Consider the following 72,089-nt stretch of genomic DNA (forward strand, 5'->3'; position numbering starts at 1 on the left):
AGCTCAGAGGCCACAACTACCGAAGTCCGCGTGCCTAGAGCCCGTACTCTGCAACAAGAGAAGCGCACCACAATGAAGGGTAGCCCCCGCCTTGCTGCAACTAGAGAAAGCCCGCGCTCAGCAATGAAGACCCAACACAGCCAAAGATAAATAAATAACTAAATAAATTTATATAAAAAAATACTGTATTCTGTACTTAATATTTGGTAAAAGGGTAGATCTTATATTGTGTTCTCACCACACACACAAAATCATAATCATAATAGGGTGGGGAGAAACTTTGGGAGGTGATAAATATGTTTACAGCCTTGATGGTGGTGATGGTTTCACAGGTATACACTTACCCTTAATAAAGTGGTTAAAAATATAACAGTCAATTGTTATTGTACTGTCTGCAGACTGCCTCCACGTGACGGCTTGAAAGTGCATGGGATTTGCAGTCTGATGGCCAGGTTATGCTCTTAATTCTCTATTTACCAGCTCTAATGGTATTCTCCAACGTACTCCCCTCGCTGTCAACAAAACACTCACGTGGCTGCTGACAGAGTTACAGGGAACATCCACTGAGTATCAGTTGAATTTCCTCCCATTCTCTACCCCAGTGGCCACGGAGGAGAGGCTGACGTCTCTGGCTACAACCAGTCTCAGCTTTGAGAACATCAGTTTGGAAAATCCAGTGATGTGAGTAATCGTTAGTCTCTGCCTTTGTCTGTGATGCAAGCCTGTTCACTCCATAGTGAGACCACATCCTTCCTGCTGGGCTGTGACTGCTATAAAATTCGTCCAGTTTCCTCTCCGGCTGTTCCTGAGGCTGGTGTCTGGGTGAGTCCAGCTCTGTGGAGCGGGATGGCTGAAATGGTCTTGGGAAGAATGGGGAGATTGTGTCAAGGGCCAGAACCTGACTAGAGATTTCTTTTGCCAGCCTTCAGGTCTGTCCTTCAACAATGCTTCTGGAATGTTCTTTTATGTTTATCAGTATTTGGGTGCTATGTGTGCGAGTGCGAGTGTGTGTGGGGGGACGGGGGGTGAGGACAGGAGCAGAAACCACTGCTTACACCCATGACTCCAGCAGATTTGCCAAGCATTCCCCCAGGGAGAGGATAGATGGGATGCATAAAAGCAAATGAGTATTTTAGAAACCAAGGGACAGAGAAGGTAAAGGTCAGGGTGGGGTGCACTAGGGTTAGGGACAGGGGAGCACAGAGGAAAGGCAGAGTCCTGATGTGGATGGAAAGATCAATGGAATGGGACCTGGGAGGGTCTGCAGAGCTGGTGGATCTGTCTGGAGTGCCCCCTCCCCTCCTGCCACCTGCCAGATGCATAGGGAATGGATTTGGCGTGGGGTGCACGAGGCCAGGAGTGGAGCGGCAAGAATGAAGATAGAAGGAGAGATGAACATGTCTGAGATGTCTTGAACATTAAACTGTGTTCTTTATAAATTCCATTTTGGAGAGTTCCAAAGCTTCGCAGGGCCCCTCCCTTCCTTTAACATCATTTATGTCTTTGGGCTAATGTTGTGCTTTTCCAAATTCAGTAATATGAAGGGATCAATTCCAAACAAAGCCAATGTGTTCATCCATCTAAAATCTAGGAGATGTGTATGATCAAAAGATAGAGCAGCTTATTTCTAGTCTTTGTGGAACTCAAACTCTAGTTCGGAAACTGAGTTGTTGAACACTATAATGAAAGACTCTGTGTGATAAAACCTGGGAAAATGTCTTTGCCTTTTAACCATTTATTTTTATCATCTTCGATCACTTTTCCTCCTATCTGACTGAGATACCTACTTAAGTGGTGGAAGAAACGGTCTCACACTTTTTAAGCTGAGAAAAATGCAACGTTAGGGGCATGACTCAGAAATCAATGACCCTGGTCCAAATCCTGGCTTTGTCCCTCCTGGCTGTGAAACCCTGGGCAGGTCACTTAGCCTAAGACTCAGTCTCTACTTCCACCCCATGGGACTAGGAATATAACCTTTGGGCTTTGTCCATCAGTGCAGCCCCTAGCCCATGAGAAGCTCTCAATAAATGTGAGTTCTAATAATTATTATAATTGTGATTTTTGCAAAGAGACATTAAAGAAATATATGTGTTTATTATTCTCCCTTATCACCCCAAGTTCCATCTCATTTCAGTTTTTATCAATCAGTGGACTGCTAAAAGGGCTATTGCAGACCATCTTCTCCTCTACATGCTTTTATGTCCTCTCTCCTTTTCTCTCTCTAGACATATGCTCCCTGTTATCGCCATAGTTACTCACTCCTGGCATCCTTCTTCTTTTGTCCCTTACTCATCTTTCCTTGGTTCAAAACAGAAACAAGAAACCAGTCTTTCAGTTGGAAGGAATGTAAAAAACATATTTTCCACTCTGTCATTTTATAGAAGAGGAAACTGAAGTTGAAGAATAGTGAAGAATTTGTCCAAGGTCACACATAGCCAGTGATCAGTGGGACCAAAGTTCTCTTGGTGATACATCAAGGTGGCATCAGGAAGTGGTTTAAGATACACATTGCAATGTTAATGTGACTGTGTTTGTGGGTTTAATTGTTTCTCTCCACAGGGGCACCTTTTTTTCCATGGCTCAGGACACACTCCTGGGTCAAGTCAATAGGAAAACTCTCTGGTAAGTATTTGACTCACTTTTCAAAACTAAAGATGGCAACTTGTTAGAGTCTGGTGATTTTTTTTTTTCCTTTCAATCTTCTGGGTTTTTGATAGTTTAGTTCTCTCTGAGGGTAGACTTCTTAAAAGACTTCTAATCCATATGCTGTTTTCACCACCCGATTTCCCAGTGTGGACCTATGCCCAAGGACTCTGACCAGGGCTGCAGATGAGCATGGCAAGCGTCCGCTGCAAGCTGGCTCGTTACCTGGAGGATCTGGAAGACGTAGACTTTAAGAAATTCAAGATGCACTTAGAAGACTATCCTAGTCAGAAGGGCTGCACGTCGCTTCCTCGGGGTCAGACAGAGAAAGCAGATCACGTGGATATAGCCACTCTGATGATTGATTTCAATGGAGAGGAGAAAGCATGGGCCATGGCCAAGTGGATTTTTGCTGCAATCAACAGGAGAGACCTTTACGAGAAAGCTAAGAGGGATGAGCCAGAATGGGGTGAGTGGAAGGAAGACAGTGTATTTTTTTAATTTGTGATAAAATACACATAATATAAAACTTACTGTCAACCATTTTAAAGTGTATGATTCATTGGTGTTAAGCACATTCACACTTTTGTGCAATCAATCTCCAGAAATCTTTTCATCTTGCAAAACTCTGTAACCATTAAACAACGATTCCTCATTCTACCCTCCCCTCAGCCCCTGGCAACCTCCTTCTGTCTCTATGAATTTGGCTATTCCAGTACCTTTTATAAGTGGAATCATACAGTATTTGTCTTTTTGTGTCTGGCTTATTTCACTCAGCATAAACATCCTCAAGCTTCACCCGTGTTGTCACATATGGCAGGATTTCGTTCCTTTTTAAGGTGGAATAATGTTTTGTGGTATGTATATACCACAGTTGGTTCATCCATTCATCCGTCAGTGGACTTTCTGGTTGCTTCTAGCTTTTGATTATTGTGAATAATGTTGCTATGAACATGGCTGTACAAATCTCTTTGAGACCTTGATTTCAATTCTTTTGGGTATATGCCCAGAAGTGGAATTACTGGATTATATTACATTACATTACATTTACATTACATTACAATTACTGGTAATTCTAGTTTAATTTTTTGAGGAATGTTTTCCATAATGGCCGCATCATTTTACACTCCCACTAGCAGTGTACAATTGTTCCAGTTTCTCCACATCCTTACCAACACTTATTTTATATATATATTTATATTTTTTGGTAGTAGCAGTCCTAATGGGTGTGAGATGGTATCTCATTGTGGTTTCGATTTGCATTTCCCTATTGACGAGTGACATGAGCACCTTCTCATGTGCTTGTTAGTCATTTGTTTATCTTTGGAGAAATGCCTGTTCAAGTCCCTTTCCCATGTTTTAATTGGGTTGTTTGTCTTTTTTGTTGTTGACTTGTAGGAATTCTTTATATATCCTGGATATTAACCTCTCATCAGATATATGATTTGCAAATGTTTTCTCCCATTCTATGGGTTGCCTTTTCACTTTGTTGATGGTATCCTTTGACGAATCAAAGTTAGTATGTTTGTTTATTTGTTTTGTTTGTTTGTTTAAATTTATTTTATTTATTTATTTTTTGGCTGTGTTGGGTCTTCGTTGTGGTGCGCGGGCTTCTCACTGCGGTGGCTTCTCTTGTTGCGGAGCATAGGGTCTAGGTGCATGGGCTTCAGTAGCTGTAGCAGTTGGGCTCAGTAGTTGTGGCTCGTGGGCTCTAGAGCAGAGGCTCAGTACTTGTGGTGCATGGGCTTAGTTGCTCTGCGGCATGTGGGATCTTCCTGGACCAGGGCTCAAACCCACGACCCCGGCATTGGCAGGCGGATTCTTAACCACTGTGCCACCAGGGAAGCCCAGTATGTTTGTTTTTTAATCACGTGTTTTATTATCTTGGCTTCATCTTCTTTTTTCTTCTCATGATAGTGCTATGAGAAGATGGAGGAAAGCAGTTTACTTTTTTCTAACTCCTTTAAAAACCTAAGTCAGGGCTCATATACCGCTAGGAATCTTCTCTGATTAGTTACACTTTATCCAAATCTCTCCTGTGCCTGAAACTTCCTCCAGGTCTCCATCTAGCTCCTCATGTGTCTGCCTGCATAGTCAACAAACTTGAATCTCTGCTTCCCATGGCTCAGGGGGCAATCACCTCTCACCTTATAGAACTATGTAATTTCTAGGGAAAAGCTTTTCCTATGGGCATTACTTTGGGTGTTGGAATGATCAAAGAAATACTCTTCATCCTTGTGGACATGCTGAGGGTGAGGTTCTGCCTTCTGGCTCTGGTTCTGAGCAAGGGAAGGGTACAGGGATGGGCTCAGAGGAATCTAGAAAATCACAGGATGATGACGTTGAGCTAGCAGAAAGGGGGAATAAAAATGAATCAGCGTTTCTGAAATGGTCAGACAAAAATGGTGGTGTGTAGGTAGTATATCCATGCTATTTGAAGTCAGTTTTATATATTTAAACTTCTGTTTTCTAGTGAATGTTTACCCTGTTTTTTCTTCCAACCCGGTACTGTCCATATTGGCGTGTCTAAAGTCAATTAAAATGTATTTCTACTGGCAAAAAAAAAAAATGAATCATCAGGTCAGAAGCACGGTGAACTGGGGAAGCAATATGGGTCTAATGAGGGAGATAAAAATAATATGGGGGCATGAGAGCAAGGGCATACACCAGTGGGATGTTATAAACAAATTGCGTATAATAACACAGTTATAAATGTGTCAGTACTTACATACTCAGTAACCTTTTTAAAGTATAATAATCATAGTGGCAGAAGCAGTTCACTAAGCAGTTTTTGTGGATTTTATTCTTTCTTCACAAGAACCCCAGGAAGCCTGTGCTTTTTCAAATGAACTTTCAGTTTTATTATACTGAGTGAAATAAACCAGCCACAGCCCCTGGTGGTTGCCAGGGGCTGCAGGGAATAGGGAATGGAGAATTGCTGTTTAATGGGTATAGAGTTTCATTTTTACAAGATGAAAAATAATTCTGGAGTTTGGTTGCACAACCATGTGAAGTGAGCCTGGAAAAGGTTTTGGTTGCCCACGACTCTGTTCTAATCAGAGCGAAGACTGGGATTCAATGCCAAGTGTGTCTTTGGTGGAAGCCTGGCCCTTAACCACTGTGCCATTTGGCTTCTACATCTGGGTTTTGGGGTTGAAGAATTATAACTAGGGTTAGAAGTTTTTTGTTTTTATGGGGGGGGGGTGCTGGCTAGGGTTAGGTTTTAGGTAAGAATTAAATTTTAGTCTTGGTTGGAGTTAATGTTTCGATCTTGTTTTGTGGTTTTGTGTGTGTTGGATGAACAGCGTTGCCATTCAGAATAAGTAGACACTTATCAGGAATCCTTTATGTAGCTCTTCGGTTCCTGCCCACCTAAAGTTTTCTGTCCCATGTGTTTCCCTTGGTGCCTAGCTCTTATTCTACTGTGTCTAATTTCTCCTGTGAGATGCTTCTTTGGGATGTGTTATTCAGCGATTGTTTAGATCTGTGATTCTCAACTGTGGATGCATGTTGGAGCTTTTAAAATATAATGGTGCCTGGGCTCCACCTCAGAGAACTGACAAAGGATCACCGGGGGTGGAGTCCTGGAATCAGTGTTTTTAAAGCTTTCTAGGTGAATCTAAAGTCAGCCAGGATTCTGAATACTGAAACAGAGAAATAGACATAAGCCAGATTGGTTATTCTTACTCTTGAAGACTCAGGATATGGGTAAGATGAATTTCAGGTGTTTGGGGTCAAGGAAGGATGATATTGCTGGCCTTTAGCCATCTTGGGGATATTGGAAAGTGTGTGGGATGGGCTCAAAACCAGAGCACCAGGGAGGGAGTCTGCCAAAGACAAATGAGGATAAGAAACCTTGATGCCTCACATGTTTACTGTTTGATTTCCAGGCTTGGGAGACAGATTCCAAGACTGGATACAGTGTGGACATAAATCTGGGTGGTATCCATTGCTTTGAAATTAGGAGTACAGGGATGCCCCCAACTGGACATTCAACTGAGCTGTATTCTGGTTTGGGAGATGTTCAGGGCAGGTGCCTTTGACCTGTGCCATGTGTTAGATATTGGATCTCAATGACATCACCTTTGACACTTTGAATTTTTCTTCCTTTTACTCTCAGACAATGCAAATGTTTCTGTGATAAGCCAGGAGGAAAGCCTTGAAGAGGAGTGGATGGGTTTACTGGGGTACCTTTCCAGAATCTCTATTTGTAAAAAAAAGAAAGGTAAGCAATGGGGGTGACACTTCTAGTTGGGTTTGGAGACCTGGTTCTGTAGGTACTTGAAGCTAGGAAGGTGGATAACTTGGTGATCCTAACATGTGCCTGCCCCTTGGGGGTGAAAAGGCCTGTCTCAGGAAATCCACTTCAGCTTAAGGAATAGATTCATGTTTGCATGGCTCCTTGGAGTCCCAGAACCAAGGGGAGACAATTGAATGTTTCAGGTTTTATCAGGCATGAGCTGCAGACTACCTAAAGGAGTAAGATTGAATAAAAAGGATCTCCTGGCCAGGGCCAGTTCATATGACGCTTTGCTGTTCTTTTGTTTCACCGTGTCTAGGAAGATTTTGACACTCTAGATTTTCTGGGGCTGTTCATACCCAGGCAGTGGAGAGAAACTGCAACTCCCATTCCTCAATTCCAGTTACCATTCCTTATAGACCACCGGCCCCTGTTGACAGCTCATCTCTGGTGGATGTGCTCAGGCTTCTTCCAAAATCTAACTTTCTGTCTCTGCCACAGATTACTGTAAGAAGTACAGAAAATATGTGAGAAGCAGATTCCAGTGTATCAAAGACAGGAATGCCCGTCTGGGTGAGAGCGTGAACCTCAACAAACGCTTCACCAGGCTACGTCTCATCAAGGAGCACCGGAGCCAGCAGGAGAGAGAACATGAGCTCCTGGCCATTGGTAGGACCTCAGCCAAGATGCAGGATGGCCCCGTGAGTTCCGTGAACTTGGAATTGCTTTTTGATCCTGAGGACCAACACTCTGAGCCTGTGCACACGGTGGTATTCCAGGGAGCAGCGGGCATTGGGAAAACAATACTGGCCAGGAAGATCATGTTGGACTGGGCGTCAGAGGAACTTTACCAGGACAAATTTGACTATTTGTTTTACATTCACTGTCGGGAGGTGAGCCTTGGGATGCAGAGGAGCCTGGGGGACCTGATCGCCAGCTGCTGCCCTGGCCCAAACCCACCCATAGGCAAGATTGTGAGCAAACCTTCCAGGATCCTCTTCCTTATGGATGGTTTTGATGAGCTTCAAGGTGCCTTTGATGAGCGCACAGAAGCACTCTGCACGAACTGGCAGAAGGTAGAGCGGGGAGACATTCTCCTGAGCAGTCTCATCAGAAAAAGACTGCTTCCCGAGGCCTCTCTGCTCATCACCACAAGACCTGTGGCCCTGGAGAAACTTCAGCACTTGCTGGGCCGGGCTCGTCATGTGGAGATCCTGGGTTTCTCAGAGGTCAAAAAGAAGGAATATTTCTTTAAGTATTTCTCAGATGAGCAGCAAGCCAGGGAAGCCTTCAGGCTGATTCAGGAGAATGAGATCCTCTTCACCATGTGCTTTATTCCCCTGGTCTGCTGGATCGTGTGCACGGGGCTGAAACAGCAGATGGACAGTGGCAAGAGTCTTGCTCGGACATCCAAGACCACCACTGCAGTGTATATCTTCTTCCTCTCCAGTTTGTTGCAGTCCCAAGGAGGGAGCCAGGAGCACCACAACTCTGCCACTCTCTGGGGTCTCTGTTCATTGGCTGCAGATGGAATCTGGAACCAGAAAATCCTGTTTGAGGAGTGTGATCTCAGGAATCATGGCCTGCAGAAGGCAGATGTGTCTGCTTTCTTGAGGATGAACCTATTCCAAAAGGAAGTGGACTGTGAGAAATTCTACAGCTTCATCCACATGACCTTCCAGGAGTTCTTTGCTGCCATGTACTATCTGCTGGAAGAGGAGAATCAGGGGGAGATGAGGAACATGCAGCAGAGTAGTTTGAAGCTTCCCAACCGAGATGTGACGGTCCTTCTCGAAAACTACGGCAAGTTTGAAAAAGGGTATCTGATTTTTGTTGTCCGTTTTCTCTTTGGCCTTATAAACCAGGAGAGAACCTCCTACTTGGAGAAAAAACTGAGTTGCAAGATCTCTCAGAAAATCAGGCTGGAGTTGCTAAAATGGATTGAAGCAAAAGCCAAGGCCAAGATGCTACAGATTGAGCCCAGCCAGCTGGAATTGTTCTACTGTTTGTATGAGATGCAGGAGGAGGACTTTGTGCAAAGGGCCATGGGCTATTTCCCCAAAATTGAGATCAAGCTCTCCACGAGAATGGACCATGTGGTTTCTTCTTTTTGTATTGAGAACTGTCACCACATGGAATCACTTTCCCTGAGATTGCTCCATAACTCATCCAAGGAGGAGGAAGAGGAAGAGGAGGAGGAGAAAGAGGAGGAAGTTCAACACTCTGATGTGAACGATTGTGTCCTCTCTGATCCTCATGTTGCATATTCTCAGCGGTAAGGAGATTCTGCTTCAAGCAGGTGGTAGTTAGTATATGTCTTCTATTTTCTAGCCACCTATCTCTTGGCTCTTGCTCTCTCTCCTTCCTTCTCAACTGTCTTGCAAATGTAGTTGCCACAGGTACATAGTAATGCCACCCCCGCTCATTTCTACCAGACCCCTTCATTGGCAGACATTGACTAGTAGAGAAAGGGTAGGTGGACAAACGCCATGAGAAAAAAGCCAATGAGACAAAAAGCAAATGTTTGGTGGATGCCAATTTAGCACAAGGCATTCTGTGGGGGAAAGAATGGAATAAAAATGTAAACTCAAATTGCTTGTAATGTACTTGGGGTTTTAGTGCATAATACCCTATCAGTACCTAAGGGGCAAAACAACCCCTTTGACTCTGCCCAGGAGCGCAGAGGACAGAGGGCCCTCAGTGTTGGATGCTTGGGGGAGGTTTCTTGGAGGAGTGAAGTTTGAGCCTGCCGTGAAGGATTGATAGGATGTGCGTGAGTGGAAGAGAAGGTAAAGGGATTTGTGCAATGGGTTCTTGTATGAAGAAAGCATGAATATGGTCTGAGGAAGAGTACTTATGTTGGAGAAAATGGGGAGGGACATGGCTTCACTGAAACAACCAATGAGGGGAAATCGAGGGAAATAGGGCTGGAAGGGAGAGAGTGCTCCAAGGCTCCCACCTTGTGTTTGCAGCCAGGCATTTATCAACAGCACCCCCTTCAGGGTCTGTTCACCCCCTTGCTAGGGGGTTGGACGCCAGTTGCTGTGTGTGTACAGTGATGGGATTGAGTTACTTGACTTCTAAGTCCTTGCACAGAAACTGCCACAGCTACAGTGGCTGTGGGGAGGTGGCTGCTCTGTGAATGCTTGGGTTTAACCGCTATAGAAGACACCTGACATAGGACAAAATTAAGGAGAAAGAGAGCTGACCCTTTCACTGGCAGCAATACATTTTCGGCTCCCTCTCTTTGCCTCAGCACCACTACCAGGATGACTTTTCTATTTACTGTCGGGTCATCAAGGACCACCCGCTGGGGCTTCAGTGGTGGCTAAGACCAAGGTCCTGCTCACAGTGACTTACAGTTGGGTTGTGGGGACAGGCAGGAAACAAGGGCAGTTGGTAGAGAGGATGAGCTTTGGCAAGAATACTGGTGGATTGCACCTGGAGCACGTGGGTGGAGCCCTTGAACAGCCGGACCCTGAATGATGGGGCATGAGAGAGCCGTGGATGTGCAAAGGGCAGCCCAGATTGAGGGAATAGTGGGTTCAAAGGGTGGGACGTGGGAAAGCAGGGTACATTTTGACAATGGCAAAGAGTTCAGAATAGCTAGAGAGAAGATGGGAGAGGGAGAGAAAGAGAGAGGGGGACTAAGAGGAGAAGATCTGCTCTCTAGGGCTCTAAAATTGAAGCTGAGTAAACAAGACATCTGACAGAGATCACACAGCTGTGAGCAAGGCTGGCGGAGACTCAGACTAAAACTCCTGATGACAAGCCTGATGCCCATCTTGCTAGATGACAGCTGCCTTCTTCTGAGGGCAGGAGCTTGCTTTGCGTGTTCTAGAGTCTTCGAAGGGCCAGCAGCGTGGGCATCCACCTGGTGCCTGTTAGAAGTGCAGGACTGCAGGCCTGATCCTAGATCCATGGAGTCAGAATCTGCATTTTAACAAGTGCTGAACTTTGAAATCACCTGGAAGTCTTTTTTTTTTTTAACATTTTTATTGGAGTATAATTGCTGTACAATGGTGTGTTCGTTTCTGCTTTAGCCACTGTGGAGAACAGTATGGAGGTTCCTTCAAAAACCACAAATAGAACTACCATATGACCCAGCTATCCCACTACTGGGCATATACCCTGAGAAAACCGTAATTCAAAAAGAGTCATGTACCAAAATATTCATTGCAGCACTATTTACAATAGCCAGGAGATGGAAGCAACCTAAGTGTCCATCATCGGATGAATGGATAAAGAAGATGTGGCACAGTTATACAATGGAATATTACTCAGCCATAAAAAGAAACGAAATTGAGTTATTTGCAGTGAGGTGGATGGATCTAGAGTCTGTCATACAGAGTGAAGTAAGTCAGAAAGAGAAAGACAAATACCGTATGCTAACACACATATACAGAATCTAAAAAAAAAATGTCATGAAGCACCTGGAAGTCTTAAAAATATCAGTATGCTTGGTCCCACCTCAGAGATTCTGACCTTATTCCTATGGTCTGGCCTAGGGATTTTCGAGAGCACTGCTGATGCTATTGTGCAGAACTGGTGAGAACTGGTCTCTGGGTCACTTAGCAGAGTGTCCAGGGCCATGGGCAGGACAGCCGACTGTTGAGGGAGGAGAAGGATGCCTGAGGGAAGGGCCAGAGGGTATTCACAGTCAGCCAAAGTCACAGGCTCTTTCTTAATTGTTTTTTCCTTTTAATTTTATTATTATTTTTTTTATTGAGGTATAGTTGACGTACAATATAGTTTCAGGTGTATAGCATAGTGATTCACAATTTTTAAAGGTTACATTCCATTTATAGTTATTATAAAATATTGGCTATATTCCTTGTGGTGTACAATGTATTCTTATAGTGTATTTATTTTCCACATAGTAGTTTGTACCTCTTAATCCCCTACCCCTATCTTGTTCCTCCCCGTTCCTTCTCCCCACTGGTAACCACTAGTTTGTTCTTTATATCCGTGAGTTTGTTTCTTTTCCATTGTACTCACTGGTTTGTTGTACTTTTTAGATTCCACATATAAGTGATATCATAGAGTATTTCTCTTTCACTTATTTCACTTAGTGTAATACCCTCTAAGTTCATCCATGTTGTTACAACAAAATTTCATTATTTTTAAATTTAATTTAGTTTTTAATTTTTATTTCTTTAATTGAAGTATAGCTAATTTATAGTGTCATGTTAGTTTCAGGTGTACAGCACAGTGATTCAGATACATATATATGTATATATATATATTCTTTTTCAGGTTCTTTTCCCTTATAGGTTATTACAAAATATTGAATATAATTCCCTGCTATACAGTAGGTCCTTGTTGGTTATCTATTTTATCTATAGTAGTGTGCATATGTTAATCCCAACCTCCTAATTTATTCCTCCCCCCCCCATTTTGGTAACCATAACTTTGTTTTCTATGTCTGTGAGTCTCTTTCTGTTTTGTAAATAAGTTTATTTGTATTATTTTTTAGATTCCACATATAAGTGATATCATATAGCATTTGTCTTTCACTTATTTCACTTAGCGTAATACCCTCAAGTCCATCCATGTTGTTGCAAATGAGAAAATTCATTATTTGTTATGGCTGAGTAGTATTCCATTGCGTGGTGTGTGTGTGTGTGTGTGTGTGTGTGTGTGTGTATACATCCCATCTTCTTTATCCATTCATCATAGGCTCTTTGAATCATAGGTGTGTAGAACAGTCTTACCAAGTCTCCTCTGGCCTTTTTCTTTTTCTTTTTTTTTTTTTTTGCAGTACACGGGCCTCTCACTGTTGTGGCCTCTCCCACCGCGGAGCACAGGCTCCAGACACGCAGGCTCAGCGGCCATGGCTCACGGGCCCAGCCGCTCCGCGGCATGTGGGATCTTCCCAGACCGGGGCACGAACCCGCGTCCCCTGCATCGGCAGGCAGACTCTCAACCACTGCGCCACTAGGGAAGCCCTCCTCTGACCTTTTTCATTCCTCGGTGCACAGTCTTTGGCTCTGTGACTCATTTCTTAATTCCCAGGAGGCCTTTGAACTGGTGTCAGCCACTCCTGGCCCCTTGCTTCAGTTTGCTATTCTTAGAGATTGACTTTGTTTTCTGACCTTCCTTCCCTCCAATTTCTAGATTGGTGAACTATCTCACTTCCAGCATTTGCAGGGGCATCTTCTCAGTCCTGAGCGATAACTGGAACCTCACTGAATTGAACCTCAGTGGCAATACTCTGGGGGACCCAGGGATGAAGGTACTATGTGAAACACTCCAGCAACCTGGATGTAACATTCGCAGATTGTGGTAAGAACACGTGTGTGTGTGTGTGTGTGTGTGTGTGTGTGTGTGGGAGAGAGAGAGAGAGAGAGAGAGAGAGAGGGAGAGAGAGAGGGAGAGAGAGAGAGAAAGGGAGAAGAAGGACCAGATTAGTGATTAGTTTTCTAAGGTTGTCATAACAAAGCACAACAGACTGGGAGCCTTAAACAACAGAAATTAATTTTCTCACAGTCCTGGGGGCTAGAAGTCCAAGATGAAGTTGTCAGAAGGGTTGGCTTCTTCTGCGTATTCTCTCCTTGGCTTGTGTTTGGCTGTCCTCTCCTTGTGTCTTCACATGGTCTCTGTGTGTGTCTGATTTCTTCTTCTTACAAGAACACGTCATGTTGGATTAGGGCCTACCCTAATGACCTATTTTAACTTAATGACTTTTTAAACCCTGTCTCCAAATATAGTCACATTCTGAGGTCCTAAGTGTTGAGACTTCAACATGAAATATTTGGGGGGGACACAATTCAGCCCATAGCAAATGGGAAGGCAAAATTGATTGGAGGACAGTTGTTTGGGAAGTTTAAGATGGGGAAGAATAAAGGGGAACTGAAATTAAGTCATTTGTTGGTGTTATGAAAGGACGTGACTTTCAGTATCTTCCATTTCTTCATCAGCCATGCTTACCGATGAGATTTGAAGAGTTTCATCAAATACAGCAATGGCTACCTGGGCTGGAACCCATCAAAATAGTTTGCATAGGTTAAATTGTCACAGGGAATCTCTTGTAGATTTATTAATAAAATGCTTGCTGTGAGCCCACACTGTGAATCAGACTCGCATGCCCTGAGTTGAGCACACAGTTGCATTGACCACCCCTCCAGCCGTCTTCCGTCACACATCTGCATTTTTGATGAGCCACACAGCCAGTGTTAAAGTCCACCACTCCAGGAGATTTTCATTCCTTCCTCTCTTGTTCATCATAACCACTCCATCACCAGTCTTATTTTACCTATTACACAAACCATTGTCCACTTTTCCTCATCCTCACTCTGTTACTGACTAGAGTCCTTAGACACCTTAATCAACAGAAAGTAACTAGAGGCCAGATATGAATCCAGGCAAGGCTTTATTGGGGCTCGTGCTACAGCACAAGGGAGCAAAAACAAGTAACAGGTGCCCTTGCTCACTCCCTGAGGGGGGGTGATCTGGTCCCTTAAATGCGGTGAGGGTAGGGGCCAGAGGTGTGGCTTAGGTGGCCTGCCACCCCCTTGGTGGTGCTGTGTTCAGGGACCATGCGCAGTACCCTGCTTTTGCTCCTGGCACCTCAGAAATGGCAGTTGGGTTTTGACTTTTTTGTATCTTATTGTTCATAATTTGCCCCAACTGCACACATGAATGCAGTTATGTTTAGTCCCTTATAGTTTCTTTGCATTCTGTTGCTTGAGGAGATATTTGTCCAGGTGCAAGTACTGCAGTAAAGAATCCCAGGTCCCAGCCTATCTCAACCCCATCAGCCCAGGTCCAACAACCACCATGATTTGCCTGGATAGTGCAATAGACTCTCAGACCATAAACCTCTCATGACAGGATTCACGTTTGTTCTGCAATTGTCTCTATAACGTCTGGAGACATTGTTCTTACCATGTGTTCATGCCCCAAACTACGTATTGAATGAATGTTGGCTGTTTGGTCTCCCTGCGTCTACTTTTGCCACTCACCAATCATTCTCTGTACAAAAGACAGAGTGTTATTTAGAAAAGTATACTTTGATCATGGCTTAAGTGCTTTATCTTTGCTCTTTTGACAAATCATAAATTGTTCTTCTTGCCTTCAAGGCTCTGGCTAGTTTTGACATTTAACCTTCCTCTCCACCATCATCCCATGCCACTCTCCCCATTGCCCCTGTGGGTGCCCCTGTGTGATTCCAGAAAGTGAGACACAAATGGGGAGACATGGGTGAGAATGAGATGTTTTGCAGATAAGATCTATTATCCATTTGCTTCTAGTTGGTGTGGAAATGGAGGCAGAAAAGATGATCCAACAAGCCCCAGGACATTTGAACTCTTCGCCTGGAGATGAGCTGGAATGTTGTTCTCGCCCCTCTGATAGGGACTAATTGTTGTTGCTGGTGGTGATGGTGGTGACAGAGTGTGTGTTTGTGTGTGTAAAGCAAATCAAGAATCAGGGCTGCTTGCTCCTTCAGTGTAGCTGAAGGGCTGGGATTAAATCATCAAACAGTATAGCAGGGACAAGGTTGGCAAAGAGAAAAGGTAGATGGGTACAACCCTAGAGACAACGGTATCCATCTGAAGGAGTTTCAGCTGTTAGGGACATGTGGTAAAGAGGTGGAACCCATAGGTTCACCATTGTTTTCATTTACAAAGCAGGAACCTGCCATTTATATACTCATATATATGCCCATTATTTATGGAGGGTGTTCACTGGCAGCTGTGGTCTCAGACTGTGAGCCAGTGAGCCCAACAGCTAACTTCCCAATATGTCTTGAGCTGTAGTCAGGAGTTCTGATAAGATGATACTTTCTTTCATAAACATTTAGTTATAACTTTCTCTTCGTAACATGAGAACACAGTGCCCCTTCCTGGTGCTAAAAACCAATCTAGACCAGAAAGCAGTGACGGAAAAGTAGCCCAAGTTCTGATGTTTTCTGTTTCTCTGCTTGGCATGAAGGTTGGGGCAGTGTTGCCTTTCCCATCAGTGCTGCTTCAACATCTCCTCGGTCTTGAGCAACAATCAGAAGCTGGTGGAACTGGATCTGAGCCACAATGCCCTGGGAGACTTTGGAATCAGACTTTTGTGTGTGGGACTGAGGCATCTATTTTGCAATCTGAAGAAGCTCTGGTGAGTCTGAACTAATTTCCCTCAAGAAGTATGAGCTGTGGCTTCAATGAGTCACGATGGTTTGGAATTTTAGTGTGAGAATGGCCTTTGCTGCTCAGAGGATTCCCTCTGTTTATCTCTGGGTGTTTGTCAATAATTAATTCAGTTAGTGTTTGTTGTAGTAAAAGCCATATACTCAGCCCTGGAGAGGAACTTAAAAAATCCAAAATGTCATGCTTGCCTTTAAGGTATTTACAACCTAGCTGAGAAAATAAAACCAATGTACTGCATTGCTATAGAAGAGTTTTTGGACTTGATGACAGGGCCTTGGTCCACACAGAATAGGAAAAATGATGCTAAAGCAATGCAGACACTTGACATTCTATGCGGCTCTTCATTAAATGCTTCTGGGAGACTTGAATTTTGAAGAAGACAAGAAAGCACTTGAAAATGGTAGGGCTGATTCACACCCATTAGGGTGGCTATTATAAAAAAGCAAAGCAAAACAAGACTACATATTCAGTAAGATAAACCAGAAGAAAAAGGGCAAATATTGTATGATTTCACTTATATGAAGTACCTAGAATTGTCAAATTCATAGAGACAAGATGTAGAATGGTGGTTTCCAGGGGCTCGGGGGAGGGGAATTGGGAGTTATTGTTTAATGGGTACGAAGTTTCAGTTTGGGAAGATGAAAAGGGTTCTGGAGATAAACAGCAGTAGTGTTGCACAATTATGTGAATGTTACTTAAGTGCTACTGAATTGTAGCACTTATAAATGAACCCTTATAAATGTTTACGATGGTAAATTTTATGTTATGCATATTTTGCCACAATAAAAGTACATGTAGAGATCTGGGAAGATGTTGTAACATTGCATGGGCTTGGAAGGTGTTTACATGCTATTATACCAACCAGAAAAAGAAGCAAAAAGTTAATAAAGGGCTTGGATGTGCTCTTTCCATGTGTGGACTGGACTATAGGCAAAGGCAGGACAAGTGCTTTCTTGAGTCACAGCAGAGTGGGGAGTGGGATGAGAGAGGTGTTGTGACATTCTGCCATCTCTGAAGGTTGGTCAGTTGCTGTCTCACATCGGTGTGTTGTGATGATCTCGCATCTGTTCTGAGCACCAACCATTCCCTGACCAGACTCTACTTGGGAGAAAATGCTCTGGGAGACTCAGGAGTTGGAATTTTATGTGAAAAAGCAAAGAATCCACAATGTAACCTGCAGAAACTGGGGTAAGTCTTCATGAGTGTCTCAGCAATAAAGCAACTTATCTTTAGGGATACATTGTTTGGAAAATGTGAATGGGGGTTACTCTAAAAAAGATTAATCAGATGAAGTTGAGGGTCAAGAATGGAAGAGACAATATCTGAAGTAGTTTGAAGCACTAGATACTACCAACTGCTAGTAAGTTAGTTATGTCTATGCTACTGAATGCAAGTTCGTGTGCCCAGCACACAGTGAGGCAAAACAAACTGGAACATTGCAGTTTGGAGTAGAGAAAGGTTTATTGCAGGGCCATGCAACGAGATGGGTGGCTCATGTACCCCAAAACCCTGCACTCCTTTAAGGGTTTCAGCAAACATTTTTAAAGGCACGTTGAGGGAAGGGCGTGGGTGGTTGTTGCAGACTTCTTGGTGTTATAATCCTTTGTTCTTGCACTGTCCATGTAGGTCAGGTCACACTGTTCCCATAAACCTCCAGCAAGACAAATGTTACCCTGTATTCTGCAACTTTTTATCTCCACATGGATGACTCTTCAAAGTCAGAGCCTTGAGAATAGGCTATTCTGTATATTTCAGGCTACAGGCAACATTCTTATACAAAGGGGCAAAGCATGACTAAGCTCAGGCAACAGGGCACAAAGGTTAAAGTAAAAGAACCAGATCTAATATGGAGTCAGATTTGTTCTTCTCTATTACATATAGAAGTGGAGATTCTCAGAGTTGAAAGAAAGCTTAGGAATTGTGCAGCCCAGTGAAGCAGCGAAACCTTTGCTTCTAAGACATTCACGTGGGTAGTCACCCGTTTTACGGGTAAAAATTTCTAGGCACGCTGGTCATTCCTACACTGCCTGCAGTTCTTATTTCTATGCAGCCCCTTCTTTGTTTTTTGTGCGTTGGTCCTTGTTCTGCTCCCCAGGTTCTGCTAAGAGATGCTGATCTGAATTCCTCAGAGACAACAGTCACACTCTAGGTCTTCTCATCTTTTGCCTGGCTGTCTCTAAACCCTTAACTAGGACATGGCTTAGCACCTTCACCTATTTAGTTATGTTGTCCTAGGTGAGAGTTGGTCTGTTAATGTCTCTATTCGAAGTACAATGCCCAGACCTGAACCTCATACTCCTAAAGATGTGTGGTGGAACTTTCACCTCCTGTGGCAGGGCACTATAATGTCACCGGTGAAGCCTGGGATTTCCTTATATTTCTGGCAATCACATTAGATCATGAGCTCTACTGGATGTCTGCAGTCGATAATAATACACATATTGGTGTTTCTAACACCAATAACCAATTCTCTGCAGACACCAACTGGGTGTCTTACAAGTCAATTCGATTTTGACGCTAACTACCCAGAGTTATTGCAGACCCTTCAGCTAAGGTCTCAGTCCAAAAAGACTGCCTCCACCAACCCCCGCCAATGTCAGACATCAATTGCAAGTAGTGGGTCCCCAGATACTCACACTTCTTTCTGACTTGGCTACAAATTGAGGATTCACACGACCCCCTACTCAGGTGGGAAAATTTGCTAGAATGACTCACAGAAATCAGGGAAATACTTACTTACATTTACATTTTTTATAAAGGGTACAAATAATCAGATGAAGAGACACATAGGGTGAAGTACAGAAGGGTCTGGAGCCCAGGGGCTTCTATCCCCATGGAGTTGGGGTGCTTTACCCTCCTGGCATGTGGATATATTCACCAACCCAGAAGGTCTCCAAATCTCATTGTTCAAGAGATTTTATAGAGATTAATCTCCAGCCTTCCTCCCCTCTCCTTCCTGGAAGTTGGTGGATGGGGCTGAAAGTTCCAACTTTTTAATCACTTGGGCTTTCTGATGATCAGCCCATCTGACATATCTAGGGAACCAACCTTAAGTTACCTCATTAGCATAAACTCAGGTGTGATCAAAAGGGGCTCCTTTGAATAACAAGAGACACTCCTATTACTCAGGAAGTCCCCAGGGTTTTAGGACCTCTGAGCTGGGAATGGGGGACAAAGACCAAATGTATTTCTTTTTTTTAATTTTTTAACATCTTTATTGGAGTATAATTGCTTTACAATGGTGTGTTAGTTTCTGCTTTATAACAAAGTGAATCAGCTATACATATACATATATCCCCATATCTCCTCCCTCTTGCATCTCCGTCCCACCCTCCCTATCCCACCCCTCTAGGTGGTCACAAAGCACCAAGCTGATCTCGCTGTGCCATGCAGCTGCTTCCCACTAGCTATCTATTTCACATTTGGTAGTGTATATATTTCCATGCCACTCTTTCACTTCATCCCAGCTTACCCTTCCCCCTCCCCACATCCTCAAGTCCATTCTCTATGTCTGCGTCTTTATTCCTGTCCTGCCCCTAGGTTCTTCAGAACAATTTTTTTTTTTTAGATTCCATATATATGTGTTAGCCTACAGTATTCGTTTTTCTCTTTCTGACTTACTTCACTCTGCATGACAGACTCTAGTCCATCCACGTCACAACAAATAACTCAATTTTGTTTCTTTCTATGGCTGAGTAATATTCCATTGTATATATGTGCCTACCACAAAAATACCCACTGATACGTGCACTTTACCGTGTATCACTGCTCTTCCATATTCTTTACATTGGGTTATCTCAGTTGGCCTCATAAAAACTACACTGAGTAGATATCAGTGTCTCCAATTGAAAGACGAGAACGTGAGGCTCAAAGAGCTTAAAGGCAGGAAAACCCAATGCAGATACAGTCCAGTGTAACCCACCACCCACCCCTTAACTCCAGCACACCGCTGCCTCATGATGAGTTGCTAATAGGCGCTCTAGAAGGCTTCTACAATATATCCTGCCCTCTCCAACCTGTGTGGCACCTCACATTTAGGTCTGTTAAATTTCTTCATATCTTTCTTTTGACTCATTTTCTAGGCATTATTTTAATTTAATTTTTAAAAAAATATACAGCAGGTTCTTATTAGTAAACTATTTTATACATATTAGTGTATACATGTCAATCCCAATCTCCCACTTCATCCCACCACCTCCTCCACCTCCCTGCTTTCCCCCCTTGGTGTCCATACGTTTGTTCTCTACATCTGTGTCTCTATTTCTGCCTTGCAAACCGGTTCATCTGTATCATTTTTCTAGATTCCACATATATGCGTTAATATATGACATTTGTTTTTCTCTTTCTGAATGACTTCACTCTGTACGACATTCTCTAGGTCCATCCACGTCTTTACAAATGACCCAATTTCATTCCTTTCTTATGGCTCAGTAATATTCCATTGTATATATGTACCACATCTTCTTTATTCATACGTCTGTCAATGGGCATTTAGGTTGCTTCCATGACCTAGCTATTGTAAATAGTGCTGCAGTGAACATTAGGGTGCATGTGTCTTTTTGAATTATGGTTTACTCTGGGTATATGCCCAGTAGTGGGTCATAAGATAATTCTATTTTCAGTTTTTTAAGAAACCTCCATACTGTTCTCCATAGTGGCTGTACCAATTTATATTCCCACCAACAGTGCAAGGGGGTTCCCTTTTCCACACCCTCTCCAGCATTTGTTGTTTGTAGATTTTCTGATGATGCCCATTCTAACCAGTGTGAGCTGATACCTCATTGTAGTTTTGATTTGCATTTCTCTAATAATTAGTGATGTTGAGCAACTTTTCATGTGCCTCTTGGCCATCTGTATGTCTTCTTTGGAGATATGTCTATTTAGGTCTTATGCCCATTTTTGGATTGGGTTGTTTGTTTTTTTATTATTGAGTTGCACGAGCTGTTTATATATTTTGGAGATTAATCCTTTGTCCATTGATTCATTTGCAAATATTTTCTCCCATTCTGAGGATTGTCTTTTCGTCTTTTTTATAGTTTCCTTTGCTGTGCAAAAGCTTTTAAGTTTCATTAGGTCCCATTTGTTTATTTTTGTTTTAATTTCCAATACTCTGGGAGGTGGGTCAAAAAATGTGCTGCTGTGATTTATGTCAAAGAGTGTTTGTTCTCCCTATGTTTTCCTCTAAGAGTTTTATAGTGTCTTGTCTTACATTTAGGTCTTTCATCCATCTTGAGTTTATTTTTGTGTATGGTGTTAGGGAGTGTTCTAATTTCATTCTTTTACATGTAGCTGTCCAGTTTTCCCAGCACCACTTATTGAAGAGACTATCTTTTCTCCATTGTATATCCCTGCCTCCTTTGTCATAGATTAGTTGACCATAGGTGCGTGGGTTTATCTCTGGGCTTTCTATCCTGTTCCACTCATCTATATTTCTGTTTTTGTGCCAGTACCATATTGTCTTGATTACTGTAGCTTTGTAGTATAGTCTGAAGTCAGGGAGTCTGATTCTTCAAGCTCCATTTTTTCTCCTCAAGATGGCTATGTCTATATGGGGTCTTTTGTGTCTCCATACAAATTTTAAGATTTTTTGTTCTAGTTCTGTAAAAAATGTCATTGGTAATTTGATAGGGATTGAATTGAATCTGTAGATTGCTTTGGGTAGTGTAGTTATTTTCACAGTATCGATTCTTCCAATCCAAGAACATGGTATATCTCTTGATCTGTTTGTGTCATCTTTGATTTCTTTCATCAGTGCCTTATAGTTTTCTGAGTACAGGTGTTTTACCTCCTTAAGTAGGTTTATTCCTAGGTATTTTATTTTTTTGTTGCAATGGTGAATGGGATTGTTTCCTTAATTTCTCTTTCTGATCTTTCATCATTAGTGTTTAGGAATGTAAGAGATTTCTGTGCATTAATTTTGTATCCTGCAACTTTACCAAATTCATGGATTAGCTCTAGTAGTTTTCTGGTGGCATCTTTAGGATTATCTATGTACAGTATCATATCATCTGCAGACAGTGACAGTTTTACTTCTTCTTTTCCAATTTGTATTCCTTTTATTTCTTTTTCTTCTCTGATTGCCATGGCTAGGACTTCCAAAACTATGTTGAATAATAGTGGTGAGAGTGGACATCCTTGTCTTGCTCCTGATCTTAGAGGAAATGCTTTCAGTTTTTCACCATTGAGAATGATGTTTGCTGTGGGTTTGTCATATATGGCCTCTATTATGTTGAGGTAGTTTCCCTCTATGCCCACTTTCTGGAGAGTTTTTTTCATAAATGAGTGTTGAATCTTGTGAAAAGCTTTTTCTGCATCTATTGAGATGATCATATGGTTTTTATTCTTCAATTTGTTAATATGGTGTATCATATTGATTGATTTGCACATATTGAAGAATCCTTGCATCTCTGGGATAAATCTCACTTGACCATGGTGTATGATCCTTTTAATGTGTTGTTGGATTCTGTTTGCTAGTATTTGTTGGGGATTTTTGCATCTATATATATCAGTGATGTTGGTCTGTAATTTTCTTCTTTTTGTAGTATCTTTGTCTGGTTTTGGTATCAGGGTGACGGTGGCCTCATAGAATGAGTTCAGGAGTGTTCTTCCCTCTGCAATTTTTTAGAAGAGTTTGAGAAGGATGGGTGTTAGATCTTCTCTAAATGTTTGAAAGAATTCACCCATGAAGCCATCTGGTCCTGGACTTTTCTTTGTTGGAAGATTTTCAATCACAGTTTCAATTTCATTACTTGTGATTGGTCTGTTCATATTTTCTATTTCTTCCTGGTTCAGTCTCGGAAGGTTATACCTTTCTAAGAATTTGTACATTTCTTCCAGGTTGTCCATTTTATTGGCATAGAGTTGCTTGTAGTAGTCTCTTAGGATGCTTTGTATTTCTGCAGTGTTTGTTGTAACTTCTCCTTTTTCATTTCTAATTTTAGTGATTTGAGTCCTCTCCCTCTTTTTCTTGATGAGTCTGGCTAATGGTTTATCAATTTTGTTTATCCTCTCAAAGAACCAGCTTTTAGTTTTATTGATCTTTGCTATTGTTTTCTTTGTTTCTATTTCACTTATTTCTGCTCTGATCTTTATGATTTCTTTCCTTCTGCTAACTTTGGGTTTTGGGTTTCTTTCTCTAGTTCCTTTAGGTGTAAGGTTACATTGTTTATTTGAGACTTTTCTTGTTTCTTGAGTTAGGATTGTATTGCTATAAACTTCCGTCTTAGAACTGCTTTTGCTGCAGCCCATAGGTTTTGGATCGTCGTGTTTTTGTTGTCATTTTTCTCTAGGTATTTTTCGATTTCCTCTTTGATTTCTTCAATGGTCTCTTGGTTATTTAGTAGTGTATTGTTTAGCCTCCATGTTTTTGTGTTTTTTATGTTTTTTTCCCTGTAATTTATTTCTAATCTCATAGCGTTGTTGTCAGAAAAGATGCTTGATATGATTTCAATTTTCTTAAATTTACTGAGGCTTGATTTGTGACCCACAATGTGATCTATCCTGGAAAATGTTCCATGTGCACTTGAGAAGAAACTGTAATCTGCTGTTTTCAGATGGAATGTCCTATAAATATCAATTAAATCTATCTGGTCTATTGTGTCATTAACGCTTATGTTTCCTTACTAATTTTCTGTCTGGATGATCTTTCCATTGGTGTAAGTGAGCTGTTAGAGTCCCTCACTATTTTTGTGTTACCGTCGATTTCCTCTTTTATAAGTGTTTTTTGCATTTGCCTTATGTATTAAGGTACTCCTATGTTGGGTGCATATATATTTATAATTGTTATATCTTCTTCTTGGATCGATCCCTTGATCATTATGTAATGTCATTTCTTGTCTCTTGTAATATTCTTTATTTTAAAGTCTATTTTATCTGAAATGAGTATTGCTACTCCAGCTTTCTTTTGATTTCCATTTGCATGGAATATCTTTTTCCATCCACTTACTTTCAGTCTGTATGTGTCCCTAGGTCTGAGGTGAGTCTCTTGTAGACAGCATATATATGGGTCTTGTTTTTGTATCCATTCAGTGAGCCTGTGTCTTTTGGTTGGAGCATTTAATCCATTCACATTTTAGGTAATTATCTATATGTATGTTCCTATTACCATATTCTAATGGTTTTGGGTTAGTTTTTGTAGGTCCTTTTCTTCTCTTGTGTTTCCCGCTTAGAGAAGTTCCTTTAGCATTTGTTGTAGAGCTAGTTTGGTGATGCTGAATCCTCTTAGCTTTTTCTTGTTTGTAAAGCTTTTGATTTCTCCATCGAATCTGAATGAGTTCCTTGCCAGTAGAGTAATCTTTGTTGTAGATTCTTCCCTTTCATCACTTTAAATATATCATGCCGCTCCCTTCTGGCTTGTAGAGTTTCTGCTAAGAAATCAGCTCTTAACCTTATGGGAGTTCCCTTGTATGTTATTTGTCATTTTTCACTTACTGCTTTTAATAATTTTTCTTTGCCTTTAATTTTTGTCAATTTGATTACTATGTGTCTCAGCGTGTTTCTCCTTGGGTTTATCCTGCCTGGGACTCTCTACACTTCCTGGACTTGGGTGGCTATTTCCTTTCCCATGTTAGGGAAGTTTTTGACTATAATCTCTTCAAATATTTTCTCGGGTCCTCTCTCTCTCTCTTCTCCTTCTGGGACCCCTGTAATGTGAATCTTGTTGCATTTAATGTTGTCCCAGAGGTCTCTTAGGCTGTCTTCATTTCTTTTGATTCTGTTTTCTTTATTCTGTTCCGTGGCAGTGAATTCCACCATTCTGTCTTCCAGGTCACTTATCCATCCTTCTGCTTCAGTTGTTCTGCTATTGATTCCTTCTAGTGTGTTTTTCATTTCAGTTATTGTATTGTCAATCTCTGTTTGTTTGTTCTTTAATCCTTCTAGGTCTTTGTTAAACATTTCTTGCATCTTCTTGATCTTTGCCTCCATTGTTTTTCCGAGGTCCTGCATCATCTTCACTATCATTATTCTGAATTCTTTTTCTGGAAGCTTGCCTATCTCCACTTCTTTTAGTTGTTTTTCTGGGGTTTTATCCTGTTCCTTCATCTGCTACATAATCCTCTGCCTTTTCATCTTGTCTATCTTTATGTGAATGTGGTTTTCACTCCACAGGCTGCAGGACTGTAGTTCTTCTTGCTTCTGCTGTCTGCCCTGTGGTGGATGAGGCTATCTAAGAGGCTTGTGCAAGCTTTTGATGGGAGTGACTGGTGGTGGGTAGAGCTGGGTGTTGCTTTGGTGGACAGAGCTCAGTAAAACTTTAATCCATTTGTCTGCTGATGGGTAGGGCTGTGTTCCCTCCCTGTTGGTTGTTTGGCCTGAGGCAGCCCAGCACTGGAGGCTACAGGCTCTTTGGTGGGGCTAATGGTGGACTCTTGGAGGGCTCACAACAAGGAATACTTCCCAGAACTTATGCTGCCAGTGTCCTTGTCCTCGTGGTGAGCCACAGCCACCCCACCCCACGTCTGCAGGAGGCCCTCCAACACTAGCAGGTAGGTCTGGTTCAGTCTCCTATGGGGTCACTGCTCCTTCCCCTTGGGTCCTGATGTGCACACTACTTTGTATGTGCCCTCCGAGAGTGGAGTCTCTGTTTCCCCCAGTCCTATCGAAGTCCTGCAATGAAATCCCACTAGCCTTCAAAGTCTGATTCCTTGGGAATTCCTCCTCCCGTTTCTGGACCCCCAGGTTGGGAAGCCTTACGTGGGGATCAGAACCTTCACTCCAGTGGGTGGACTTCTGTGGTATAAGTGTTCTCCAGCTTGTGAGTCACCCACCCCGGGGTTATGGGATTTGATTTTATTGTGATTGTGCCTCTCCTATCATCTCGTTACGGCTTCTCCTTTGTCTTTGGATGTGTGGTATCTTTTTTGGTGAGTCCCAGTGTCTTCCTGTCCGTGATTGTTCAGCAGTTAGTTGTGATTCTGGTGCTCTCACAAGAGGGAGTGAGTGCACCTCCTTCTACTCTGCCATCTTGAAGATATCTCTGTGCTGGTGTCTGGACTTATTGAGGCTCAGGTTCTTTGTGTCTGAGGGCAGAAGAACTTCAGCGAGAGGCACAGTGATAGGCAAGAACTAGATTTATTAATGTAGGATGCTTGTAAGAGATGCAAGAGGGCAAGTGAGAGAGCTGTCTAGGCATTTTTGAATCATGATCCGGTCAGTATTACCTAGACATATAACAAGCAAACTGTAAATGTCTTCATTAATGTTACTGACAGAAATACCAACCAGATCAGCACCAAATACATCAGGAAGGGTCTTTACTGAGGAATAATCTGTTAATCCATAATTAAAACCCATAGATGTTCACAAAGCTCTGTTACCTCCTTGGACCTGTCCCAGTGACCCATCCTCATATATTGCCAAGCTCTTTACCAAAAAAAGTCTATATTCAATGCCTTCATTTCCTTCCCTTATATCATTACTCTATCTCAGAAATTTGGCTTCTGCTACTCTTGGTTTGTTCAACAGATATGATTTAGCCCCTTTATTTTCCAGGTACTCTGGGGGCTCAGTTGTGGGTGTTGATAGTAACAGTGAGTAAAACAAACCAAGACCCGGGTTTCACAAACATTCTTATAGTGGGTGATAAACACTAGACAATAGACAAGCAAAACAATGTACAATATATGTAAGCTGTATAATAAAAACTGGAGTGACAATGAGGACTCCTTCCTTGCCCAAGTGTTCAGTAAATGCCTCTCATGCAGATGACATGGGATTGGGTACTAAATAAACTGAGAGTGAGAGCCATGAGGAAGCCAGGGGAAAACACTCCACACAAAGCAAAAAGAAGTGAAGAGGCCCAGAGCATAAACTCTCAGTTGACCCTCAGTGATCCTGTTTCTGACTCTTGTAGATTCTCCTCAGTCCTAATCCTAGTTGAAATCTGTTGCCTTTAATTCTGTTCATCATCTCCTCCTTGAAACCCTTCTTTCTTGTTTTTAGGGCAGTGTTCAGTTTTTCCTGCTAATTTTATGGCTTCTGCTTCTCTGGCTTCTGCATTGACTTCTCTTCCTGTGGTCTGGGGATTTCACGATTGGTTTTCTTTTTCACTAAATGTTTCTACACTCTCTGGGAACACTCATATACCCCTCAGCTTTGAAAACAACCTGTATACAGGTGGCTCCCCAAACAGATCTTAAACCTAGATGTTGCTCTTGTGCTTTTTTCTTTTTAAATAGACATTTTTTAGAGGGGAATTAGATACAGCAAAATTGAGAGGAAGATACAGAGATTTCCCATATGCCCCTTACCTCACATATGCATAATCTTCCCCATTATCACCATCATCCCCCAGAGTGGTACATTTGTTACAGCTGATGAACCTACACTGACATATCATAATCACCCAAAGTTCATAGTTTACATTAGGTTCACTCTTCATTTGGTATGCTCTGTGGGTTTGGACAATTGTATAATGATATGTATCTACTATTGTAGTAACACAGAGAGTAGGTTTACTGACCCCAAAATCCTCCATGCTTGGTCTATTCATCCCACCCTCACCTCTAATCCCTGGTAATCACTGATCTTTTTACTATCTCCATAATTTTGCCTTAAACAGAATATCATACAATTCCATTGTTTGGATGTACCACTTTATTTATCCATTCACCTAATGAAGGATATCTTGTTTGCTTTCAAGTTTTGATAATTATGAATAAAGCTTCCATAAACATCTGTGTACAGGCTTTTGCATGGGCATAACTTTTCAGTTCTTTTGGGTAAATACCAAGGAGTGATATTGCTGGATCATATGGTAACAAATATTTAGTTTTGTAAGAAACTGAAAAACTGTCTTCCAAAGTGGGTATAAAATTTTGCATTCCCACCACCAATGAATGAGGGTTCCTATTGTTCCATATCATTGCCAGTATTTGGTGTTTTCAGTGTACCAGACTTTGGCTGTTCTGATATGTATGTGGTGGTATCTCATTGTTGTTTTAATTTGCATTTCATTGATGACATATGATGTGGAGCATATTTTCATAAGTTTATTTGCCATCTGTATATCCTCTTTGATAAGGTGTCTGTTAAGGCATTTAGCCCATTTTTTGTTTGTTTGTTTTGTTTGTTTGTTTGTTTTTGGCAGTACGCAGGCCTCTCACTGTTGTGGCCTCTCCCGCTGCAGAGCACAGGCTCCGGACGCGCAGGCTCAGCGGCCATGGCTCACGGGCTCAGCCGCTCCGCGGCATGTGGGATCTTCCCAGACTGGGGCAAGAATCTGTGTCCCCTGCATCGGCAGGCGGACTCTCAACCACTGCGCCACCAGGGAACCCTAGCCCATTTTCTGACTGGATTTTTTCTTTTCTTACTGTTGGGTTTTAAGTGTTCTTTGTATATTTTGGATAACAGTCCTTTATCAGATATATCTTTTGCAAATATTTTCTCCCAGTGTAGCTTGTCTCTTTATTCTCTTGACAGTGTCTTTCTCAGAGAAGAAAATTTTAATTTTGATAAAGTCCAACTTATCAATTATTTATTTCTCGGATCATGAGTTTGGTCATCTCCAAACTAAAGTCATTGCCAAACCCAAAGTCCTCTAGATTTTCTCCTATGTTATCTTCTAGGAGTTTTATAGTTTTGTGTTTTATCTTTAGGTCTGTTTTGAGTTAATTTTTGTGTTATTTTTGTGAAGGATATGAGTGTCTAGATTCATGTTTTTGTATGTAGATGTCTAGTTGTCCAGCACCATTTGTTGAAAGGACTTATCTTTGCCCGTGCTCCTTTGTCAAAGATCAGTTGACTATATTTATGTTCCTCTATTTCTGGGCTCTCTATTCTGTTCCATTGATCAACTTCTCTATTCCTTTGTCCTTATTATTGTTATTTTACAGTAAGTCATCGAGCTGAATAGTGTCAGTCCTCCGACTTTGTTCTTTTCCTTCACTATTTTGTTGGCTATTCTGGGTCTTTTGCTTCTACATATAAACTTTAGAATCATTTTGTCAATATCCACACACACACAAAAACTTGCTGGGAAGTTTATTGGGACTGCATTGAATCTATAGATCGCGTTGGGCAGAGCTGACATCTTGACAACATTGAGTCTTCCTATCCATGAACATGAAATATCTGTCCATATATGTAGTTCTTTGATTTCTTTTATCAGGCTTTTGTAGTTTTCCTTATGTAGATCTTATACATATTTTGTTAGATTTATACCTAAGTATTGTTGCTGAAATTCGGCCTCTGTTCACCTGCACCGAATAAAAATGTGGACACAGAGTTTTGGATGAAGTAGAAAAGAATAGCTTTATTGCTTTGCCAGGCAAAGGGGGCCACAGTGGGCTAATGTCCTCAGAACTGTGAGTCCCACACTGGAGGGTGTAGTAAGGAGCCTTATAGTGTTCAAGGAGCAGGGCGTGGTCAGCTTGTGGACATTCTTCTGATTGGCTGGTGGTGAGGTAATCAAGAGTCAGCATCATCAGCCTGGTTCCAAATGGTCTGGGGTCTACGCACTTGTGGGCAGCATACAGTTAACTTCTTCCACCTGGTGGGGGTTTCAGTTTCTGCAAAACAACTCAAAGGACATGGCTCAGAATAGTATCTATAATCCTTGAGGAAGAACTAAACGTCCTTGATTTTGTTTAATGACTAAAGTATTATTATTTTGTCTTGCTTGACTGTTTTCCTTTCTTTCTGCATTTTCTCACTTCTCTGATTAAATTTACTCGTTGACTAAAGTTTTTCTTCAGACAAAAGGCAGGTGGAGGACATGGGTGTGGGTCTATTCTGGGAAGGCCTCATAGGGTCCTGCTCGGTTAAAATATTGCAGTTTTTTGGGTGCTAATATAAATGGTATTGTGTTTTATTTCAAATTCTACTAGTTCGTTGCTAGTATAGGAAAGGGATGGATTTTTTTAAATTAAATTTTTATTTTATATTAGAGTATAGTTAATTTACAATGTTGTGTTAGTTTCAGGTGTTCAGCTAAGTGATTCAGTTATACATATTCATATATCCATTCTTTTTCAGATTCTTTTCTCATATAGGTTATTATAGAATATTGAGTAGAGTTCCCTGTGCTATACAGTAGGTCCTTGTTGATTATCTATTTTATATATAGTGGTGTGTATATGTTAACCCCCAAATCCTAATTTATCCCTTCCTCCCCACATTTCCCCTTTGTTAACCATGAGTTTGTTTCCCAAATCTGTGAGTCTGTTTCTGTTTTGTGAATAAGTTCATTTGTATCATTTTTTTCTTTTGAGTCCACATATAAATGATATCATATGATATTTGTCTTTCCTGTCTGACTTACTTCACTTAGTATGATAATTTCCATATCCCTCCATGTTGCTGCAAATAGCACTGTTTCATTCTTTTTTTACAGCTGGGTAATATTCCATTGTATATATGTACCACATCTTTTTTAAAAATAGTTGATTAACAATGTTGTGTTTATTTCTGCTGCACAACAAAGTGATTCAGTTATACATATATTTATATATACATTTTTTTTCAATATTCTTTTCCATTATGGTTTGTCCCAAGATACTGACCATAGTTCCTTGTGCCATACAGTAAGACCCCATTGTCCATCCATTCCATATATAGCAGTTTGCAACTGCTAACCCCAAACTTCCACTCCATCCCCCCAACACCCTCCTCCTTGGCAACCACAAGTCTATCCTCTATGTCTGTGAGTCCATTTCTGTTTCATAGATAAGTTCATTTGTGTTATATTTTAGATTCCACATGTAAGTGATATCATATGGTATTTGTCATTCTCTTTCTGAGTTACTTCACTTAGTATGACAATCTCTAGTTCCATCCCTGTTGCTGCAAATGACATTATTTCGTTCTTTATTTTTTTAATTTTTGGCTGCATTGGGTCTTCGTTGCTGCGTGTGGGCTTTCTCTAGTTGTGGCGAGTGGGGCTACTCTTCGATGAGGTGCATGGGCTTCTCATTGCGGTGGCTTCTCTTGTTGTGGAGCACAGGCTCTAGGCACGTGGGCTTCAGTAGTTGTGGCACGTGGGCTCGTAGTTGTGGCCCATGGGCTCTAGAGTGCAGGCTCAGAGTTGTGGCCCACAGGTTTAGTTGCTCCGTGGCAGGTTGGATCTTCCCGGACCAGGGATTGAACCCATGTCCCCGCATTGGCAGGCGGATTCTTAACTACTGCACCACCAGGTCGCTATTTCATTCTATTTTTATGGATGGTTTGTATTTCATTATATATATATATATATATATATATATATATATATATATACCACATTTTTTAACATCCTTATTGGAATATAATTGCTTTACAATGTTGTGTTTCTGCTGTATAACAAAACTGAACCAGCTATATGTATACACGTATCCCCATATCCCCTTCCTCTTGTGCCTCTCTCCCACCCTCCCTATCCCACCCCTCTATGTGGTCACAGGGTACCAAACTGATCTCCCTGTGTTATGCAGCTGCTTCCCACTAGCTATCTGTTTTACATTTGGTAGTGTATATGTGTCAGTGCTGCTCTCTCACTTTGTCCCAGCTTACCCTTCCCCCTCCCTGTGTCCTCATAACCTTATATCCTGCAACCATGCTGAAATTGCTTTTTCATTCTAGGAGTTTTTTTGTCAGTTCTTTCAGATTTTCTATATGGAAGATCATGTCCTCTGTGAACACAGCTTTATTTTTTCTTCCCAATCTGTATACCTTTTATTATTTTTCCTTTTGCTGTCTTATTGCATTAGCTAGGACTTCTACTCTGATGAAGAAAAGGAGTGGTGAGAGGGGACATCCTTGTCTTTTTCCTAATCTTAGTGGGAAAACTTCAAGTTCCTTACCTTTAAGTATGCTGTTACCAGTAGGGTTTTTTGTAGATTTTTAAAAACAAGTCCAGGAAGTTTCCCTAATTCCTAGTTTGCTGAGTACTTTTATCATGAATTGGTGTTGGATTTTGTCAAATGCTTTTTCTGTATCTATTGATATGATCATACAATTTTTTCTATATTCTGTTGATGTGATGGATTATATTAATTGATTTTCAAATGTCGATTCAGTCTTGAATACCTGGGATAAATTCCATGTGATCATGGTATATAACTTTTTATACATTGTTGGATTCAATTTGGTAATGTTCTGTTGAGGATTTTTTCACCTTTGCTCATAAGAGATATTTATAATGCTGGCTTCATAGAATGAGTTTGGAAATGTTCTCTTTTCTTCTCTCTTCTGAAAGAAGTTGTAGAGGATTGGTAAAATTTCTTCCTTAAACATTTGTTAGAATTCATCAGTGAAACCATCTGTGTCTAGTACTTTCTCTTTTGGAAGTTTGTTAATTATTGATTCAATTTCTTTAATAGATAAAGTTCTATTCAGACTATTTCTTCTTGTTTGAGTTTTGGCAAATTTTGTCCTTAAGGGATTGGTTCATTTCGTCTAACTTATAAAATTTGTGCACATAGAATTGTTTGTAGGATTCCTTTATTATCCTTTTAATATTTTGGGGAACTGTAGAGATTTCCCTTTTTTCATTTCTGATATTAGTAATTTGTGTCCTCTCTCTTTGTTTTTCTTCATTAGCCTGGCTAGAAATTTATCAGTTTTATTGATCTTTTCAGGATTCTTTTGGATTCATTGATTTTCTTTTTTTTTTAAATTATTTTTGTCTGTGTTGGGTCTTCGTTGTTGCGTGCAGGCTTTCTCTAGTTCTGTTAAGTGGGGCTGCTCTTCCTTGTGGTGCGTGGGCTTCTCATTGCGGTGACTTCTCTTGTTGCGGAGCACCAGTTCTAGGTATGCGGGCTTCAGTAGTTGTGGCTCGTGGGCTCTAGAGCGCAGGCTCCATAGTTGTGGCACACGGGCTTAGTTGCTTCTCAGCATGTGGGATCTTCCCGGACCAGGGCTTGAACCTTTGTCCCCTGCATTGGCAGGTGGATTCTTAACCACTGCAACACGAGGAAAGCCCAAGATTCATTGGTTTTCTTTTTTTTTTTTTAATATTTATATATATTTATTTATTTTTGGCTGTGTTTTGTCTTTGTTGTTGTGTGTGGGCTTTCTCTAGTTAAGACAAGGGGGGGCTACTCTTTGTTGTGGTGCACGGGCTTCTCATTGCAGTGGCTTTCCTTGTTGCGGAGCACGGGCTCTAGGCGCGTGGACTTCAGTAGTTGTGGCATGGGGTCAGTCGTGATTTGCGGGCTCCAGAGCGGAGGCTCAGTACTTGTGGAGCATGGGCTTATTTGCTCCACGGCACGTGGGATCTTCCCGGGCCAGGGTTCAAACCTGTGTCCTCTGCATTGGCAGGCGGATTCTTAACCACTGTGCCACCAGGGAAGCCCTCACTGATTTTCTTGTTAAGAATTTATTGTTTTCAATTTCATTGATTCCTGCTCTAATTTTTATTGCTTTTCTTCTGCTTACATTGAATTTAACTTGCTCTTCTTCTTCTAGTTTCCTAAGGTGGAAGCTTAGATAATTGATTTTAGATTTTTATTCTTTATTAATATATGCATCCCTTGCTATAAATTTCCATCTAAGCACTGCTTTTGCTGCATCCCACAAATTTTAAGTTGTGTTTTTATTTTCATTTAGTTTAAAATATTTTAAATTTTCTTTTGAGATTTCTTCCTTGATCCATGCTTTATTTAGAAGTGTGTTGTTTAGAAAATTGACTGTGTTATGAAATTCCATGCCAAAGGTACTTTGCCTGGGTCATTAATATTTATAACTAACCTGTCCTTTGATTTGCATTAATAATGCACCTTGGGATTACACAAAGAATAATTCATAAATATTCTGGTAAAGGGGAAGATGCAATAATTAAAACACAGTCATTAACATGGAAAGAAAAAAGAAGTGTCTTGTTTAGTGTCCATGTATTTTGGAATTTTCCAGCTATCTTTCTGTTATTTATTTCTAGTTTCATTTGATTGCAGTCTGATTTGTTTTTTAAACTTGTTAAGATATGTCTTATGACACAGAATGTGGTCTATCTTGGTGAATGTTACATGTGAGCCTGAGAAGAATGTGTGTTCCTCTGTTGTTGGATGAAGTAGTCCATAGATGTCAATTTTTAAAAATTTTTTTTTGAAGTATAGTTGATTTACAGTGTTGTGTTAATTTCTGCTGTATGGCAAAGTGATTCAGATATATACATATATACTCTTTTCCATTATGGTTTATCACAGGATATTGAATATAGTTCCCTGTGCTATACAGTGGGACCTTGTTGTTTATCCATTCTAAATATAATAGTTTGCATCTGCTAATCCAAAACTCCCAATCCCTCCCTCCCCTACTCCCACTCCCCCTTGGCAACCACACGTAGACGTCAATTATTTTCAGTTCATTGATAGAGTTGCTGAGTTCAACTATGTCCTTACTGATTTTCTGCCTGCTGGATCTGTTAATTTCCAATTGAGGTGTGTTAAAGTCTCCAGCAATGTGTTATAGATACATATATTTTTTCTCCTTGCAGTTCTATCAGTTTTTGCCTCACATATTTTGACTTTTTTTAGGCACACATATGTTAAGGATTGTTATGTCTTCTTGGAAAATTGACCAATATAAACATCATATAATGTCCCTCTTTATCCCTAATAATTTTCATTGCTCTGCAGGCTGCTCTGTCTGAAATTAATATAGATATTCCTGCTTTATTTTTTAAATTAAAAAAAATTTCAAGCTTTATCGAGGTATGATTGACCAATAAAAGTCATATATATTTAATATGTAACACATGATGTTTTTATATATGTATACATTGTGAACTAATTTCCACAAACAAGCTAATTAACATACCCATCACATTGTTACTTTTTTGTCCCTGTGTGGTGAGAGCACTTGAATCTACTCTTAGCAAATATCAAATATACAACATATTAACTTGGTGAATGAACAGTCACCAAGCTGTACATTCAGTCTTCAGAACTTATAACTGAAAGTTTATATTCTTTGATCAACATCTCCCCTTTTCCCTCATCCCCCAACCTCTGGTAACCCCCATTCTACTCTGTTCATTATGAGTTTGGTGGGTTTTTTTGTTTGTTTGTTTTGATTCCACATATAGGTGAGATTACATGGTATTTGTCTTTCTCTGTTTGGCTTAAATCACTTAGTATAATGTCCTCTGGGTTCATTCATGTCACAAATGGCAGGATTTCCTTCTTTTTTAAGGATGAATAATATTCCATTGCATATATGTATACATCTATCTATCTATCTATCTATCTATCTATCTATCTATCATGTATCACCTATGCCACATATCCCCTGCTTTCTTTTGATTAGTGTTAGCATGCTATATCTTTCTCTATCCCTTTACACTTATTTTTTAAAACATTGTTTCCATTCCTGTAATTTTAATCTGTATGTGTTTATATTTAAAGTGGATTTCTATTTATTTATTTATTTATTTTTGGCTGCCTTAGGTCTTTGTTGCTATGCACGGGCTTTCTCTAGTTGTGGCGAGTGGGGACTACTCTTTGGTGGAGTGTGTGGGCTTCTCATTGCAGTGGCTTCTCTTGTTGCAGAGCAAGGGCTATAGGTGCACGGGCTTCTGTAGCTGTGGCAAAAGGGTTCAGTAGTTGTGGCTCGTGGTCTGTAGAGTTCAGGCTCAGTAGTTGTGGTGCATGTGCTTAGCTGCTCCGCAGCATGTGAGATCTTCCCAGACCAGGGCTCAAACCCATGTCCCCTGTATTGGCAGGCAGATTCTTAACCACTGTGCCACCAGGGAAGTCCTAAAGTGGATTTCTTGTAGACAATAAACAGTTGGGTCTTATTTTTTGTTCACTCTCTGATACCTGCCTTTTAATTGATTTATTTAGATCATTGATAAATTAATTATTGACATTGTTGGATTAATATCTCATATTTGTTCCCATTTTCCATTTATTGCTCTTGTTCTTTTATCTTATTTTTGTCTTCATCTCTTTTTCTGCCTTTTGTGACTTTAAGTGGACCTTTTATATAATTCCATTTTGTCTCTTTTCTTAGCACATCCATCATACTTTATTTTTTGGCTGTGCTGCTCGGTTTACAGGATCTTTGTTTTCTGACCAGGGATTGAACTGGACCCATGGCAGTGAAAGTGCTGAGTCCTAACCACTGGACAGCCAAGATTCCCTCCATTTTACTTTCAAAAAAATTTTCTTAGTGGTTGCTCCAGAGTTTGCAATACATATTTACAACTAATCTGTCTACTTTCAAATAACCCTATGCCACTTCACAGTATGAATACCTTATAATAACAAAGTAATCCTAATTCCTCCTTTCTGTCTCTTGTATAATTGCTGTCATTCATTCAATTTATATATAAGGATATTTATACACATAAATATAAATCATTGAATACATTGTTGCTATTATTTTGAACATGATGTTATCTGTTTGATCAATTAAGAATAAGAAAAATAGGGCTTCCCTGGTGGCGCAGTGGTTGAGAGTCCGCCTGCCGATGCAGGGGACACGGGTTCTGTGCCCCAGTCCGGGAAAATCCCACATGCCGTGGAGCGGCTGGGCCCGTGAGCCATGGCCGCTGAGCCTGCGCGTCCGGAGCCTGTGGTCTGCAACGGGAGAGGCCACAACAGTGAGAGGCCCGCGTACGGCAAAAAAAAAAAAAAAGAAGAATAAAAATAAAAGTTTTTATTTAACCTTCCCTTGTTCCTTCTCTGGTGATCTTCCTTTCTTTATGCACATCTGACGTATATTATTTTCCTTCTCTCTAAAGAACTTTTTAAAGTAACATTTCTTGCAAGGTGTTCTATTGGCTACAAATGCCCTCAGTTTTTGTTTGTATGAGAAACAAAGGCTGAATAATATTCACTTTTGATGGCTAATGTCACAGGGTTCAGAATTCTAGGATTTTTTTTCTCTCAACGCTAAATATTTCACTGCATTCTTTTCTTGTTTGCATGATTTCTGAGAATAAGTCAGTTGTAATTCTTATCTTTGCTCCTAAACAGAAAAAGTATTTTCCTCCCTCTGGCTTCTTTCAGGATTTTTCCTTTACCTTTGATTTTTTGTGTTCTGAAAATGATATGCCTAGCTGTAGTGGTTTTTTTTTCCATTTTTTTTGGTATCTATACTGCTTGGTGTTCTCTGGATCTGTGATTTGACATCTGACATTAACTTAGTTAAAATTTTTGGTCATATTTGTTTCCTGCAATTATTCTGTTGCATTCTCTTCTCCTTCTGGCATTTCCATTATGTATGTGTTACACTCATATGGCAACCTTTATACTTATTCCACAGTTCTTCGATATTCTGGGTTTTATTTTCCATCTTTTTTTCTATTTACTTTTGAGTTTTAGAGCTTCCTATTAAGATATCCTCAAGCTCAGAGATTCTTTTCTCAGCTATGTCCAGTCTACTAATAATCCTATCAAAGGCATTCATCTTTTCTGTTACAGTGCTATTATTTTTGGGTTTTTTTTGTTGTTGTTGTTTTAATCTCTAGCTTTCCTTTTTGGTTCCTTCTTGGAATTTCCATCTCTCTGCTTACTTTTTTTTTTTATGGTTTATCATAGGATACTGAATATAGTTCCCTGTGCTATACAGTAGGACCTTGTTGTTTATCCATTCCATATATAATAGCTTACATCTGCTAACCCCAATCTCCCACTCCATCCCTCCCCTAAGCCCCTAGGCTCAGGTTTTTGTTTCTGTTTTTATACAGCAGGTTTTTATTAGTTATCAATTTTATACTCATCACTGTATACATGTCAATCCCAATCGCCCAATTCATCAAACCACCACCCCCAACACACCTCAGTTTTCCCCCCTTGGTGTCCATACATTTGTTCTCTACATCTGTGTCTCAATTTCTGCCCTGAAACAGGTTCATCTATACCATTTTTCTAGGTTCCACATATATGCGTTAAAGTACGATATTTGTTTTTCTCTTTCTGACTTACTTCACTCTGTATGACAGTCTGTAGATCCATCCACGTCTCAACAAATGACCCAATGTCATTCCTTTTTATGGCTGAGTAATATTCCATTGTATATATGTACAACATCTTCTTTATCCATTCGTCTGTCGATGGGCATTTAGGTTGCTTCCATGACCTGGCTATTGTAAATAGTGCTGCAATGAACATTGGGGTGCATGTGCATTTTTGAATTGTGGTTTTCTCTGGGTATATGCCCAGTAGTGGGATTGCTGGATCATATGGTAATTCTATTTTTAGTTTTTTAAGGAACCTCCATACTGTTCTCCATAGTGGCTGTATCAGTTTATATTCCCACCAACAGTGCAAGGGGGTTCCCTTTTCTCCATACCCTCTCCAGCATTTGTTGTTTGTAGATTTTCTGATGAAGCCCATTCTAACTGGTGTGAGATGATACCTCATTGTAGTTTTGATTTGCATTTCTCTAACAATTAGTGATGTTGAGCACTTTTCCTTGTGCTTCTTGGCCATCTGTATGTCTTCTTTGAAGAAATGTCTATTTAGGCCTTCTGCCCATTTTTGGATTGGGTTGTTTGTTTTTTTAATATCGGCATGAGCTGTTTATATATTTTGGAGATTAATCCTTCATCCATTAATTTGTTTGCAAATATTTTCTCCCATTCTGAGGATTGTCTTTTTGTCTTGTTTTTGGTTTCCCTTGCTGTGCAAAAGCTTTTAAGCTTCATTAGGTCCCATTTGTTTATTTTTTTTTTTTATTTCCATTACTCTAGGAGGTGGATCAAAAAAGATCTTGCTGTAATTTATGTCAAAGACTGTTCTTCCTATGTTTTCCTCTAAGAGTTTTATAGTGTCCGGTCTTACATTTAGGTCTATAATCCATCTTGAGTTTATTTTTGTGTATGGTGTTAGGGAGTGTTCTAATTTCATTCTTTTACATGTAGCTGTCCCGTTTTCCCAGCACCACTTATTGAAGAGACTGTATTTTCTCCATTGTATATCCTTGCCTCCTTTGTCATAGATTAGTTGACCATAGGTGCGTAGGTTTACCTCTGGGCTTTCTATTTTGTTCCATCGATCTGTTTCTCTTTCTGTGCCAGTACCATATTGTCTTGATTACTGTAGCTTTGCAATATAGTCTGAAGTCAGGGAGTCTGATTCCTCCAGCTCCATTTTTTCCCCTCAAGACTGCTTTTTCTATTCTGGGTCTTTTACATCTCCATACAAATTTTAAGATTTTTTGTTCTAGTTCTGTAAAAAATGCAATTGGTAATTTGATAGGGATTGCATTGAATCTGTAGATTGCTTTGGGTAGTATAGTCATTTTCACAATATTGATTCTTCCAATCCAAGAACATGGTATATCTCTCCATCTGTTGGTGTCATCTTTAATTTCTTTCATCAGTGTCTTATAGTGTTCTGCATACAGGTCTTTTGCCTCCCTAGGTAGGTTTATTCCTAGGTATTTTATTCTTTTTGTTACAATGGTAAATGGGAGTGTTTCCTTAATTTCTCTTTCAGATTTTTCATCATTAGTGTATAGGAATGTAAGAGATTTCTGTGCATTAATTTTGTATCCTGCAACTTTACTAAAGTCACTGAGTAGCTCTAGTAGTTTTCTGGTGGCATCTTTAGGATTCTCTATGTATAGTATCATGTCATCTGCAAACAGTGACAGTTTTACTTCTTCTTTTCCAATTTGTATTCCTTTTATTTCTTTTTCTTCTCTGACTGCCATGGCTAGGACTTCCAAAACTATGTTGAATAATAGTGGTGAGACTGGACATCATTGTCTTGTTCCTGATCTTAGAGGAAATGCTTTCAGTTTTCCACCATTGAGAATGATGTTTGCTGTGGTTTTGTCATATATAGCCTTTATTATGTTGAGGTAGTTTCCCTCTATGCCCACTTTCTGGAGAGTTTTTATCATAAATGAGTGTTGAATTTTGTCCAAAGTTCTGTCTGTATCTATTGAGATGGTCATATGGTTTTTATTCTTCAATTTGTTAATATGGTGTAGCACATTGATTAATTTGCGTATACTGAAGAATCCTTGCATCCCTGGGATATATCCCACTTGATCATGGTGTATGATCCTTTTCATGTGTTGTTGGATTCTGTTTGCTAGTATTGTGTTAAGGATTTTTGCATCTATAATCATCAGTGATATTGGTCTGTAATTTTCTTTTTTTGTAGTATCTTTGTCTGGTTTTGGTATCAGGGTGATGGTGGCCTCAGAGAATGAATTTGGGAGTGTTCCTTCCTCTGCAAATTTTTGGAAGAGTTTGAGAAGGATGGGTGTTAGCTCTTCTCTAAATGTTTCATAGAATTCACCTGTGAAGCCATCTGGTCCTGGACTTTTGTTTGTTGGAAGATTTTTAATCACCGTTTCAATTTCATTATTTGTGATTGGTCTGTTCATATTTTCTATTTCTTCCTGTTTCAGTCTTGGAAGGTTATACCTTTCTAAGAATTTGTACATTTTCCCCAGGTTGTCCATTTTATTAGCATAGAGTTGCTTGTAGTAGTCTCTTAGGATGCTTCGTATTTCTGTGGTGTCTGTTGTAACTTCTCCTTTTTCATTTCTAATTTTATTGATTTGAGTCCTCTCCCTCTTTTTCTTGATGAGTCTTGCTAATGGTTTATCAATTTTGTTTATCCTCTCAAAGAACCAGCTTTTAGTTTTATTGATCGTTGCTAATTTTTTCTTTGTTTCTATTTCATTTATTTCTGCTCTGATCTTTATGATTTCTTTCCTTCTGCTAACTTTGGGTTTTGTTTGTTCTTCTTTCTCTAGTTCCTTTAGGTGTAAGGTTAGATTGTTTATTTGCCATTTTTCTTGTTTCTTGAGGTACGCTTGTATAGCTATAAACTTTTCTCTTAGAACTGTTTTTGCTGCATCCCATAGGTTTTGGATCATCATGTTTTCATTGTCATTTGTCTCTAGGTATTTTTTGATTTCCTCTTTGATTTCTTCAGTGATCTTTTGGTTATTTAGTAATGTATTGTTTAGCCTCCATGTGTTTGTGTTTTTTACGTTTTTTTTTTTCCCTGTAGTTCATTTCTAATCTCATAGCGTTGTGGTCAGAAAAGATGCTTGATATGATTTCAGTTTTCTTAAATTTACTAAGACTTGATTTGTGACCCAAGATATGATCTATCCTGGAGAATATTCCGTGCGCACTTGAGGTGAAAGTGTAATCTGTTGTTTTTGGATGGAATGTCCTCTAAATATCAATTAAATCTATCTGGTCTATTGTGTCATTTAAAGCTTCTGTTTCCTTATTTATTTTCAGCTTGGATGATCTGTCCATTGGTGTAAGTGAGGTGTTAAAGTCCCCCACTCTTATTGTGTTACTGTCGATTTCCTCTTTTATAGCTGTTAGCAGTTGCCTTATGTATTGATGTGCTCCTATGTTGGGTGCATATATATTTGTAATTGTTATATCTTCTTCTTGGATTGATCCCTTGATCATTATGTAGTGTCCTTCCTTGTCTCTTGTAACATTCTTTATTTTAAAGTCTATTTTCCCTGATATGAGTATAGCTACTCCAGCTTTCTTTTGATTTCCATTTGCATGGAATATCTTTTTCCATCCCCTCACTTTCAGTCTGTATGTGTTGTTAGGTCTGAAGTGGGTCTCTTTTAGACAGCATATGTATGGGTCTTGTTTTTGTATCCATTCAGCAAGCCTGTATCTTTTGGTTGGAGCATTTAATCCATTCACATTTAAGGTAATTGATATGTATGTTCCTATGACCATTTTCTTAATTGTTTTGGGTTTGTTTTTGTAGGTCCTTTTCTTCTCTTGTGTTTCCCACTTAGAGAAGTTCCTTTAGCATTTGTTGTAGAGCTGGTTTGGTGGTGCTGGATCCTCTTAGCTTTTTCTTGTCTGTAGAGCTTTTGATTTCTCCATCGAATCTGAATGAGATCCTTGCCAGGTAGAGTAATCTTGGTTGTAGGTTCTTGCCTTTCATCACTTTACATATATCATGCCACTCCCTTCTGGCTTGTAGAGTTTCTGCTGAGAAATCAGCTGTTAACCTTATGGGAGTTCCCTTGTATGCTATTTGTCATTTTTCCCTTGCTGCTTTCAATAATTTTTCTTTGCCTTTAATTTTTGCCAATTTGATTAGTATGTGTCTCAGTGTGTTTCTCCTTGGGTTTATCCTGTATGGGACTCACTGACCTTCCTGGACTTGGGTGGCTATCTCCTTTCCCATGTTAGGGAAGTTTTCGACTGTAATCTCTCCAAATATGTTCTCGGGTCCTTTCTCTCTCTCTTCTCCTTCTGGGACCCCTATAATGCAAATGTTGTTGCATTTAATGTTGTCTCAGAGGTCTCTTAGGCTGTCTTCATTTCTTTTCATTCTTTTTTCTTTATTCTGTTCTGCAGCAGTGAATTCCACCCTTCTGTCTTCCAGGTCACTTATCCATTCTTCTGCCTCAGTTATTCTGCTATTGATTCCTTCTAGTGTAATTTTCATTTCAGTTATTGTATTGTTCATCTCTGTTTGTTTGTTCTTTAATTCTTCTAGGTCTTTGTTAAACATTTCTTGCATCTTCTCAATCTTTGCCTCCATTGTTTTTCTGAGGTCCTGGATCATCTTCACTATCATTATTCTGAATTATATTTCTGGAAGGTTGTCTGTGTCCACTTCATTTAGTTGTTTTCCTTGGGTTTTATCCTGTTCCTTCATCTAGTACATAGGCTTCTGCCTTTTCATCTTGTCTATCTTTCTGTGAATGTGGTTTTTGTTCCACAGGCTGCAGGATTGTAGTACTTCTTGCTTCTGCTGTCTGTCCTCTGGTGGAGGAGGCTGTCTAAGAGGCTTGTGCAGGTTTCCTGTTGGGAGAGACTGGTCCTCTCTCTGCTTACTTTGCCTGTCTGTTCTTCCATGCTATTTACTTAATCCGTTAGAGCTCTTAGGGTATTAGTTATAATTATTTTAAATGCCTGGTCTGATAATTTCACATTCCTGCCATATCTGACTCTGGTTCTGATGTTTCCTCTATTTCTTCAACCTTTATTTTTTGCCTTTTAAACTGTTTTGTAACTTTTTCTTGAATCCTGGACATGATGTACTGTGTAGCAGGAACTACTCTAAATAGAACTTTAGTAATGTGATAATGAAGTGTGGGAAGAGTTGAAGCATTCTATAATCCTATGATTAGGTTTCAGTCTTTTAGTGAATTTATACCTCTGGACTGTTAATTCTCAGTGTTTTTCAACTGCTTCTCAGTTTTTTTCCCCCCTTCTTAGCAGAACAGGATGCCTAGAGTAGGCTGAAGCTGAGTATTTCCCTTCCCTAAGATCAGTTAGACTAATAATATCCCAGCAGGTTCAGCTTTGGGCAACTATTTTCTCTTGAAGACAAGTATTGTTGAAAAGAACAGAGTTTTCTGGTATATAGGCATACGTTAATTTATTGGTCTTTGTTTTATTGTGCTTCACAGACATTGCAATTTTTACAAATTGAAGGTTTGTGGCAACCCTGTGTCGAGCAAGTCTATTCGCACCATTTTCCAATAACATTTCTTCACTTTGTGTCTCTGTGTCACATTTTGGTAATTCTCACCGTATTTCATACTTTTTGATTATTATTATATTTGTTATGGTGATCCATATGATCAGCAATTTTTGATGGTTCCACTGTAACTGTTTTAGGGGCACCACAGACCGCACCCATATAAGTCAGTGAACTTAACTGATAAATATTGTGTGTGTTCTGACTGCTCCACAGATTGACTGTTCCTGTGTCATCTCTCTTCCTCTCAGTGGGCCTCCCTATTCCCTGAGACACAACAATATTGAAATTAGGCCAATTAATAACCCTACAATTCTTCTAAGTGTTCAAGTGAAGAGTCAATCAATATGGCAAACTTCATGGTTGTCTTTAAAAAAAAATTATTGAAGAGTAGTTGATTTACAATGTTGTGTTAGTTTCTACTGTACAACAGAGTGACTCAGTTATACATATGTATACGTTCTTTTTCATGTTCGTTTCCATTACGGTTTATCACAGAATGTTGAATATAGTTCCCTGTGCTCTACAGTAGGACCTTGTTGTTCACTGTTGTCTTATTTCAAGACATTGCCACAGCCACCCTAAACCTCAGCAACCACCATTCTGATCAGTCAGCAGACATCAACACTGAGTCAAGACCTTCCACTAGCAAAGATTATGATTCACTGAAGGCTCAGACGATGGTTAGCATTTTTTTAGCAATAAAGTATTTTTTAATTAAAGTATGCATATTGTTTTCTTTAGACATATTGCTATTGCACACTTAGTAGACTACAGTACAGTGTAAACATAACTTTTATATGCACTGGGAAACCAAAAAATTCGTGTGACTAATTTGGTTGCAATATTTGTTTCATTACAGTAGTCTGGAACCAAACTGACAATATCTCTGACATATGCTTGTATTTTAAAATGGTTCCTTTACTCCTCCCCATACTGGAAGCACAGAGGGATTTTCCCCTGATATTTAATGTGAGAACTTGGTTGAGCTCCTGAAGGTAAAACTCACAAAAGTATGCAGGTCCCCTTATGACGGGGTCCTCTGGTGTTTTTATTGTTCAGACTTGTCCAAAACTAGCCTTTATTTATTTGTCAATTACAATTCAGGTTTTCCTCCCTGGGCACTGATTCCCTCAGAGGTTTAAGCTCATGGGTTTCAGGAAGTTATGATTCTTTGTATTTTCCTCTGTGTCTCCCCAATTTTGGGGCAGCAAATTGTGCTGTGGCCATACTTCTCATGGATTTAAGAAGTATTGTTGATTCGTCAGCTTGTTCAGCTTTTACCTTGTTGTTAGGATGGAATGGCAACTTCTAAGCTTTCTACATGCTGGCCTGGAAACTGGAAGTCCTGCTTGTGAGTTTTTTAATTACAAAAGTAATACATGCTTAGTGTGAAAATGTTAAATAATACAAATACATGAAGTAAGAATTGAAAGCTCCTTTTCAGCTCACTTCCCGAGAGAACCATTTACAGCAGGCTGATGAGCAAACTTCCAGACATTTTGTTATACATGAACAATCATCCATCCATTTATCTGTCCATCTACCCATCCATCTTAATACACTCTGTGTATTGGTTTTCTAGGGCTACTGTAATAAAGTACCACAAAAGGAGTGGCTTAAGCGACATTTATTTTTACTTTTTTTCTTTCAATTTTATTGGCATATAATTGAAGTACAGCACTGTATAAGTTTAAGGTGTATAGCATAATGACTTGACATACATGTATTGCAAAATGATTACCACTGTTAATATCCATCACTTCATATAGTTACAAAAAATGTTTTAGAATTACTGTCTTAACAACTTTCAAATATACCATACAGCAGTGTTATCTATAGATATTACTTTTCTTTTTGATGACGGCCATTTTAACAGACATGAGGTAGTATCTCATTGTGGTTTTAATTTACATTTCCGTGGTGAGTAGTCCTGTTGAGCAGCTTTTCATGTACCCGTTGGCTATTCGAATATCTTCTTTGGAAAATATCTATTCAGGCCCTTTGCTCATTTTAAAATTGGATTATTTGCTTTTTTGTTATTGAGTTATATGAGTTCTTTACATTTTGTATATTAACCTTTTATCAGATACATGATTTGCAAATATTGCCTCCCATTCTGTAGGTTGCCTTTTCATTTTGTTGATTATTTCTTTTGCTATGCAGAAGCTTTAGTTTTATGTAGTCCCATTTGTTTATTTTTAATTTTGCAGCTAATACTTTAGGAGTCATATTAAAAAAATATCATTACTAAGACCCATGTCAATGAGCTTTGTTTTCTATATTTTCTTCCAGGAATTTTATGGTTTCAGGTCTTATCTTTAAGTCTTTAATCCTATTCGAGTTGATTTTTGTGAGTGATGTATGAAAGGGGTCTAGTTTCATTCTTTTTCATGTGAATATCTAATTTCCCGAGCACCATTTATGGAAGAGATTGTCTTCTCCATTGAGTATTCTTGGCTCCTCATCAAATATATGTTGACGGCGTATTCATGGAATTATTTCTGGTCTCTGAATCCTGTTCCATTGGTCTATTGTCTGTTTTTATGCAACTATGATACTGTTTTGATTACCATAGCTTTACAATATACTTTGAAATTAGGAGATATGATGCCTCTAGCTTTGTTCTTCTCTTTCAGGATTACTTTGGCTATTCTGGGTCTTTTATGGTTCCATATAAATTTTTTTTTTATAATTTTGAAAATGTTTATTTGTTTATTCACACCCATATAAATTTTAGAAGTGTTTTTTCTACTTCTGTGAAAAATTCCAGTGAAGTCTTGATAAGGATTGCATTGAATCGGTAGATGTCTTCAAGTAGTATGGACATTTTGATGATATTAATTCTTCCAATACATGAACAAGGGATATCTTTCCATTTGTTTGTGTCTTCTTAAATGTCTTTCACCCATGTCTTATAGTTTTCAGTGTAGAGATCTTTCACCTCTTTCATTATGTTTATTCCTAAGTATTTTATTGTTTTTGATGCTACTGTAAATGGGATAGTTTTCTTTATTTCTTTTTTATATAATGTTATTAGTGTATAGAAATGCTACTGGCTTTTGGAAGGCAGCTATGCTCACCACTATACCACCAACGCTACATGAAATATTACTGACATTTGTATGTTGATTTTGTATCCTGCAACTTTACTGAATTCATTGATTAAATCTAACAGTTTTTTGGTTGAGTCTTTAGGATTTTCTATATAAAAATCATGTCATCTGTAGAGTCAATTTTACTTCTTCCTTTCCAATTCTGATACATTTATTTCTTTTTCTGGCCTGATTGCTCTTGCTAGGAATTTCAGTACTATGTTGAATAGGAGTGGGGAAGATGGGCACTTTTGTCATGTTTCTGATTATAGAGAAAAGCTTTCAAAATTTCACGTTGAGTATGATGTTAATTGTGGGCTTGTAATATATGGCCTTTATTATGATGGGGTATGTTCCTTCTATACCTAATTTGTTAAGGGTTTTTATCATGAACAGATGTTGAATTTTGTCAAATGCTTTTTCTGCATCTACTGAGGTGGTCATGTGATTTTTTATTTCATTTTATTAATGTGATGTATCACATTGATGGATTTGCATATGTTGAACTATCCTTACATCCCAGAGATAAATTCCACTTGATCATATTGCATGATTCTTTTTTTTTTTTTTTGGCTGTGCTGGGTGTTCATTGCTGCGCATGGGCTTTCTCTAGTTGCAATGAGCAGGGGCTACTCTTCATTGCAGTGCATGGGCTTCTCATTGTAGTAGCTTCTCTTATTGCAGAGCACAGGCTCTAGGCACACAGGCTTCAGTAGTTGTGGCACATGGTCTCAGTAGTTGCAGCTTGCAGGCTCTAAAGCACAGGCTCAGTAGTCGTGGTGCACGGGCTTAGTTGCCCCGCGGCATGTGAGATCTTCCTGGACCAGGGATTGAACCCGTGTCCCCTGCATTGGCAGGCAGATTCTTAACCACTGGACCACCAGGGAAGTCCTGCATGATTCTTATAATGTGCTGCTGAATTCAGTTTACTAGTATTTTGTTGAGAATTTTTACATCTATATTCATCAAGGAAATTGGTCTCTGGTTTTCTTTTCTTATAGTGTCTTATCTGATATCAAGGTAATGCTGGCCTCATAAAATGAGTTAGGGAGTGTTCCCTCCTTTTTGAGGTTTGGAAAAGTCTGTGGAAAATTGGTGTTAATTCTTCTTTAAATGTTTAATAAAATTCAGTAGTGAAGCCATCTGGTCCTGGACCTTTTTTTTGCTCAGAGTTTTTTTTTTTTTTTTTTTTTTTTTTTTTCTGATTCAATCTCCTTACTAGTAATTAATCTGGTTAGATTTTCTTTTTCTTCCTGATTCAGTCTTGGTAGCTTGTATGTTTCTAAGAATTTTTCCATTTCTTCTAGGTTGTCCAGTTTGTTATAGTTGTTTGTAGCAGTTCTTATGATCTTTTGTATTTTTGTCATATCAGTTTTAATGTCTTCTCTTTGGGTTGTAATTTTATTGATTTGTGTTTTCTGTCTCTCTCTCCTTTTTTTCGGTGGGGGGGGGAGGTTTCTAGCTAAAGGTTTGTAAATTTTATCTTTTCAAAGGTCCAACTCTTAGTTTGTTATTTTTTTCTATTATTTTTCTACTTTTTATTTTACTTATTTCTGCTGTAATCTTTTTTTTTTTTTGTGGTATGTGGACCTCTCACTGTTGTGGCCTCTCCTGTTGCAGAGCACAGGCTCCAGATGCATGGGCTCAGCGGCCATGGCTCACAGGCCCAGCTGCTCCATGGCATGTGGGATCTTCCCAGACTGGGGCACGAACCCATGTCCCCTGCATCGGCAGGCGGACTCTCAACCACTGCGCCACCAGGGAAGCCCTGCTGTAATCTTTTATTTCCTTCCTTTTGTTAACTTTGGGCTTTGTTTATTCCTCTTTTTCTAGTTCCTTGAGGTGTAGAGTTAGTTGTTTAATTAAGATCTTTCAATTTTCTTGATGTATGCATTTATGGCTAGAAACTTTCCCATTAGAAATGATTTTCCTGCATCCTATAAGTTTTGGTATGTTGTTTTTAATTTTTTTTTCACTCAAGATATTTTATTGCCCCTATAATTTTTCTTTGACCCATTGGTTGTTCAGAAGAGCATTGTTTAATTTTCATGTATTTTTGAGTTTTTCAATTATCCTCCTGTTATTGATTTCTAGTTTCATACCATTGTGGTCTGAGAAGATACTTGGTATAATTTCAATCTTCTTGAATTTGCTAAGACTTGTTTTGTGGTTTAACATATGATCTATCCTAGAAAATGTTTCATGTGCACTTGAGAAGAATGTTCTGCTATTGTTAAAATGTTCCAAACAAAATTTATTTTGTCTTAATAATGGAGGCTAAAAGTCCAAGATCAAGGTGTCGGCAGGATTTGTTCCTCTGACAGCTGTGAGGAAGAATATGTTCCATACTTCTCTTCCCGATTCTGGTGGTTTACCGGCAATCTTTGACATTCCTTGGCTTGTAGGTGTATCACCTCAGTTTTAGCCTTCATCTGCACATGGTGTTCTCACTGCGTTGGTGTGTGTCTATCTTTGAGTTTAAATATCTCCCTTTTATAAGGATATCAGTCATATTGGGTTAGGGCTTACCTTAATGACCTCATTTTAACTAATTACGTCTTCGATGACCCTACTTCTAAATAAGGTCATATTCTGAAGTACTGGGGGATAAGACTTCAACATATGAAATGTTGGGGGACATGATTCAACCCCAAACACTCTTGTCTATCCAAACTGGAATCATTATGAGACCATTTTTCCATGATTTACTTTTTTCATTTATTGTGGACACATTGCCATGCTGGTATATACAGATCTACAGATTTTGGCATAATGCTCTATACTATACATTATGGTAATATATTTAGCTGCTCATTGAATAATGAACCTTTGGATGAGTTTCTACTTTTTCACTATTACAAATAACTCTGCAGCAAGCATATTTATATATACAACTTTATGTGTGTGTATTTGTTTTCAGACAGATACCTACAAGTGGAATTAATGAGGCAAAACTTTTAGGCATTTTATATTTTGTTAGGTATAGCCAACATTTCTTTTCTTGAACTTTAGGTCTTTCTCTCTGGCTGCATGTTGCCCCTGCCCCTTCCACAATATTACACAAGCATTACACACTAAGCATTTGCAAAATTCTTTATTTCTTGTAACTTTTTTCCCACCCCTCTCCTTTTTCTTGTCCTCTCTATTCTGCCTTGTTGAATAGTGGGACTTTCCAGAGAGCTGACAAGTAAACAGAGGCTAATTCTAATCTTGTGTTTACTTTCAATTTTCTCTGCCTCTCATCTTCCTTTTACATAACAACAGAGGGAATTTTCTGAAATGCAAATTTGATAATACTGGGCTTTCACTCAAAAAACTTTCAAACGTTCTTCTTTGAAATCAGGGTAAATTTGGTATATCTTAGCTTGGCACACAAGGCTATCCCTGATCAGCCCTAGATTGCTGCTTCTTCCCTCTTGCCTACCACACCTTTCACTCTTTTGAGTCATACTGAAGTTTTAGTTCTAAGAACCTGGCCCACTCTTTCACCCTTCCTCACCCTTGTATACCATTTTCCTTTTGCCTGAGGGTTACCCTTACTCTCCCATTCCTACTGACCATCTAGAAAACTCCTTCTTATTCTTCAACTGATTTCTTTGATCCTCAGTTTTTCTATTTAGAAATAGATATAAAAACAACACGTGCATCTTTGTTTTGTAATAATTCAATGAAGTAATCCTATTTAAAGTCATCATCACACAGCCAAGCAGTTAATAGATACTCAATAAATGTTAAATCTTCTTCCTCAATTTTCTTTGTGAGACATTTTTGTGACATAAGACATATCATTAGTAAATTTTAAAAAAAATCAGTAACAAGATAGTACATGGAAAGACATCTATGTTCAGTAAATGTAGATCTGAGTCGAATGGATTGGGTGAAACCAAGATATATGATGTTGGTTACATTCGTCTAATCTAGTGGTTTGGTTGGTAGGGCTTGGTTGTTTGATTTTCTAAACATTTCATTATGTACTCTATGTACCCATCACTCAGTCTCAGTGGTTACCAACATTTTGATAATCCCGATGTGACTTATTCTTAACAAAACCACCCTATCTACTTGTAATTGCTGCCACTTCACTTCTCCTCAAATAGCTGTTCCTAATACTTTTTAGCCCTTTTCTGGAAATAGTAGTAAATCTTACTATTCTGTAACTTTCAAAATATTCTTTCTTTTCCTTTTTGAGGACCATCTCTAGTCTTCTGGAATGGTCTTCATCTTTGCCAGTGTCTTAGTCTATTTGGGCTGCAGTAAAAAAAATACCATAGACTAGGTGGCTCAAACAACCAACATTTATTTCTCACAGTTCTGGTGGCTGGAAATCCAAGACCAAGGTGCCTGTAGATCACCTGGTTCCTGGTGAGGACTCTATTCTTGGCTTGCATACAGCCACCCTTGCTGTGTTCTCACATGGTGATAGTGGGGAGGCAGCTCACTGGGGTCTCTTTTAAAAGGGCACTAATCCCATCATGAGGAGTCTACCCTCAAGATCTAATCATGTCTTAAAGCCCCCACCTTCCATTGGATTGGCCAAAAAGTTCTTTCGGATTTTTCCATAAGATGTTACAGAAGAACCCAAATGAACTTTGTGGCCAACCCAATAATACCATCACATTGAGAGTTAAGATTTCAACATACGAAATTTGGAGGTGGGGGCACTACAAACATTCAGTCTATGACAGCCAGAAATCCTGAAAATCCCTTCTGTATGTTCACTGAAGATCCTCTGATAACATTCTCCTTAGCTAGAAAGAAGAACTTACTATAACCCACTCAGTTGTTTTTGTTCATCCCTCTTGGGCTTCGTTTCCCTCTTTGTCTTGCTTACTCAGTCTTTTCTGTTGTGATTCATTCTTGACTGGGAAGATGGAGACTAGCGGATGGATAATTATTTCTGTTTCCTTTTGGTCATCTGTTCATGCTATGCTGTCTGAACCACTTCTTTCTGTCTTTCTGTTTTTTCTGATTCTAAGGCACCTTGGAACTTAAAAACATGTCGTTGTTAAGAAGGAAATGTGACCACATGAGATATTCTTAAATCAAAGCTTTGTTGAAGGCCTAGCACATGTGACTTTCTGTATACTGTATATTACTCTCTGAGCTTCTAGGCAGGAGTGACACAGCTCTCCATTTCAGAGCCCTTATGCTCTTGTTAGGTGATAGTATATTCTCAGCTTGACCCAAGAGTAGTACATGAAAAATCTTAGTTCCACTGCAAATAATGCAAACCTAGGGCTTTGTACTCTGAGAGGCCATTTAAAAGGCAGAAGTTAGTGTGCAATGGACAGAAGGGCCAATAGAGCAGGGGATGGCTCTAGAAGGTGTAAGTCTGGGTCCCCTCTCTACCAAATACTCTCTCTTTGACCTTAAAAGGAACACATGATTTGATGAGCTTCAGCTTTCTAATCTGTAGAAAATATTCAATAGTTACAGCTGCACTGCCACCTTGCTTGGTTGGTATAAGAATCAAATAAGGTAGGCCTCTGCAGTGTTAATATAATAATAATGAGAATTATTAGTAAGAGACAATCTGGGATGTCTTTCTGGAAGAAGTGGTAGTGAGGAACACGTATGGTCAGAGGGAATACGTGTAAGAAGGATGAATGTGGAGGGAATGCGGATCAGTTTGCTGCTTTTGCTCTGTCTCTCCTGCTGATCCCAGGAAAGCATCTGCTAAGAAATCATTTGTCTCTCTTATGGGGCAAGAGATAGAGAGTCTTGCTCTCCTCAGATTATATCCAAGATGCTGGCCTTTAACTTGAAGCATGAAGCTTTTCAGATAAAATGAAGTTCCTGTGTTGAGACAGCTGTGCAATGTTCAAGGAAGTCTGGGCACTGAGGATTCTTCTCCCTGTTCCTTCTACAGGTTGGTGAATTCTGGCATTACATCAGGTGGTTGTGTAGCTCTGTGCTCGGTGCTCAGCACAAACAAGAATCTCACACACCTTTACCTACGGGGCAATGCTCTTGGAGACGTGGGGGTCAAGCTACTCTGTAAGGGACTCTTACATGCCCACTGCAAGCTTCAGGTGTTGGAGTAAGTCTCTGAGCTTATTACAGTGATGGGAATGCATGGTGGCTACAGGGAAGGGGATAGTTGAGGGGAATGTTGATGAGATCATCTATATCTGAGAGTCTTCCTAGGGCTTGGCTTCTTACAGGATTATGGGACTAGGAGGACCTGTACTTTTAGTTGGTGTAAAGGTAAATACTGAAGTTCCTTTCACCATAAATCTCTCTACCACAAAAGAGTGGGGGTGGTATGGCACTAGTGTTTTAGGAAAATCTGGGGGGGAGACACAGAATTTGGGAAAAATCATTTCATAAACTGCTGTTAATCATTTGAACTACAAAATCCAGTAGACTGGAAAAAATATTCTCATCTGAAGAGGAGAGTATGATAACCCTTGGCACATAAGACAGTTCCAAGCTTGTTAATCCTGAGCCTTTCCTGCATTTGAAATATTGCAGGCTAAGATCTGGAAGACCTGTGGAGGATAATTTAAGGGGACATTTTCTTGAAATCACCTTCTTTCTTGCAGATTAGACAACTGCAGCCTCACGTCACACTGCTGCTGGGGTCTTTCCACACTTCTGACTTCTAACCAGAGCCTGCGAAAGTTGAGCCTAGGTAACAATGACCTGGGTGATCTGGGGGTCATGCTACTCTGTGAAGTGCTGAAACAGCAGGGCTGCCTCCTGAAATGCCTGAAGTAAGTGTGCTCTGTAGAGATTTGTGTGGCAGGGCTCCTATTGCTAAGGAAAAGTTGGCCAGTTTGCAAAATCCAAGTTGGCTTCATTTGCACTCTGGGTGAGGTTGGGCCTGGGCCAGCTGCAGATTTATATATGTATACAATAATTGAGTCATGAACTATGTATTCAATTGCATCCAGACATTTAGAATAATCAAGGTTCATCTGGGTGTGAAAAGACCTTTCATCCATATTCCTGAAAGAAACACAAGTCCCAATGAAAAATAGCCAAAGAGAATTGTATTTCTGTGCAAGGTATCATACTTTGTAGAACTAGACCTGTCCATGGGTCATCCTTACTGCAAAGGTCCTTGCGTAGTAGGGGTGTTGTTGGTCTTGTTTCGGAGAATTTCTAAATAGAAAGTGCTCCAGAAACATCAAGATTAGAAATTCCATAAACTTTGGCCTGTCTTCAGGGTGTTGGGACCGTTGGCTCCTTTCCATCATCAATGATACCACTGAGGTACACATTACCTCGCTAGTAAAAGCTTCCTAATTAGTTTCATAAGTTCTGTCAGCTCTGACGATCACAGTCTCCACTAAAGACATTCCTTTCACTTGGTTTTAGGGTCAACACACTTTCCTCTGGATTTTCTCCTACTACATTGGCTGTTTCTGCTCAGTCTCCTCTGGCATCCCTTCATCATTCTGACCTTTACATACTGAATCCCCAGGACTCAATCACTGGGTTAAGTTTTCTCCTTTGCACTTTCTCCCTTGTTTACATCATAGTCTAGTCTTCTGGTTTTATCATATATGTGCTGTTCCCCTCCCCCCAGTTCATATCTCCATGAATTCCATGTTCAAATGCTTGTCTCACCTTTCTACTTGGATGTCTAATAAGCCTCCCAAATTTCACATGTCCAAATCCAAACCTGTGCTGTTCCCTTCTGTCTAAAATCTGCTTCTTCCCTATCTCAGTCAATGGTAACTCAGTCTGAATTGTTCAGGTCAAAACAATCCTGGTGTCATCTTTGACACATCTTTTTCCTTATGCACATATCCAATCCACTGGCATGTCCTGTTAACTCTGCTTTCACAGCATGCCCACTCATTGACCACTTTTGCCAGCTTCATGGCTCCTACCCTAGTTCAAACCATCGTCACCTCTTGTCTGGACTGCCCTGGTATCATTCTGTCAGGCTACTCTGCATCTACCATTGCAGATGGAGGGTGTAGCTAAAACATCAGAGCATATCACTCCGACTAACATGCTTCTATCACAAAGTAAGAGCCACAAACTCATGGCAGTGTCTAAGGCCCCATGTGATCTGGCTCCTGCTGGTTTTGCAAAGTCATCTTCTAACGCTAGTTCCTTCTGCTCCACGCACACTGGTTTCCTTGCTATTTCGAAAAACACTGTCACCTCCGAAACTATGCACTTGCAGTTCCCTCTGCCTGGAACTTCCCCCCTTTGATATCCACATGCCTTATTCCTGTGCATCATTAAATTCTCTGCTCAGGGTTTTCTCTGTGAGTCTGACTGTAACCATCCCACTGAAAATAACAGCCCAGCATGCCTTTCCTCTTCTCTGCTTATTTTCCTCCATAGCGTTGACCATCATAATACATGCTATATCATTTTCTTGTTTATTTATTATCTATATCTTACCCCTAGTTTATAAATTCTGTTAGCCCAGAAATTTCTGTCCTTGTCCATGGCCTTAAGGCTGAGAACCAATTGGAATAGAGGTTTGAATAAACAGTAGTTCAGATCAGCGTTGTATCCTTGTGTGGACAGAGTGGAGCATGTTTCTTGCAAGAAAAGCCATTTCTAGAGCTAAGAGAAATAGGAACAAAAGGAATTATTGGTCAGGATGAAGCTGGGGACATTGCTGTATGTGGGCTAATTGACCTAGCCCTGAAGGACACTCTGGAGATAAGGTACAGGCTCAAAATAGACTGGGGAATCCATGGATGCAGTCAACCTGTCTTGTGAGCTCAGGTTGCCATAACAAAATAGCATAGACTAGGTGCCTTAAACAAATCATAGACATTTATTTCTCACAGTTCTGGCAGCTGGAACACCCAGGATCATGGTGCTGGCTGATTTGGTTTCTAATGAGAGCTCTCTTCTGGGCTTGTTGTGTCCTCATGTGTACACAGAGAGAGAGAGAGAGAGAGAGAGATAGACAGAGATAGACAGAGAGTGTGTGCTGTGGTATCTCTTATTATAAGGGCACTAATCCCATCATGAGGACCCACCCCCATGACCTCATCTAACCCTCATTACCTCCCAAAGACCTCATATCCAAATACCATCACATTGAGGGTTAGGGCTTTAACATATGAATTTTGAAGGAACACAAACAGTCCATAACACAACCAAATCAAGATTATTAGAAATGATTCAGGACAAAGGGTATGATTTCTTAGTTAAGTTGCAAGGGAAATTTAAAAAAAGAGAAGGAGGAAGAACTGATATCAAAGAAGACTTGAGAGGCATACCAAGCAATGACAATGTGTGGACCTTTTCTTTTTGGCTGCATTGTGCGACTTTCAGGATCTTAGTTCCCCCACCAGCAATTGAACCTGGGCCATGGCAGTGAAAGCACCAAGTCTTAACCACTGGATTGCCAGGAATTCCCAATGTGTGGACTTTATGTGGCTCCTGATTAAATGAACATAATATAAAAGTTTTATCAGACAGTTGAGGAAGTTTAAACACTGATTGGACATATATTGATATTTAGAAATTATTGTTAACTTTTTTGGATGTGCTAATGCCATTGCAGTTATGTTTTAAAAGACTGCATTTAGTTTCACACATTGAAATACTTATAGATGCATGAACTGCTGTGTTTAAGATAATCCACTGATGTGAGGAGTGGGTGGGTGATAGATGAAACAAGATTGGCCATGAGCTGTTAACTGTCAAACATGGGTAATGGGATTCATTATACTATTCTCTCGATATCTGCACATGTTTAAACATTTCCAAACTCGAAGGTTAAAAATATTGAATATCACAGAAACCACATTAGGCATGAAGTGCAGCATTGGAAAGCTTAGACGTGTGAGGCTAAGTGAGGAGATGAGATTTTTAAAGCCAAAAACTGAAAGTGTTTATTTGAAGAGTACAATCCAAAGCTTCTCTATTTACTTTTACAGGTTGTGTGGAATGTATTTCAATTATGATACAAAACGTGCGTTAGAAACACTTCAAGAAGAAAAGCCTGAGTTGACCATTGTCTTTGAGCCTGCTCGGTAGTGGTGGAAGCAGGGCTGCCAGACGCCAAGGTTCTTTGCCTCCCCTGCCATCTAGGTGTGGATAAGTGGTAGTGAATACTCCTCCAGCAGGGTTAAGACCACCACACTGTGATTCTTCTGGTCCAGTGAGGAAGAGTGGAAGCTTGCTGATGGTGCCTTTGCCTAGAGGATGTGAGCATCTCCTTTACCTCTGGGTTGAAGACACCAGGGCACTAAAGTCATCAAACAACACAGGTCTCACCATACTGCCTCAGTCAGAGGATGTGTTCCTCTTGGTGACCTCATGTAACTAACTCATTCAATAAAGCACTTTTTCTTTCTTTTCCTCTTTTTGCTCTAGCTCTCCTTTCCCTCATATCTTGGCCCCCCCCCCCCTTTTTGGTTACTTTTGACTGTATCATTCCTCCTGCCATCTTTCTCTTAACTGACCGGAACAGAATGAGTTAACTGTATATTATGTTGCAATTTTGTGGCGGCAACTTATTTATTTTTAATCTTTGAACAGTTATATTTTCTAATAAAATAATTCATTTTATTGTATTGTAGCTGGTTGAAAATTTGGAAAATAGAAAAACTTTATTGTATTTATTGAGTTAATTTGTTTCCTTTCCTTAATTTTAAGAGAGGGTGCCTAGAAATCTTTTTACTTATTTATCTAAACTACTAAAGATAAATTAAATTGCTTCATGTATTAAAAAAGTCTCTTTGCCAAACGATTCAATTGTAATGAATAAGGAAAAAAAATGTCTTATCCTAACTCTGATGGTTGAAATTTCAGCTCTGGTAGGACAGGAGGTTGAAATCATGCAAAAGAAAGTTTTAGAGTAGAGGGAGCCTATATTCATAAATAGAAGTATTACGTAGAAAATGCATTTTGCCTTCAGTTATAAGAGCTTATCTTGGATTTATCACATTCCAGGAGCATTTCATCTACCACACTTCACATAGCATTAAATCATTAATATATATTGAATGATTGCTTCTCCACACAGGGAGCAACTCTTAAACCACATGGAATTTTTCAGGATGGAAATACCACTTCCTTTTTCAAATGAGTCATCTAGACCTCTGCTTGTCAAAGTATAGCCTATGGACTGTTGATGTAAGGAGATTTTGCAAGAATGTAAATCAATCAAATTACTAAGTATGCTTTTTAGATGAGCTGACTTTTTTCATGATAAGACTTTTTCAGTAAGGGAAGCAGTATGTGATTTATATTCTGGTGCAAAGTCTTTTTCTAGTCTAGGACTAGCACTTTTGAGTAACTCTGATCTCTATATTTGCTTTTTTGCATCTTAGTGAAGTGAGATATTGCAGACTGCCTCTCTGCCACAAACACCTTGACGTGCAGGATAAAACACAATGAGAAAAACACAGCTAAGCTGGAAAGACAGAAGAAAAATTTCTGTTCATTAAGATCTCAAAACTGGATTAAGAGTTTACCTTTCAGTGGTCAAGAGGAATATCTTAACAGATAAATACCCCACAATATAACTATTAATTTGGAAAATTCCATGAGGTTTTCCACACTAGTAGAACTAAAAAATAAGTAAAGGTGATGGACAGAAAATCAATATACAAACATCAACACGTGCAGTTGGAAAGAAATCATTCGTTGCAACCATCACAATTAAAATTGGGTGAGACATGAAGCAGCAATGGGTGGTAAAACCTAATAGGAAATTTAAATGATAAGCAGTATTCTTGTGTAGTCTGAAATTATCTTTTTACAGCTGGCTAATCAGTTGCAAAAGAAAAATAGTAACTATATAAAGGGCAGAAATTGGACAGTACCTGACCATCAAATAAAAAATATCAGTGAGGGCAGGTGGATGTCTGCTTTCAGGTGAGATGACTTGAGATGGAACCAATATCACTACTGTGTGTTTCTGTTTGAGAACCTGGAATTTAATCATCAGCAAACACCAGACAAACTCCAAATGAGGAAGTTCTATTAAAAGGGGGAGGGGACTATATTCTTCAAGAATGTCAATGTCAGTGTTGACAATGGGTAAATCTTGGGGTGGGAGGGTTATGGAATTATTCTTTAGACTGTTCTTATTCTTGCATCTTTTATGTACATATGACATATTTCCAAATAAAAGGTTTAAATAATCAAAACAGCAGTATTTCTAAGCACTTGCAATTTAAAATGTAATAAAATCCTATTAATCAAGGAACTTCCTTGCTGGTGCAGTGGTTAAGAATCCACCCACTAATGCAGGGGACATGGTTTCAAGCTCTCATCTGGGAAGATCCCACATGCTGCGGAGCAGCTAAGCCCGTGCACCACAACTACTGAAGCCCGTGCACCTAGAGCCTGTGCTCTGCAACAAGAGAAGCCACCACAATGAGAAGCTCACACACTGCAACGAAGAGTAGCCCCTGCTCGTCACAGCTAGAGAAAGCCCATGCACAGCAACGAAGACCCAACGTAGCCAAAAATAAATGAATAAATTTATTTTTTAAAATCCCATTAATCGTAGCAATAAGAGTTATTAAGTATGCAAACAAAAGAAGAGCAAAGAGCATTTTTCTCACCATCCAAGTCTACAAAGATTTACCCACTACAGTCACTGACCAACAGTGCACTCTGTGTTTCAGACAGAGGAAATTTAAGATGACAACAGGATGCTCTGTGCTTTGGACAAACAGGTTCCTTAGATAGTTAGATGTAGCTCAGGAAGAGTTTTAATAAACCCAGTTTCTTTCATCTTCTCATAGAAAGAAAAGCACGTTAATCATTAACTTGAGATATCTGTTCTTTATGACTAGCAGTAATCTTTTACCAAGATGTATACTTGACTACATGCATTCCCTAGCCAAAAAAAAAAAAAAAAATCACATATATACTGGCTTCTTCCCCTACTTCTTTGGAGCAGTTCCTCAGAACTATCTGAGAGGCTGTCTCCTGGGCTATAGTCTTCAGTAAGACCCTGAATAAAATTTAACTTGTGTGTTTTTCTTTCAGTCAATATTTACCTGGAGTGAATCTCTTAAAAATTAAAAGTTGTAAAAAACCATACAAAAGAGGACCTGAATGAATGGAGAGATGGAGATATATGTCATATTCACGGATGGGAAATTTCAAAGGCATGACAATGCTATCTATTCCTCCTCTCAAACTAAAATTCAATGCAATTGTCATTAATATACTGACAGGAATTTTCACAGAACTGAGTAAGATAATTTCTTAAATGTATAAGAAAAATAGGGATCAAAAAATATCCAGCAAAATTTGACAACGTAGGAAGCTTGCCACACTAGATATTAAAAAGCTATAAAACTGATTGATGTAGTATAGGCAGGATAGAGTTCATGCACAGGCATAGGCATGCATGGAAATGTAATTTGTGATATTGAAAATGTTGAGGAAAGGAAGAACTAGTCAACCTGGCTGGGACAAACAGCCATGCACATGGTAACATTGTATTTCTGCCTTATATCATACAAATAAATTCCAAAAGTAATGAAGACACATTTTTTTTTAAAGGTTTTAATTTTATTTATTTATTTATTTTTGGCTGTGTTGGGTCTTCGTTTCTGTGCGAGGGCTTTCTCCTGTTGTGGCGACCGGGGGCCACTCTTCATCGCGGTGCACGGGCCTCTCACTGTCACGGCCTCTCCTGTTGCGGAGCACAGGCTCCAGACGCACAGGCTCAGTAGTTGTGGCTCACAGGCTTAGTTGCTCCGCGGCATGTGGGATCTTCCCAGACCAGGGCTCGAACCCAGAAGACACATTTTAAAAGTAAAGCTACATGTACAACAATGTGACTATAGTTAACAATACTGTATTGTATAATTGAAGTTTGCTAAGTGGGTAGATCTTAAGTCTTCTCACCACACACACACACAAAAGGAAAAGTGCAGCTATGTGAGACAATAGATATGTTAATTAGCTTGATTGAGATGATTGTTTCACAGTGTATACTTATACCAAAACATCACATTGTTTTCTACATATCTATCTAATTTTTGTCAGTTATAACTCAATGAAGCTGGAGGAGGACAGAATGACAGGAAAGTGCATTACATGACATAAGCACATTGACACAGATCATTAAATTCACAGAATGCAGTCACAATAAAAGCACATTGTTTTCTTCAGGGAAAAAAGTATAAACACTTTAGAAGAAAATAGAGCAAAACGTGTAAGTTTAGGTAATGTGCTTCTTGAAATAAATATAAAATACACAAAGTATAAAGGAAAGGTTGATAAACTATAAAATGTAAAACTTTTGAGCATTGTCGTAAAGATAAAATATTAGCTCCAGCTTGAAACCTCTTGTGCCCAGTTCTGGGTCACATTTCACTCCAGCCATTGTTGTGCTCACCGGCTGCACACAGATGCAATATGGTAGTATGTCAAGTCAGAGGTATCACCTATCTTTCTTTGCCTTTCAGCCATGAGGCTTCTCTGATACTCCATGGGACATTTGCTGAACAACCCCATGCTGCCCAGCCTGCCAATACAGCAAAGCTAATGCCCTTGAGCAACAGGGGTGGAGACCACTATGAAGGTTTCCTCTTCCTTTCAGTGATACATTCTACATGCTTTTCAGAAGGCCTTGCTAGGACTGAGACCCTGTAACTTACTGCAGGGGCCAGCTTATTACACCTCCCTTGTGTTTGCTTTCCTTCTGTTATGGATTATGTCGACTTGAATGAAAATGCGCAACGCAACAACTGTGAGCGTAATTTATTCAGTGTCTTACTGAGGTCTATAGCCTGGGAGAGAGCCTCTAAGATCGCTCTGAGAAACTGTTCTGAAGAGGTAACGGGGGAGGCCCACATACATATGATTTTGCTAAAGGGTACTTGTAATCAATCACACATCTCAGTAGAAGATTGTTGCTAGTTGCCGAGAACAAATATCTTAGTGGTTTTAGTGTTTTTCTAAGTATGGGAAGATGCAAGAATTTGGGTTCATAAAATTTTCTCCTGAAAATACCTAACTATCTGAAGGCTTGTTCTGCCAGTTTTCCCAGAGTGCCTCATTCCTGATCTCTGCCCTGAATTGCTTTCAAGTTGTATTGAAGGTCAGCCACTACAGTGGCTAATGACTTAATTCTTGTAGAACCAGTGGCGAGTGACATTCTTTAGTTTGCAGTTACATTGTGTTCCCTCGACCCACAACCTGTCTCAATTCATATGTTGAAACCCCAACCTTCAGTAACTCAGAATGTGACCCTATTTGGAAAGAGGATCTTTATAGATGTAATTAGTTAAGGTGGGAACATGCTGGAGTAGGATGGGCCCTAATTCAATATGTCTGGTATCCTTGTAAAAGGGTAAAATTTAGACACAGACATAAACACAGGGAAAACATCATGTGCAGATGAAGACAGAACTCTACAAACCGAGGAATGCCAAGGATTTTCAGCAAACCACCTGAGAGACAGAGACAGAGACAGAGACAGAGACATGGAGCAGATTCTTCCTCATAGCTCTCAGAAGGAATCAACCTGGCTGACATCCCGGTCTCAGATGTCTAACCTCCAGAACTGTGAGATACTGCATTTTTACTATTTAAACCACGCCGTTTGTGACACTTTGTTATGACAGTACTAGTAAACTAATACAATTTGTAATAGCAAAATGTTTAGTCAGGTTCAAATGGTAACACTCACTCTCAGAACTGATGTGTCGCTAGCAGCCAGTGGAGCTTTTCCAGTGATGAAACTTTATAGGAATATTTGTAGAAATGGAGGAGGCTCACCCTACTCCCGTATGTCCTCATCTTAACTAATTACAACTGCAATAATGCTATTTCCAAATAAGGTCACATTCTGGGGTACTGGGAGATAGGTCTTCAATATATAAATTTTGGGGGCCACAAACTCATAAGTGTGCTCTCTCTGGCTCTCCAAATTCATGTTCTTTTCACATGTAAAATACATTCACTGTATCCCAACCTCCCTAAAGGTCTTCACCCATTCCACTATCCAAGCTCATCTGATTATCATCTAGAATTCCCTGGCAGTCCAGAGGTTAGGACTCTGGGCTTTCACTGTCAAAGGCCTGTGTTCAATCCCTGGTTGGGAAACTAAGATCCTGCAAGCTGTGCGGTACGGACAAAAAAAATACATCATCTAAATCAGGTATGGGTGAGACTTGAGGAATAATTCATCTTGAGGCAAAATTCCTGTCCAGCTGTGAACATGTGAAACTGAACATCAGGTTATGTACTTCCAAAATATAATGGTGGGACAGGCATAGGATAGACATTCCCATTCAAAAGGAGAAAAATCAGACGGAAACAAATAATCACTTGTCCCAAGCAAGTATGAAACCTGACAGAACAAATTCCATTAGATTTTAAGTCTTGAGAATAACCTGCTCTGATTATGTACTGCCCTCCTGGTCACAGAAAAGTAGATTACCTCACCCCCTGGGCCTGTGCTCTCTGGACCCTGGTGGCAATGGCAGCTTGTCAAATTCTGAACCACCAATACGATCAGTCTTCCATTTTCTTGTAGGATAACATGTATTCCTAGACAGATAGCTCTGTTGGCCCATTTCTTGCCTCTGGAATCCTAGAAATCTGACAGTCTTCTTTATTTTATCCTGTTTCTGTCTCCTTTAGTCCAATCTGTCAGTATTTCTCCTGATAGAACATTCACAAAAATCTTGTTGGTTTCCTATGAAATTCATAGGAGTCCAAATCATCAAACAAGAGGGACCTTTATACATCTTTCCTGGACAATGACAACTTTATTCCTGGTTTCTACTGAGATAGTTGATTGGATCCATGAGTCACATGCCTAATCCCTTTAGCAAACAGTTGTCAGTCACATTCTTGATCCTGTAGCTTAAACTACACAACACACACACACACACACACACACACACACACACACACACACACACACACACCTTGCATGAAAGCATGCATGCATTTCTGTTGAACTTAAGTTTAATTTGGGAAAGAATCACAGTTTTGTGATATGTCATGCCATCTGTAAACATTGTATATCTACCCCATTATTCTCCTTTTCTATCTTTCAGTAATGTTTAGTTATTTTTTCAATATGTATCTCCCTCAGTTTTAAAAATTAACTTTATTCCTATATACTCTAATATCTTTGTGGCCTTTACAAATGGGGTTGCATTTCTATTGCATTTTATAATGTCAGTGTTGGATTGTGAAATTGCTGTATATAAATAAATATTTATCTATAGCAAAACAATTAGATTGAATATTCTAGTGGTTTGTCTAATGAATTTGCTTGCTTTTTCTATGTAGATATCACCTTCAAATAATAATAATTCTGATCCTTCCTTTCTCTTTCTCCTACATCTTTTTTTTTTTACATCTTTATTGGAGTATAATTACTTTACAATGGTGTGTTACTTTCTGCTTTATAACAAAGTGAATCAGTTATACATATACATATGTTCCCATTATCTCTTCCCTCTTGTGTCTCCTTCTGTCCCACCCTCCATATCCCACCCCACTAAGTAGTCACAAAGCACTGAGCTGATCTCCCTGTGCTATGTGGCTGCTTCCCACTAGCTATCTGTTTTACGTTTGGTAGTGTATATATGTCCATGCCATTCTCTCACTTTGTCACAGCTTACCCTTCCCCCTCCCCATATCCTCAAGTCCATTCTCTAGTAGGTCTGTATCTTTATTCCTGTCTTACCCCTAGGTTCTTCATGACATTTTTTTTTCTTAAATTCCATATATATGTGTTAGCATACAGTATTTATCTTTCTCTTTCTGACTTACTTCACTCTGTATGACAGACTCTAGGTCCATCCACCTCATTACAAATAGCTCAATTCCGTTTCTTTTTATGGCTAATATTCCATTGCATATAAGTGCCACATCTTCTTTATCCATTCATCCGATGATGGACACTTAGGTTGTTTCCATCTCCGGGCTATTGTAAATAGAGCTTCAATAAACATTTTGGTACATGACTCTTTTTGAATTATGGTTTTCTCAGGGTATATGCCCAGTAGTGGGATTGCTGGGTCATATGGTAGTTCTATTTGTAGTTTTTTAAGGAACCTCCATACTGTTCTCCATAGTGGCTGTACCAATTCACATTCCCACCAACAGTGCAAGAGTCTTCCCTTTTCTCCACACCCTCTCCAGCATTTATTGTTTGTAGATTTTTTGATGATGCCCATTCTGACTGGTGTGAGATGATATCTCATTGTAGTTTTGATTTGAATTTCTCTAATGATTAATGATGTTGAGCATTCTTGCATGTGTTTGTTGGCAATCTGTATATCTTCTTTGGAGAAATGTCTATTTAGGTCTTCTGCCCATTTTTGGATTGGGTTGTTTGTTTTTTTGCTATTGAGCTGCATGAGCTGCTTGTAAATTTTGGAGATTAATCCTTTGTCAATTGCTTCATTTGCAACTATTTTCTCCCATTCTGAGGGTTGTCTTTTGGTCTTGTTTATGGTTTCCTTTGCTGTGCAAAAGCTTTGAAGTTTCATTAGGTCCCATTTGTTTATTTTTGTTTTTATTTCCATTTCTCTAGGAGGTGGGTCAAAAAGGATCTTGCTGTGATTTACGTCATAGAGTGTTCTGCCTATGTTTTCCTCTAAGAGTTTGATAGTTTCTGGCCTTACATTTAGGTCTTTAATCCATTTTGAGCTTATTTTTGTGTATGGTGTTAGGGAGTGATCTAATCCCATACTTTTACATGTACCTGTCCAGTTTTCCCAGCACCACTTATTGAAGAGGCTGTCCTTTCTCCACTGTACATTCCTGCCTCCTTTATCAAAGATAAGGTGACCATAAGTGTGTGGGTTTATCTCTGGGCTTTCTATCCTGTTCCATTGATCTTGATTTCTGTTTCTGTGCCAGTACCATACTGTCTTGATTACTGTAGCTTTGTAGTATAGTCTTAAGTCAGGTAGCCTGATTCCTCCAGCTCTGTTTTTCGTTCCCAAGATTGCTTTGGCTATTCAGGGTCTTTTGCGTTTCCATACAAATTGTGAAATTTTTTGTTCTAGTTCTGTGAAAAATGCCAGTGGTAATTTGATAGGGATTGCACTGAATCTGTAGATTGCTTTGGGTAGTAGAGTCATTTTCACAATGTTGATTCTTCCAATCCAAGAACATGGTATATCTCTCCATCTATTTGTATCATCTTTAATTTCTTTCATCAGTGTCTTATAATTTTCTGCATACAGGTCTTTTGTCTCCTTAGGTAGGTTTATTCCTAGATATTTTATTCTTTTTGTTGCAATGGTAAATGGGAGTGTTTTCTTGATTTCACTTTCAGATTTTTCACCATTAGGGTATAGGAATGCCAGAGATTTCTGTGCATTAATTTTGTATCCTGCCACTTTACCAAATTCATTGATTAGCTCTAGTAGTGTTCTGGTAGCATCTTTAGGATTCTCTATGTATAGGATCATGTCATCTGCAAACAGTGACAGCTTTACTTCTTCTTTTCCGATTTGGATTCCATTTATTTCCTTTTCTTCTCTGATTGCTGTGGCTAAAACTTCCAAAACTATGTTGATTAAGAGTGGTGAGAGTGGGCAACCTTGTCTTGTTCCTGATCTTAGTGGAAATACTTTCAGTTTTTCACGATTGAGGAGTATGTTGGCTGTGGGTTTGTCATATATGACCTTTATTATATTGAGGAAATTTCCCTCTATGCCTACTTTCTGCAGGGTTTTATCATAAATGGGTGTTGAATTTTTTCGAAAGCTTTCTCTGCATCTATTGAGATGACCATATGGCTTTTCTCCTTCAATTTGTTAATATGGTGTATCACATTGATTGATTTGCATATATTGAAGAATTCTGGCATTCCTGGAATAAACCCTACTTGATCATGGTGTATGATCCTTTTAATGTGCTGTTAGATTCTGTTTGCTAGTATTTTGTTGAGGATTTTTGCATCTATGTTCATCAGTGATATTGGCCTCTAGTTTTCTTTCTTTGTGACGTCCTTGTCTGGTTTTGGTATCAGGGTGATGGTGGCCTTGTAGAATGAGTTTGGGAGAGTTCCTCCCTCTGCTATATTTTGGAAGAGTTTGAGAAAGATAGGTGTTAGCTCTTCTCTAACTGTTTGATAGAATTCACCTGTGAAGCCATCTGGTCCTGGGCTTTTGTTTGCTGGAAGATTTTTAATTACAGTTTCAACTTCAGTGCTTGTGATTGGTCTGTTCATATTTTCCATTTCTTCCTGATTCAGTCTTTGCAGGTTGTGCATTTCTAGGAATTTGTCCATTTCTTCCAGGTTGTCCATTTTATTGGCATAAAGTTGCTTGTAGTAATCTCTCATGATCTTTTGGATTTCTGCAGTGTCAGTTGTTACTTCTCTTTTTTCATTTCTAATTCTATTGATTTGAGTCTTCTCCCTTTTTTTCTAGATGAGGCTGGCTAATGGTTTATCAATTTTGTTTATCTTTTCAAAGAACCAGCTTTTAGTTTTATTGATCTTTGCTATCATTTCCTTCATTTCTTTTTCATTTATTTCTGATCTGATCTTTATGATTTCTTTCCTTCTGCTAACCTTGGGGTTTTTTTGTTCTTCTTTCTCTAATTGCTTTAGGTGCAAGGTTAGGTTGTTTATTCGAGATGTTTCCTGTTTCTTGAGGTAGGATTGTATTGCTATAAACTTCCCTCTTAGAACTGCTTTTGCTGCATCCCATAGGTTTTGGGTCATCGTGTCTCCATTGTCATTTGTTTCTAGGTATTTTTTTATTTCCTCTTCGATTTCTTCAGTGATCACTTCGTTATTAATAGTGTATTGTTTAGCCTCCATGTGTTCGGTTTTTTGTTTGTTTGTTTGTTTGTTTTTGCGGTACGCGGGCCTCTCACTGTTGTGGCCTCTCTGTTTGCGGAGCACAGGCTCCGGATGCGCAGGCTCAGTGGCCATGGCTCACGGGCCCAGCCGCTCCACGGCATGTGGGATCTTCCTGGACTGGGGCACGAACCCATGTCCCCTGCATTGGCAGGTGGACTCTCAACCACTGCGCTACCAGGGAAGCCCCATGTGTTTGTATTTTTTACAGATCTTTTCCTGTAATTGATATCTAGTCTCAAAGCGTTGTGGTCGGAAAAGATACTTGATACAATTTCAATTTTCTTAAATTTACTAAGGCTTGATTTGTGACGCAAGATATGATCTATCCTGGAGAATGTTCCATGAGCACTTGAGAAAAATGTGTATTCTGTTGTTTTTGGATGGAATGTCCTATAAGTATCAATTAAGTCCATCTTGTTTCCTGTATCATTTAAAGCTTGTGTTTCCTTATTTATTTTCATTTTGGATGATCTGTCCATTGGTGAAAGTGGGGTGTTAAAGTCCCCTACTATGAATGTGTTACTGTCGATTTCCCCTTTTATGGCTGTTAGTATTTGCCTTATGTATTGAGGTGCTCCTATGTTGGGTGCATAAATATTTACAATTGTTATATCTTCTTCTTGGATCGATCCCTTGATCATTATGTAGTGTCCTTCTTTGTCTCTTCTAATAGTCTTTATTTTAAAGTCAATTTTGTCTGATATGAGAATTGCTACTCCAGCCTTCTTTTGGTTTCCATTTGCATGGAATGTCTTTTTCCATCCCCTCACTTTCAGTCTGTATGTGTCTCTAGGTCTGAAGTGGGTCTCTTGTAGACAGCATATATATGGGTCTTGTTTTTTTTTCCATTCACCCAGTCTGTGTCTTTTGGTGGGAGCACTTAATCCATTTACATTTAAGGTAATTATCGATATGTATGTTCCTATTCCCATTTTCTTAATTGTTTTAGGTTTGTTATTGTAGGTCTTTTCCTTCTCTTGTGTTTCTTGCCTAGAGAAGATCCTTTAGTATTTGTTGTAAAGCTGGTTTGGTGGTGCTGAACTCTCTCAGCTTTTGCTTGTCTGTAAAGGTTTTAATTTCTCCATCAAATCTGAATGAGATCCTTGCTGGGTAGAGTAATCTTGGTTGTAGGTTTTTCTCCTTCATCACTTTAAATATGTCCTGCCAGTCCCTTCTGGCTTGCAGAGTTTCTGCTGAAAGATCAGCTGTTAACCTTATGGGGATTCCCTTGTGTATTATTTGTCGTTTTTCCCTTGCTGCTTTTAATATGTTTTCTTTGTATTTAATTTTTGACAGTTTGATTAATATGTGTCTTGGCGTGTTTCTCCTTGGATTTATCCTGTATGGGACTCTCTGTGCTTCCTGGACTTGATTAACTATTTCCTTTCCCATATTAGGGAACTTTTCAACTATAATCTCTTCAAATATTTTCTCAGTCCCTTTCTTTTTCTCTTCTTCTTCTGGAACCCCTATAATTCGAATGTTGGTGAGTTTAATGTTGTCCCAGAGGTCTCTGAGACTGTCCTCAGTTCTTTTCATTCTTTTTCTTTATTCTGCTCTGCAGTATTTATTTCCACTATTTTATCTTCCAGGTCACTTATCCATTCTTCTACTTCAGTTATTCTGCTATTGATCCCTTCTAGAGTATTTTTAATTTCATTTATTGTGTTGTTCATCATTGCTGTTTCATCTTCAGTTCTTCTAGGTCCTTGTTAAATGTTTCTTGCATTTTCTCTATTCTATTTCCAAGATTTTGGATCATCTTTACTATCATTATTCTGAATTCTTTTTCAGGTAGACTGCCTATTTCCTCTTCATTTGTTAGGTCTGGTGCATTTTTATCTTGCTCCTTTATCTGCTGTGTGTTTTTCTGTCTTCTCATTTTGCTTATCTTACTGTGTTTGGGGTCTCCTTTTTGCAGGCTGCAGGTTCATAGTTCTCGTTGTTTTAGGTGTCTGTCCCCAGTGGCTAAAGTTGGTTCAGTGGGTTGTGTAGGCTTCCTGGTGGAGGGGACTAGTGCCTGTGTTCTGGTGGATGAGTTTGGATCTTGTCTTTCTGGTGGGCAGGTCCACGTCTGGTGGTGTGTTTTGGGGTGTCTGTGGCCTTGTTATGATTTTAGGCAGCCTCTCTGCTAATGGGTGGGGTTGTGTTCCTGTCTTGCTAGTTGTTTGGCATAGGGTTTCCAGAACTGTAGCTTGCTGGTCGTTGACTGAAGCTGGGTCTTGGTGTTCAGATGGAGATTTCTGGGAGATTTTTGCCATTTGATATTATGTGGAGCTGGGAGGTCTCTTGTGGACCAGTGTCCTGAAGTTGGCTCTCCCACCTCAGAGGCACAGCACTGACTCCTGGCTGGAGCACCAAGAGCCTTTCATCCACACAGCTCAGAATAAAAGGGAGAAGAAGGAAGGAAGGAAGGAAGGAAGAGAGAGAGAGAGAAATAAAGAAAAAGAAAGAAAGAGGATAAAATAAAATAAAGTTATTAAAATAAAAAATAATTATTAAGAACATTTTTTTTAAAAAGTAAAAAAAGCACCAAAAAGCTGATGGACAGAACCCTAGGACAAATGGTGAAAGCAAAGCTATACAGACAAAATCTTACACAGAAACATACACACTCACAAAAGGAGGAAAAGGGGAAAAAATAATAAATCTTGCTCTCAAAGTCCACCTCCTCAATTTGGGATGATTCGTTACCTATTCAGGTATTCCACAGATGCAGGGTACATCAAGTTGATTGTGGAGATTTAATCCTCTGCTCCTGAGGCTGCTGGGAGAGATTTCCCTTTCTCTTCCTTCTTCGCACAGCTCCGGGGGTTCAGCTTTGGATTTGGTCCCGCCTCTGCGTGTAGGTCGCCTGAGGGCGTCTGTTCTTCGCTCAGACAGGACAGGGTTAAAGGAGCCGCTGATTCGGGAGCTCTGGCTCACTCAGGCCGGGGGAGGGAGGGGTATGGATGCAGGGCGAGCCTGCGGTGGCAGAGGCCGGCGTGACGTTGCACCAGCCTGAGGCGTGCTGTGCGTTCTCCCGGGGAAGTTGTCCCTGGATCACGGGACCCTGGCAGTGGCGGGCTGCACAGGCTCCCGGGCGGGGAGGTGTGGATAGTGACCTGTGCTCGCACACAGGCTTCTTGGTGGCGGCAGCAGCAGCCTTAGCGTCTCATCCGCGCTTTTAGCCGCTGCTCGCGCCCGTCTCTGGAGCTCCTTTAAGCAGCGCTCTTAATCCCCTCTCCTCGCACACCAGGCAACAAAGTGGGAAGAAAATTTCTCTTGCCTCTTCAGCAGGTCCAGACTTTTCCCCCGTCTCCCTCCCAGCTAGCCGTGGCGCACTAACCCCTTCAGGCTGTGTTCATGCCGCCAGTCCTCTCCCTGCGCTCCGACCCGAAGCCCGAGCCTCAGCTCCCAGCCCCGCCCGCCCCGGCGGATGAGCAGACAAGCCTCTCGGGCTGGTGATCCTCCGTGCGGGAATCTCTCCGCTTTGCCCTCCGCACCCCTGTGGCTCTGCTCTCCTCCGCGGCTGCGAAGCTTCCCCCCTCCGCCACCCGCAGTCTCCGCCCACGAACGGGCTTCCTAGTAAAAGTCGTGGTTTTCATCTGAGGTTCAGCTTTAACTGGGCGCCCCGTGTGGGCTTTGCCGGCTGTGGTGGGCGCCGAGCGGGGTCGGCGGGGACGGTGGGGGACTATGGCCCGAGCCGGGTTGCACACCCAGCCCACAGCGTGCAGGGAGAGAGGGGCAGCCTCGTCTCCGCTGCAGGAGCTGAGACGGGGAGAAGGGGAGCGCCCCAAAAGGAAACCAGCTGCCCCTCCCAGGAGAGAGGAGATGGCTGTTCAGCAGCCAGAAACAGCAGAGGAGCCCGAGCACAGAAGCGGCGGCCTCTGAGGACGCGGCGCACATGTTTCTGGTGGGCGAGGGGCCCGCGGGCCGGTCAGTGGGAAAGAGGGGAGCCCACGCCGGCCCCTCCGCCTCCCGAGCCTGTGCGTTTCCCTAAAAGAGCAGCAGCTGTGCAAACTGACCGTCCACAGTTGTGATAAATCGCCTTAGGAAAGAACTTGGATTAAAGTCACATCTAACTAGGACGCAAGAAGTCATCCCTGAACAAATCAATTGCGAGAGGGGCAGCTCTTGGGCGCGCACCCACCCCGCTGCTGTTTTGCTTTCCCCGCAGGACGAGGGCCACTCACTGGGTCGCAGGGACAGTGCGCTGTCTCAGCTGGGGAAGAGGCGCTTCCTCAGGACACATGCAAAACCCAAAGTGTGAAAGGAGGCCTTTATTCCATTCCTTTGGGGGATTTCTTAATGACGTAAAGCCCAACTTGGTTTCAGATCTGCCTGTCGTTTCCGTGACAGAACCTTCCTGGGGGGGTCCACCAGCAGCGGGGTGGCCAGGCGCCACAGGGCTGTGCTCTCCTTCCCAAGCCAGTTCATCTCCATCTGTAGCATTTTCAGAGAAACTCTCGGATAGGTTTTCTCCAACAGGTTCTTTTTCCTTCACTTTATGAAGTCATTCTCCTGCACAAAATGAACGGCCTGAAGACATCACTGAGCCTCTTTTTCTCCCAGGGTCAGGGCCAGCACGGCCCCCAGACCACAGGGGCGCAGGGCCTCACAATGGGCTTCAGGCCTTCCCCTCCCCTCCCGCCCCTCCCACCCCGTGTACCCCTCCCCTCCTCCCCTGCAGAAATCACATCCCTTTCTCCAGACTCCCCACTTCAGCTTGACCTCCAGCAGATCTTTACCCTGCCAGTTAGTAATTCAGGACTAATTAGGTGATTGCTTTCATTTATGGTAGCAGTTGGGGCGGGGGGGGGATGAAATGTCTTTGCCCCTATTCTTGTTGGAAAAATAAATCACACCCACTGT

General features: G+C 40.1%; 1 protein-coding gene across 5 annotated transcripts; it reads left to right on the forward strand.

Annotated features, from left to right (window-relative positions):
• Positions 1–813: 813 nt before the first annotated feature.
• On the forward strand, positions 814–57,032 carry NLRP3 (NLR family pyrin domain containing 3). Of its 5 annotated transcripts, XM_033401624.2 has the most exons (11): positions 819–929; positions 2,560–2,622; positions 2,792–3,112; positions 6,764–6,868; positions 7,385–9,158; positions 13,001–13,168; positions 15,818–15,988; positions 17,038–17,208; positions 52,353–52,523; positions 53,029–53,199; positions 56,350–57,032. In XM_033401624.2, the coding sequence occupies exons 3-11, from the start codon at positions 2,830–2,832 to the stop codon at positions 56,447–56,449; spliced, it is 3,114 nt and encodes a 1,037-aa protein (XP_033257515.1). In that variant the 5' UTR covers positions 819–929; positions 2,560–2,622; positions 2,792–2,829; the 3' UTR covers positions 56,450–57,032. The 5 variants fall into 5 exon arrangements, 4 of the variants coding, with proteins under 4 accessions (XP_049564535.1, XP_033257515.1, XP_004277692.1 ...); XM_004277644.4 differs by having other exon boundaries at positions 841–2,622; XM_049708577.1 differs by having other exon boundaries at positions 841–3,112.
• Positions 57,033–72,089: the final 15,057 nt, after the last annotated feature.

Source organism: Orcinus orca, chromosome 3 (genome assembly GCF_937001465.1).
Source record: "Orcinus orca chromosome 3, mOrcOrc1.1, whole genome shotgun sequence".
NCBI classification, from domain to species: Eukaryota; Metazoa; Chordata; class Mammalia; order Artiodactyla; family Delphinidae; genus Orcinus; species Orcinus orca.

Excerpts from the sequence above, each read along its gene's own strand:
- NLRP3 (XM_033401624.2), top strand. The coding sequence starts at position 2,830 with ATGAGCATGGCAAGCGTCCGCTGCAAGCTGGCTCGTTACCTGGAGGAT. Across the intron at positions 6,869-7,384 it reads TATTTGTAAAAAAAAGAAAG|ATTACTGTAAGAAGTACAGA; the intron begins GTAAGCAATGGG and ends TCTCTGCCACAG. Across the intron at positions 17,209-52,352 it reads TGTAACCTGCAGAAACTGGG|GTTGGTGAATTCTGGCATTA; the intron begins GTAAGTCTTCAT and ends TTCCTTCTACAG.